Raw genomic sequence first — 69568 nt, 5'->3', positions numbered from 1 at the left:
GGTTTTCTGGTCTGCTGTCCTGTGCAAGTGTATGGTTAGTGGGAATTTTATGGTATTATTGTGCTAATGTGAATTTAATGAAATAATTTTGGTAGTGAGAATTTCAGGCGGTCCAAGGAGAGCTCAGACGTAGGCATTTCTTTTTTTATCATGATGCATCCAGTGAGCCACCATCCTCCTATGCTGGAGCAGCAGCTCAGGGACACGTCAAGCCAAAAAATCCTGTACTGGAGTAAAGACTGGGCTGGGTTTGATGTTGGTTTTTTAAGTAAAACCACTTCAAATGGTGCCAGGAAAAAAAAAAAAAAAAAAAAAAAAAAAAAAAAAAAAAAAAAAAAAAGATTAACATCTCCTTTCCAGTCTGAAATTATGGACTTTGTGCTGGAGACCAGGCTTCCAGACCACCCGTTTCTATTTATTGCCCATAGCAATTTCCTCGGCCTTCAGGAGTTTCAGGGTAAACTGAACACTGTAATTATCCTGGACGTTACCAAGGCACTTTCTCCACCCCTCTGCAAACTCTTGTGAAGTTTCTGCTGTAACTAAAGCTTCTCTTGCAAAAGGCAGGACAAAAAAAAAAAAAAAAAGCTTTTAGAGGTGTCCACCTTGTTTATGTGTGAAGGACAGCTGCCTCCAAGAGAGCCAGGCTGAAGCTCAGTATGGGGAGCTGTGTATCTCTTTTTTGCCTTCCTACCAGCCCTTTATTCCCAGAGTATTACCATGGGACAGGTGTAGTAATAATTTTGTTGATTTTATGTGGTTTTGGTTTCTGAAAGAATTTAGTTTTGGTTGTTGGGTAGCTGTTACTACTTGTTTTGTCGTGTGGTGGTGTTTTGTGTTGGCAAACTTGTTTTTTGGAAGTATATTTTTATTTATGTTATATCTGGAATGGTATTGAATGTCTTTTTTTTAACATTTGGGATAACGATAGATTGTTTTAACAGGTACTGGACAGTTCTTTATTGCATGTTTAGGTGTGTTTTACTGAAAGTATATTATTTGTACTGGTTTATGGTATTGTTTTGGGACAGTTTATAGTAAGAGTATTGAATGTTTGCCCCACCCCTGGAAGTGTTCCAGGCCAGGTTGGATGGGGCTTGGAGCAATCTGGAGTAGTGGAAGATGTCCTTGCCCAAGGCAGGGGGTGGGAATGAGATGAACTTTGTGATCCCTTCCCACCCAAACCATTCTGGGATTGATTCCTATGCCAAAAACATTTCTGCACCATTGCAGGTGTAATTTATGCCTCACCTGAGCATGTCAGTCCTGTATTTACCATTTGTGCCAGATTTGGGAGCATCCCATCATCTGCATGTCATGGAAGAACCCTCCCTGATGGGAGGAGCAGAGTTTGGTAGCTGAGAGCCAGGCAGGGTAAGTTCCTTTCATCTGCTCCAGGGCAGGTTTAGATTGGATAGTAGGAAAAAGGTGAAAAGGTGGTCAGGCCTTGGAACAGGCTGCCCAGGGCAGTGGTGGAGTCAGCATCCCTGGAAGTGTCCAAAGGATGTCCCACTGTGTTCTGCTCTCCGTGGGTAGTGCTGCACATGCAGAGCCTGGATGGGCTTGTGAACACTGAAGGGCCTTCTGAGAAGTGTGAAAAACAAGGTTCACTCCCCTGTAAAAAATTTAGAAAGTCTAATAAAGTATAATAGGAGACAAAGACAATAAAGCAATGATTTACGGCCGGGTGCCTCTTGGCATTTGGGTATTTTGGAAATTTTGGAAACACCCTTTGTATACCATTTCTATTGCATGTTCATAAACAATTATGCCTGTTAAACTTTTCCCTAAACCAGTTTACATGTTCCAGGAACTGTTTAGCATGGCTCCTCCTGAAGTCCACCTTTTTGGAGTTGTGGTTTTACTCCATTCTTATCATCACCTCCACTTTGGGCTTTGGTCCATCTTTTCTTCAGATGGTGAGTGCTGATGGTTGGCAGATCTGTAGCAGGTGTCCTCATCACATTTTCATTGGATGTTATCCCATCCAAGCAGCCATTTTAACACAAGCATACTCTATCAGCTATTTTTAAGTTTTGGTTAACAACAGAAATAAAAACAATATCTTTATAGCAAAGTTACTTTAACACCACACGTATAGAATCCATTTTAATTTTTGCAAAAAGCCAATATTATACTATGTGTCTATAACAGGTGGGACTGAGTGTACCAGGTGGAAAGCTGGGAGTGCAGCTGTGTTTGGAGACACAAACCAACACTTTGGAAGCCCAGCCTGAGGTCCTGTGGCTGGAACACAGGTCAGACCCTGCTGAATGCAGAGAAAACCCAAAACCCAGGGGGGTTTTGGGGGAACAAGAGCTGAGTCCAGCTGTCCTTGTCCCAAGCAGAAAGGTGCCTTCATCCTCAGCCAAAGGCAACTGTCCCCCCTGGCTGCCTGGAGCAGATAACTCCACATCTGCTCTGCTTCCTCGGGCAGGCGGGCGCATCAAAGCCGGGGCTGGGCCAGCTTTGTGCTCAGACACACGTGGGATGAATTAGGGGATGGATTAGTGGGAATGTGTGTGTGCAATTAGGTGTCCAGCACATCCCTGCAGTGCAGGGTGCGGCTGCCTCTCTGCTGTGCTGCTGCTCCAGAGGGGAAAGTGTGTTTTTCCCTTTCCTTTGCAGCTTCTGAAATGTGTTTTTGGTGGGGATTCAACCCGCCAGGCAGGGAACAAAGTTAATCTGAAGGGGAGCTTGGTGGGGAGGGAGACCACATCTCATTAAAAGTCAGCTGGGAAAAAACTCTCCAGGATTACACACATATTTTGCAGAGCAGCTCCTTGTGTTCCTCAGCCTACTGGAAGCCAAAGCACAGGCAAAGATTTCCCTCAGCCACAGAGGATCCTGTAAATTACCCAGAGCTGGGCTCTGCACCTCTGTGAACACCTCAGAGCTTCTTGGAGGTTGATCCTGGTACTTGACTCTCACTAGAAATTATTTGGCATGGTGGAAGGCCAGGAGCCAGCGTGAAGCCTGATTTAACAGCTTCCCTAAGAAAGGCTTCCAGGGCAGGGCTGAGCCTGGGCACGAGGGAGGCAGGAGGGCAGGGAACATCTCTGTGTCACTGTGTCCTGCTCCTGTGGTGCCACAGTGGGAAGACAGCAGGACAAAGCTTCAGGTGGCAGATTGAATGCAAGGGCTGCCATCGGTGCAGGCTTCAAATAGAGAGGGGAATTTTTATTTCTTTCACTGCTCCTAACCCTTCTCTTCCACTTTCCTGCTGGGATGGACGTGTTCAGCAGCAGGAGACTGGTGACACAGGCTGGCAGGAAATCCCATGGACCAATTTTCCCTGCCTTTCTAGGTTCCTGTTAAATTGCAGGAGCCCGTGTTTTATCCCAGTCCCCACAGCCCTGCCCCAGCTCCATCAGCAGAGCTAAGAGCAGAGGTGCCATCCTGTCATGGTTTGTGCTGTGCTTTCCTTCCACAGGTGAGAGACATGGGGTGGAAGGAACCCAAAATTCCATCTCATTCCACCCCCTTCTCATGGGCAGGGACAACTTCCACTATCCCAGGGTGCCCTCAGCCCTGTCCAGCCTGGCCTTGGGCACTTCCAGGGATCCAGGGGCAGCCACAGCTGCTCTGGGCACCCTGTGCCAGGGCCTGCCCACCCTCCCAGGGAACAATTCCTTCCCAAGATCCCATCCATCCCTGCCCTCTGGCAGTGGAAGCCATTCCCTGTGTCCTGTCCCTCCATGCCTTGTCCCCAGTCCCTCTCCAGCTCTCCTGGAGCCCTTTAGGCCCTGGAAGGGGCTCTGAGCTCTCCCTGGACCCTTCTCCAGGTAAGCACATCCAGTTTCAGCCTGGCTCCAGAGCAGAGGGGTTCCAGCCCTTGGAGCATCTTTGTGGTCCACATATTCCTGCTGGAGGCAAGCTCCACTCAGTCCCTTGAGCTTGGTTGGGAAGAGCCTTCTAAGTTACTGGGTTATTCCTTGGGCTAAATGGGACATGCAGAGATCTGAACCGTTCTGGGGGCTGTCGAGTCCTAGGTTGGTGTGTGGGACCTGGATGTGGCAGGGTTAGGGTCCCCTAACTTTGGTGCCGTGCTGCTGCTGTGGCTCAGCTCCCTTTCCTGGCTGATTTATTTCCTAGGGCTCAGACTCCCTTTGAGACCTTTGGGTAGAAGAAGTGTTCTTCTGTTATTCATTTCTCAAAAACGTGAAGTTGTGGGCAGGGACTAAGCTGTGCTTAGATCCAGGCAGCACTTTAGTGGAGAGCTGGAGCCATCTGCTCTGCAGACCGGATTCCAAGGTCCCCCCACATTCCTCCCATCCCTGGCTGAGCCAGCCAAAGCAGCAGAGAAGACCCTCCCCAGTGCAATCCCATAATAAACACCCTCCTGGGCAGCCAACAGCCCTGCGTTAAAAACCGTTAAGCAGCGCCCAACACTGTCTTCCAGCAATGCGGAGAAAAAGGTGAAGTCACTAAGAAGTGACATTTATACCGAGAGAGAAAAGAAAATGACTCATTCCCCAAAGCCTAAGGGCAAATTCAGTGGCTTCTGCATCTCAGACGCTCTGTTGGTTAACTTGAAAAGAATCTCTTTAAATTCCCATTCCCCTTTTCAATGCAGTGTTTCTCCTCTGCTGATTGACTCATTTCCTGGAAATCTCTGAGCAAATGCAGCCTTCCTGGCTCTGTGGATTCGGGACTATTGTGTGGTGGAAGTGTGCTTTACCTGGTGGGGTGGGAGGGGTTCTTCACCACCAGCCTTGAAAAAGGGGTAAAAACCCTGGTGCTCCAACGTGTCTGGGAACTCCAAGGAGCAATAGGTGCTGTTTGTAACTCTCCCTTTGGGTTCTGGGGTGGGTTTGGTTTTTCCTTTGTTATCAAAGCTCTCTGCTGAACTTGGAGGTTTGTTTGGGAGGGTGGGATAGAGGTGGGGTGCTGTAGTTTTGTTCTGGATGCAAGAAAACATTTTTAGTTCAATGTAAGAAAAGGGTTGAGATGAGCTCATCGTTTAAAGATGACTGGAACCTCTGCAGCCATGGAATTCCTGCCTAATTTTTCCATCAAAGCCAGGTCTGCAGGGGATGTAGCAGCGGCTGTGTTGAAAAATTAAGTTTATTATACTGTAAGGTCTCACTTGCATTTGGATTTGATGGCAGATTCCCATTTTGTGGGAGAAAAGAGCAGCTTAGATTTTCCCCCACCGTGCAGAGGAGATGAAGGCTGCTCAAGAACAGACTGGAAACCCCAAACTTTTTGTGTTAGGGATGGACTCGTTGGAGGAGTAATTCTGTCTAAGGGTGGGATTCTGGAGATAAAGAGAGCTGGGAGTCTGGGCTGGTACCATTTCCACGTGGTATCCTATTGATAACAGAATGCAGAATTCCTTGCAGGATGCAGACATTCCCCCTCTCAAAGCTCACAGCCAAAAAGCAGCTGGTTTCTGCTGCAGGGGAGGACACTGGATGTTTGGATTTGGGATGCAGATGATCCCGGGTGCTGCAGGATTCCGTTTCAAGCTGTCACAGTAGCCACGTGGTGATGAAATATCACCAGTTTGGAGATGCCTCCTCCCAGCTGGGGTGAAGCAGCCTGGACTCCTCCAAGGCTGTGATGGCTGAGGTCTTGGCTTGGGTTTGTGTGCTGCTTCCTTGTGGAATTTTTGGGTTTCTTTTGTTAAGGTTGGGATTAAATCTGTGAGATTGTATTTTTTGTTTGGATTTAGATGTTTATTCGCTTTTATTTGTATTATAGTTTTACAAACTGTGAGTTTTACAATACTTTAATAAGTTCAAAATGGAGTTCTGTCTTTTTCTTTATAAGTTTTTTTTAAGGATAAACTGTCTAATTAAGGGAAGACACTCAAATTATTTTTACTTTTAACTTAATGACTAACTACTTGTGGTCTGCAATGTGGACTTTTTTATTTAATTATACAATACTGGTCATACTTATGAAGAAGAAGGACTAGCTACTACCCTAAAACCTCCATCTTGTTTTATATATTACTATATTCTAAAACCTTAAATTCTTAGTTTTCTACGACGTGATATCACACACTTCTATCCAAACTCCACACCCACAATCCCAGTTCTATCACTCCATTTTGGAAGCCTTCTCCACAGCCTCAGTTCAAATGCAGTGTTCTCTTGGGGGTCAGTGCCTGTCAGCACTGAAAGTCCAAAATTCTCAGAAACCAGGCTTCCAACACTTCCTTTGTAAAGGGAAAAACGAAAAAAAAAAAAGTTTTGGAGGGAAAATGTTCTCTGCAACCATGGAGAAGCCCCTCTGCCAGGAGTTCTTGTGATGCTGAATGAGAGCAGAGGACTTTTGGGTGAGGTGTGTGCCTCACCCAAGCCATAGGATGTTGGTGGCTGTGTGCATCACCCCTCCCCTCCCAGTGTAGCTCATCTTGGTTTAGGTTTAAATTGGATTTTAGGAAAAAAATCTTCCTGGAAATAAGCTGTCCAGAGCAGTGGTGGAGTCCCCATCCCTGGAGGGATTTAAGCTATGTAGATGTGGCACCTGGGGATGTGAGTTAGTGGTGGGCTTGGCAGTGCTGGACTCGATGACCTTGGAGGGCTTCTCCAGCCCAAATGATGCCATGATTGATCCCTCATCCTCCTCTGAGCTGCAGACTGGAGAACTGCAGCCAAGTGTGTCGCACTTGGTGCAGTGCTAATGGGAATTAAGAGCAGTGGGAACTTCTTTATATGGAAAAACCTCAATTTCGTAGCCTGCTTGCAGAAACTCCAAAACTCCCAGCCTGTGCTTCCCTTCCTAGTTCTCCCCATCCCTGCCCTCACCTCCCTGCCTCCCGCTCCCTGCTGAGATGAAATGACTCCACTGTAAGTCTATTCAAATATTCATGCAGAAGACCGAAGCCCTGCACTAAAAACGTGGCCCAGAGAGAGAGGTCATTTGTCTGCAGAGAGTTAAATCAATACCCTGCTGAATCACCCTGCCAATTGCATTGGCTGCCGGGGAGAGGGAGCCCTGTGCAGCTGCTGGGATCTCTCAATCCTTGCTGCTGCTGGAGCAGGCAGTGCCCATCTGCAGCTGGCCAGCTGTTCTGGGGACACCACGCTGGCAGAAAAGCCAGGAGAGCTCCAGGCCTGTGGTCTGACCGTCAGCTGGAGGACAGCCCTGTTTCTGGCTCTCCAGTGGGAAAGGCAGCCTTTCCAACCCTTCCTGATGGGTTCATGCAGCCACCCAGCCCCTCTGGGATCGTAGAGCGGGTCCTCCCCTTCTCCTCCCCTTCTCGGTGGGGTCACTTTGTCCCTTGTGTCACCCTCTGCCCTGTGGGTGCTGCAACAGCATCCTCAGTCCTGGGCAAGCCCAGGCCTCTCCATTTCCTTATCTCCAGACTTCCAGGTCCACCTCTGGGCATCCCCACAGTGAGGGGAGGGGGTTTTTAGCTCCCCAGGTACTTTCTAGGCTGTTAACTCCTTTAATCATGTCTTAAGGCTGAGCAAGGCTTGCTGAACCCCAAGAATCCCCCCACATAAACAAGACCCGTGTTGTTAATCAGCTCGGAGCTCGCTCTGGGTTTCAGCTTTTCTGGGAATGGCCTGCCACGAGCTCGATGAAATCCAGATGCAGGGCCTGTGGAGAGGAAAGGATTCCTTCCCTGCTCCACGTGCCAGGGGCTGCCTCTTGCCTTGCTGTGTGCCACCTCCAGGCCCATCCAGCAGCGTGTCTCGAGGAGCAGAAGGGATGCTCGGGGCTGGATCAGAGGGAAGGGACGCTCTGCCTCACACAGCCAGGGCTTCCCTGGCTGAGGTTGGTGCTTGGAAGTCTTGGAAGCACGATCTGGGGCTGCTTTCCTGCACCTAGAACAGGCTCCCCAGGGAATGGTCATGCTCCCAAGGCTGCCAGAACTTAAGGAGCTTTTGGACCATGTCTCAGGGATGGGATTGTTGGGGTGGACTGGATCCCTGTTGGTCCTTTCCAGGAAGGATTGCTGTGGTTGACCAGGTGTAACTTGGGCCTAAAGCTCAGCTAAGCTGGGGTGGTGGCACTGAAGGACGTGAGAATCCCTAATTCTTCCTCTCCTTTCAAGGAAAGCAGCCTAATTAATCTTCCTAACATCTAATTACTTTTCACTGATTCCTCACAAATAATTATCAGTGGTGCAGAGGGCTGTGAAGTTATTCCCTGCTCCAAGGCTTGTGGAAGGGGGTAGGAACCTCTCTGCTCCCTTCAGCAGGACCTTCCCAAGCCACGGCACCCTCGCTGTTGACTCTGTTCAAGGATTTATCCCCCTCACTTTATAAAACTGGGATGGATATCACCCCAAAAAAAGATTTTTTTGGGCCATTAATCTTTCCTAATAGGAGAAAGGTTTTGAACCACCTTCTAAAAACTGACTTTATGTGCAGAGGCTGAGAGAGCAAAGCCAGACCTGGAGTTCTGGGCACCTCCTCACTGCCAGGGTGGGGAGGCAGCAGGGATCTGAGGCCCTGTTGATGGCTGGGGTTGATCCAGAATCCCATTAAACTGGATCTAAAAATGTGCGTGTTATGGGGCAGGGTTGGGAGGTTTTGAAGCAGCTGAGGGAGCTGGAAAGGGGCTCAGCCTGGAGAAAAGGAGGCTCAGGGGGGACCTTCTGGCTCTGCACAACTCCTGACAGGAGTGGGATGGTCGGGCTCTGCTCCAGGGAACAGGGACAGGAGGAGAGCAAATGGGCTCAAGCTGTGCCCATAAAGGGGAGGTTTAGATTGGGCAGCAGGAAGGATTTCTCCATGGAAAGGGTGGTCAGGCCTTGGAAGGGCTGTCCAGGGTAGTGGAGTCCCTGTCCCTGGAGGTGCTCAAAAGGCACTTGGATGTTGCCATGGGGACGTGGTTTTGTGGTGGCCTTGGCAGTGCTTGGGGAACAGTTGGACTTGGTGATCTTGGAGGTCTTTTCCAACCTTAACAATTCCATAATTCTTTATTGGTTTAAGAGAAAAGCATAACTTGTGTTCCTAAGCACAGGACAATCCTTTTCTGGCTCTGCTGGTCCTGGGAAGTGCCTGGGCTCCCTCCTGCACCTGAGACCTCTCTGGGCTGTGCTGATTTAAGGGGGGAACTCACTCTCCTGGCAAGTCACTGTGGCATGAACCAGCTGCCTGCTCCCCTGCCTGGGCATCACCCCTTTCCCAGAGCTTGGAATGCTCAGCCACTGTGGAGACACTTTCCTGGCAGGCACAGCCACGCCTGTCAGTGTGAGTGTCTGTGCTGTCTCCTCCGATTAGGCACCGAGGACAGGAGCTGGATGCAGACAGCCCACTGGCAGAGAGGCAAACTGAGCTGGCTCGCCCTGCTTTTTGGGGCTGCAGCTTCCCGGGATGGCCCTGAGCCCTGGAGGTTTTATATCCCTGCCCCTTATGGGTCTCCCTAGCATAGAGCCTGTGACAAACCCAGCCGTGGCCACCGTAGGGGACCAGGGTGGACCAGGGGTCTCTGCCACGGGCAGGGAAAATCCCCTTTGCCATAATCTCACACCTCCCGGGCTGCCCTAACAAAGCCTGTGCTCAGGGGAGCGCAAACCCACCCTTTCCTGGGGTTGCTTGGACTTGCTTTCCTCAATTCCTTCTTTGTTTTTCATTCCTGAGCTGTAAGGCAGGCAAGAAAGGAGCTGGAACCAGGACCCCTGGAGGCAAGGAAGCTATTGTCCTAAAAACAAAGGAACTTTTCCTCACGTGCACCAGCAACAATAGGAAGTGCCCCAGAGCCTTTACTTCATCCTGGACTGGGCTTCCTGATGTTTTCCAGGATGCTTGTCTGGTCTGGTGTAGCCAGAAACGGCAAACTACTTCTTCCCTCTCACCAATCCTAAAAAAATGCTGCTGCTGCTGCTTGACTCAGGAGTAGGAAAGCAGAGACGGTGCAGCAGCTTTCTCCTCAGCAGGTGAGAAATGGTGCCACAGTCTCCTGGATTATGCAGAAATCTTTCAGGACTTCCCTCTACCTCACCATCATCTTTAGAAGTTGCTGTGTTTCATTTTTGGTGGGGAGAAGAGCAGAAGAAAAGGAACTCCTGAGGTCTGGAAACAGGTTAAAACCCCAGTGGAATGTTTTTCCATGCAGTGTCACCTACTCAGCTTCTCCCTGTGTACCTCAGACTGGCCCGAGGGGTGCACAGAGATGCCCAGGGGGCTGAAGACCACCTTCACTTGGCAGCAGACACAGGCTCAGAGCTGCTGGAAGCCTCCTGGGATGCTCCAGAGTTGGAACTGAAAATGGACACAGACATTGCCACTGCCTGCTCACGTTTTCCCAGCAATCCCAAACTGAAGAGAAGTTTTTTTTTTTTTTTTTCCTTTCCTAGGAGGTATTGGCATTCCTCCAAGCACGGAGGGACCAGATGGAGCAGTAACACAGCTAAAACTGGGGGGGAGGAGGGGAAGGGAGTATCTGTTAAGGAGTTGGCTTGAAAATAAGATCATGGAAACCAGCTGTTGCTTCAAGAAAGGGTTTTGTGGTTTTGTTGCCGATTCTAGAAGAGGACAGGATAGGGGCTGATGTAAAAAGCCAGTCCCGAAGGCCAGATGTGTTTGGGCTGCATTTTGGAAGGTTAGGAGGTCAAAAGCAGAGACACTGAGCAGTGTAGGTGGATCTGTCTGCTGCAAAGCACAACGGCTCGCTGGCTTTCTCTTTTGGGCTGCTTTGGGGGGCTCAAACAGGCAACACTTCCACCTCCAAAACCTCCAGCACTCAGGATCACGAATTCCTCCTGACACATCTTCCCTGATGTGTCACTGGAGCCGCCCTCCTGCGGATCAGCTCCCTGTGATGCAGATCTGGGAAGGCACATCCTTAGGTAACCATTTATGTAAGTGCCCACCGTGGGTTTGTGTTGAGGTTCCACAGCTCTGAGAGCCCCGAGGCATCTCTGACCCACGGCAAACACCCCGTTTATCTCCTGGTCCAGCATCCTGCCGTGGACATTGCCTTGCCCTCATTGCAGCAGCTCTGCCTCCCGTTTTCCGCTCGGGTGCTGGATTTTCGGGATTGCCATGGAGATGGAGGCCAGTGTGACAGGCGTCAGGCAAACAACATGAGACAGTCTGTGTCCTGGGGGACTCGGGATAAACTTCGCGCTCTGAAAGGCATCCCGGGCACAGAATTCCCAGTAACACCATCCGATGGTGCCGCTGTGTAGTGCTTTGAAAACTGATCTCACACTTACGAGTGGGGTTGAGAGGGGGGAGGGACAAAAACCAGCCGGGATTAGGGCACAGAGAGGGGCATTGCTGCTCCATGAGTTCAGGAAATGGCCTGGCAGCAGAGGTGTTTTCTGAATTCGTTTCTTGGCTGCTGTTGCAGGAGCACCCCAGGAATTCCTCTCCTTTCCCTGATGCTCTGTCATGTTTTATGCAGGATTTTCTACACGGATATGAGGCGAGTGATTCCAGGCCACTCTGGGCCACGGTGCCAGGAGGGATTTGGGCTTGGAGCAGACCTGGAGGATGTCGTGTTCCTCTTTGGATGGCCACAAAATCCCGGCAGATCACAGGTACGGGGAGCAAAGCTCCAGCTCAGCACAAAACACGTTCCTTATTTAATTGTGCTGTGATGGCCATTGGCACGGGAGCTGGGATTTATGTTCCGGCGAAATGTCTAAAACAGCAAGTGTAGGAATTCGGTCTCCTTGGTGATGGAACCAACCAATGGAAAACACACACACAAAAAAAAAAGGAAACTAAACCCATCCTTGGACCTTGCTTTTATTTTCGGAGTGGAGGACAGTGAATCAGGCTGGCCTGTGGCTATGAGCAGGATGTAAACGTGCCTGGTGTGGCTCTGGCCTTCACCCAGGCCATCCCAAATCAGGCTCAACTATCCCAGGAGCTTCTGTGGAGAGGAGAATTAGGATTAAAAAGTCAAGTGCCTGTAACGATAGACCTTCCTGGGACACTGTGCACTGTCCTTACCACACAGTCTCCCCATCCAACCTCCTAAAAATGCTGCTGAGTTTGGGCATAAGTAATTCCTGCCTTCCCTGCTGAGCCCTGGATTAAACCCAGCATTAATAAAAATTAAACTGCCTGTGTTAACACACCAGGCGGGGAAAAACAGCCACCACTGGAGCATCCCCTTCCAGAGACACGTGAGCTGCTGTAGCCCACGTGATCCACAGCAAAGAGGGAGCTGCTCTCCTTTAGAGCCATCTGAGCCTCTCAGGAAAGAGTCACAGTTTAGGACAGCAGAAACATCATCTCCCCAGCCTGGTGCAGCCACGTAGGGTCAGGCCACCCTGGCTTTGGGCAGTTGCAGAAGAGGCTGGATGGAAAATCCATGCTTTTATGGAGTGGTGCTGGTGGTCTCTTACCAGCACAGGGTTTGCCAAGTGGCAGCGAGGGGTCTTGGACATTTCCGTGGTGGTTGGGAGCATCTCAGGGTGAGGGTTTGGCTCGTGGTGTGGCTGGTTGGACATGGAGGGGTCGAGAGCAAGGGGCAGGTTTTGGAGCAAAGCACTTCAACTACGTTTCTGCCATCCTGGACGTTGGTTATCCTTGGATCTGGTGCTCTTGATTTAGAGGCGGCAAGAGCCAGGAAAGCTCAGTGTTTTCCAGAGGTGGCCACATCTTCCTGCCACTGCTGGGCTGAGACTCACGCATGTGCCTGGGGAGCAGCACCACGTCCCCAGCCGGCTCTCCTGCCTTGACAAGGCCAAACCAAACATCACATGCCTCAGCTGAGCAGGCTGGAAAGGAAGATTAGGCTTCCCAGGTGGAAAGTTTCCCACAGAAAATATCGGAGCCCCGTTTTCTTTCTGCTTAATGAACGTTGTGCAGTTATGCTCAATGAACGTTGAACCTCACTCCCCAAGTTATTCCAGCAATGCCCCAGGATCCTAATTAAGGCTGAGCCCAGCGGCTCTTGGCATTGTGTAAACACATGGGAAGATTCCAGCCCTTCTCTAGGAAGCTTCTCATCCAGTTTGGTTTAGGCAAATGCATGCATTGAAACTCTCCTCTTTTTTTTCCCTTAACTTTTTCAGCAGCCCCACAATGGAGGCTTTCATCTCTACCTCTTGTGTGTATTCCAGTGTCATGCCCTCTGCTTTCAAAGGCTTAGGTTTGCCTTTAATTGTGTCGAGAGCCTTTGTCTCTAAGCCTTTAATAATGGATTTTTTTCTCCTCTGCCAAAAGAGGAATTTTGTTTCTTTGCTGGCTTTTCTTCTAAAGCTGAAGTGACAGTTCCCTCTTCTTGGTGAGATTTACAAAGCTTATCTTTTAATTTTCAAGAGCCAAACAGCGGAGGGGGGGAAGGAATGAAACGTCATCATGGCTTTTAAACACTGTCGCTAGGAGAAGGCTTAATGATCTGGAAATAAATAAACTGCACGCTCAGGGGCTGCTTCGATTTAGTGACACCAAGCTGCTGCTCCTGGTGGGGACAAGGATGGAGCCAAAGCTGGCACACCCAGATAGCTCTTTCCTCTGGGCACAGTCAGGATGGAATCCTGGAATGGTTTGGGTTGGAAGGGACCTTAAAGATCACCCATTCCACCCCCCTGCCATGAAACACCTTCCACTGTCCCAGGCTGCTCCAAGCCCCAATGTCCAGCCTGGCATTGGACACTTCCAGGGATCCAGGGGCAGCCACAGCTGCTCTGGGCACCCTGTACCAGGACCTGCCCACCTCCCCGGGAACAATTCCTTCCCATAAATGTGGCAGGAAACTGAGGCACGAGGAAGGAAATAACCTGTGTTCAGCTTGAGGGATGATTTGAGCTCATACTCAAGGATTTGAAATGAGGAAGCCAAGAGGAATATTGTGTTTCTTCTTCACTGAACTCAGCGTCATATTACACCTCATGGTGGGCAGGATTTGCCTCAGCTCTGGAGTGGAGACAGCCCTGGGGTTGCCATCAAGGCTCTGTGGGATGAGGTGGGACAGGAGGCTCTTCCAATCTTTTCTGGCCATGCCCAGCCCATGGTGGTTGGGCAGGAATGGACACTGACTTACCCCAGCTGGGCTGGTGCTAGAGCAGGTCTGAAGTTGAGAGTAGAATTTGCTCCATGTTTTCTGTTGTTGTTGTTGTTGGTTGGTTGTTCTTGGTGTGGGGTTCTTTTTGTTTGTTTTTGGGGGGGGTTGTTTGTTTTGGTTTGGTTTTTTTGAGTGTGTCAACTCAGAGCTAGTTTGTGGTCACTGCAATGGGACAGCTAGGCTTGAAATTAGTTCCAGCAGAGAAAAATAATGTTTTCCAGCTGATTCCAGGGATTATGTACTCCATCCCTTGGGATTGCCATCCTCAGCCTCAGTGATGAAGGACTGGTGGAGCAGAGAACTCCAGCTCCCTCACAAAGATCCCAGGGATCATGAAGGCATCAATCATTGGGCAAACTGACTGCTGTAACTATTGTGACTGTTGAGGAAAATGGGCTTCCCAGAAGATGCCTTTCACTTTAATTATGAAATAAGTAAGGAAGCAGCCTTGTCTGGCTGAGCTGGCAGCTCAGGAACAGATCCAAGAGAAGCCAACCTAGCTGTCAGCTTTCCAGCCTGTTTGCTCCTCTTCTGGAGCACCCTGGGAGTGTGTCTGGGAGCTGGGCTCTGTGCAGGAAGCAGAGGGACAGGCACTGCTGAGTGCCCTGCTTGTCCTTGGATGGGCACAGCATGGTCCAGACCCCTCCAGAGTGTGCTCTGCCATCAGGAGCTGGGGCTTCTTGCTGTCCAGGAGATTTCTCCAGGCTCAAGTCACTTCCACTCAGGCAGCATTCACGGAAAATGAGCTCTGGATCCTCTGGTGAGAGGTTCCTCACATCAGGAGCAAACAGGAGGAGACCTGTCTGCAGGCAGAGGATGCCAGGGCTGGGAGGTCCAAGGCACAAACTGGCAGGAGCCGCGTGTCCCTGGGAGCTGGATCTGTGTTGGAAGGGCAGCCGGCGATGACAGACCAGGTGGGGGTGCTAACAGGCCACAGGACACCCCACCCTCCTGCCAAACCATTAATAGCTTCATTTGGGTGGCTCCAGGTCTTTATTCCACCTCCCTTTCCAAGTGGGAAGCACGGAGGGGCTGCGTGTCAGAGCCTGTGCTGTCCCTCTGGCTCGGTGGCACTGCAGCCACAGGGCTGTTCTTGCTGAGCTCGGTGTGTTCACCCTTGCTGGGGTACCAAACTGCTTCCATGCCTCTGGGAAGGGGAGGATGAGAGCTGGGGTGGCTTGGATGGGAACCTCACCCTCCCAACCACTGCCTGATGCAGCACAATATCCCCTCTGTCCTGGAAAGACTGAAGATCTTAATCCCAAAATAGACATTTCAACAAAATGCCTTCCTTTTTTTTGAAAGCATCTGAAAGCTGCTGCTTTCATTTCAGGCAGAGGGAACTCATTCTGAAACCCCTGGAGCTGCCGTGCCGAATGGCATCATCTCCTGCCAGGGAGATCCAGCACCCACGTGCTGTCGGATTAAGCCCTTTTCGGACCCAGACATGGGGCAACTGAGAGGCATTTTAAAAACTTTTATTCCATTTTCAGTCTCTTGTGAAGGGTGAGACAATACAGATGTTATAATTCACGGTATTGCTATTAGAAGTTAACTATTTCCTAATTACAAAACATTATGGGTGTTTCTTGGTCTATCAGCTTTAGCTACACTATGTTGTAAATGCCTTAAAGCCAATCATCTAAAATTACTCTTCATGAGTCCTACTACAATGTGTCTTTCATGGTTCTTTCATGGTTCTTTCTTTCTCCTGCAAGCATTAGAAACTTCTTTAAAGTATCTAGTCTTATTTGCAAGGCTATCCTTTGAAACTTGTTTCTAGTTCAATTTCTCTCTGAACAATGTTTGTTTAATTCTACGGTATTTTTGAGTAATTTTAAAGTTATTTTTTAATCTCAAGGTTTGTATACAGATGTGGGCCTTCTGTCAGGTTTTGAGAATTTTCTTCAAATCCATTTCTCACAATGTTCCTTCCAGCAGTCCTCATCCCAGATTCTCATTCTCATCCCAGCTCCTCATCTCACAGCTCCTTATCCCATCCTGGCCTGTGAGTGATGCAGTGCCTCTCCTGAGCACCGGGAATTTGGCCGAAATCCCTTTTATATCAGCACAGGCAGCTCTGTGATGACTCTGTGGTGGTTTCAGTGCTCAGGTTCATGGCTCTAAACCAGGACAGCAATGCAGGACAAATAACTCACAAGGCCTGGCTTGTTTCATCTCACTTTTTATTTTTTTTTTTAATTCCTTCTTCTTTACAACCTGCCTCACTTTGCATTTTAATTCCATTCCCCTGCTCACAAAACACAGCCCAAACCTCCAGACTCTCCAGCAGCCATTCCAGATCCAAGCTTTGAAGGAGGAATGGCTTCCATTGACAGAGGGCAGGGTTAGAGTTAGATGGAATATTAGAAGGGAATTGTTCCCTGTGAGGGTGCTGAGGCCCTGGCACAGGGTGCCCAGAGCAGCTGTGGCTGCCCCTGGATCCCTGGCAGTGCCCAAGGCCAGATTGGACAGGACTTGGAGCAGCCTGGGACAGTGGAAGATGTCTCTGCCCATGGCAGGGAGTGGAATGGGATGAGCTTTAAGGTCCCTTCCAGCCCAACCCATTTGATGATATCATTAAAGTAATAAGATTGTTCCTTTTCACAGACATCTTTTCACACTTTTGGGGGGTTCTGCCCTCCTTCCAGACCCTGTTCTATGTCAGGTGAGGAGGAGGATGGAGCTCGCGTGGGCAGCCTGGGCAGGCTCATCCCCAACCAGTGCCTTCCTCCTCTGCCCAGCAGCTGACCAGACAAAGAGCTGTGCCTGAGCCAAGCAGCTTGCACTGGTGCAGGCTGCCAGCTTTGGAAACTGCAAACATCTGCCTGAGGATGAAAGGATCAGAAACCTCCAGCTGCTGGAATTCCTCTGCTCTTTGATACGCTCCTCTCCCAGGGCTCCCAGCAGAGACCAAAGCAGCCGGACAGGCTGGTTCCCACAGAGGTAATTCCAGGGTAACTGGAGGCTTCCAAACCTTTTCCCCTTGCCCTTCCCTGGCTGAGAGCCTAGAGGAAAACCAGTCAGTCTCCAGGCATGCAGCATGCCTGGGGTTTGGAGGAGTGCATGGGCTCAGGTGGATGCAGAAGGAATTAGGTGGCATTTTTGGGAGCGGGCATCCTAAAAGGCTGGGTTTTGCAGGAGGAGCACTCCCTGTCCCTGGGACCAGTACAACCAGTTCAAAGGGAGCTGTGTGACCACTAGGAAATGCTTGTCGTGCTGGGAATTGTCATAAAAAGCCACAAATTAAATGAAGCAACCACTCACTGAAAGGAAAAAAAAAACAAGTGGAAGGGAACTGGAGATGGTGGTGGTTTTTTTTTTTTTTTTTTTTTTTTTTTTAAGAGGGAAAGAATTATTAGGAGTTGAGGGAGATTTTAGAGCCCCTTCCAGTGCCTAAAGAGATTCCAAGAAAACTAGAGAAGGGGCTTGGGACAAGGGATGGAGGGACAGGACACAGGGAATGGCTTCCTACTGCCAGAGAGCAGGGACGGATGGGATATTGGGAAGGAATTGTTCCCTGGGAGGGTGGGCAGGCCCTGGCACAGGGTGCCCAGATCAACTGGGGCTGCCCCCCGGATCCCTGGCAGTGTCCAAGGCCAGGTTGGACAGGGCTTGGAGCACCCTGGGATAGTGGAAGGTGTCCCTGCCCATGGGATAAGATGATATTTAAGGCTCCTTCCAACCCCAACCATTCTGTGATTCTGATTTGGTGTTTTCATTGTTATTGACAGTCAGCTTGTTAGAAAAGCAACATCTTACTATTGCATATGAGTTATCCATTCAAACCACACTGTTTTTTTTCCTGCTGTACCCCTTTTTTCCCCCTTTCCAGAGCAGCAGGTTGCTGTCACTCCCAGCCCTGGTGTTTTGCCATCGTGGGTGCAGCTGATGTGGTCAAGGCCACCACAATTTCCTGAACCCTGGCCTGAAGAGCCTCTGGCCATCATACAGGGACAGGGTGTAGAGTGTGATGCTCCCTGTCCTGGGAGGCAAACCCTCATATCCCCAAAATATAAGGTTCATAATCACCTTTCAGATGGGACTGAGGGCTCTGAAGGGGGGATGCCCTGTCTTGTTTGAATGACACTTGTGTCACATCATGACACATCAGAGGGCACCGCGCTGGGGTACGGGGGCAGCAGCCCCCCCAGCTGTGTCTGCACACAGAGGAGATGTCATTTCTATGGTGACACAGCCTCGAGAGCACCTAATCTGGATTTATTGAGGTCGTAAGACTGACTTAGCACGGCGCTACCCAGACTGTAGGATAAATAGAAGACTTCTATTTATAAAGCTGCCAATCTGGCACCGCTCGCAAGCACTAAAAATAAGACTTTGTGCAAAGCGAGCCCAACTGATGGGTGCCCTCCTGGCATTGTCTGTGAAGCAGCCCCTGCTCCTGTGGCACACTCAGTGCTTGGCAGGGATCCTGCAGAGCTTTGCTGAGCCACCACCTTTCTGTGGGGCTGAGCCTGGCTTTCACCCACGTGGGAGAGGCTCCTCCTTCCCTTTTGGGTGGTCTCACTGTGTGCCCACCAACTCCGTGAGCTTGGGGCAGGAATGATGAGCTCTGGTAATGCAGCTGGGTGAGCAGAGCCCAAGGAAAAGGGAGCTGGTTGTACTGGAGCTGCCCGGTGCACATTTTTGGTCCCCCCAAGTCGCATCCTTCTCCCCAAAGCAGGAGGATGTGTCAGACACCAGGGCTGACTCAGCAGCACAGACAACCCCAGGCACTGCAGTGACCCTGGGTACCCCAGGACAGTGGGGCTGGGTTAATTTGTGAAGTGATCTGTTTAAGCTGCAGATAAACCCACAGTGGATCTTCTCTCCTGGGAGTGAAGCAAGCCTCACCTTCTGACTATACTGAGTTTAACACCATTAAAGCAGGATTTTTTCTTTAATATGAAATCTTACTGCTGTTTAACTCACGCATGTAAAATCTTAATTTTCCCCGGCCAGCCCACCTAGACCCTGCTCCCTGCTTGGGCTGTAATGGTGAGTGGCTCCAGTATTTATTCTCTCCAAAAGGGAAGCAGAAACCTGGATTTTATCGTTAAACAGAACACTGCCCAAACCTCCACTCCTCTTATACAGTTGTGTAAAAGATCTTAAAGCAGATACCTGCTGTTGTGATTTAACACCTGCCTGGCTTCTCTTATAATGTTTCCTGAGGCTGAATTTATTTTCAGAGCCTTTCAGGCTCCTCTTTCCTGCTGTTTCCAGCTCCTGAGGCCTGTGACCATCCCTGTTGGATCTGTCTGCTCCACACATGGCTCTGCTGGCAGGAACAGAATCACAGAATATCCAGAGCTGGAAGGGACCCACAAGGATCATCAGCTCCAATTCCTGATCCTGCACAGGACACCCTGAGAATCCCATGGTGAGAGGTGCCAAAGCTGGTCCTTACCAGTCTCCTCCCAACAGAGCTGGCTGCAGGAGGTGACCCAAAGGAGAGGAGCAGCTTCTGTTTCATCAACTGCTACCAGGAGCCCTGTGGCCACTTTGACGTGCTGCTGGGGCAGAGCAGAGCACGGGGCCCATCCCATGGTTTGAGCTGGAACGGGGGATCAGATGTGACACGGAACTGCCCGATGTTGGTGTTCCCCTAAACGCCTTATCAGGTTGGTCGGGTTTTCCTTTTGGCTTTTTCTACCTGGGATTTCACTCATTTTGGAGAGGGTAGATGCCACACAGGGGAAAAGTCATTCTCAAGCCTCCTGACCCAAGGGAGACAACAAGAATTCACATGATGGGGTCTGAAAAGGAGGAGGAGGAGGAGGAGGAGGAGCTGCCCTGGAATGCTGGTTCACAGAGCATGGGGAGGCTGTGACCTGGAGGGGACCAGCAGGAACACACCTGCCTACACCATGGTGCTGTGGGTGGTCACACCGAGCTAGACCACTCTAAATCTGAGACTGGGGGTGAACTGCAGCCTTCCAAAGCTGCCTGCAGAAGCTTGGAGCCTGGAGAGGGGGACAGTGAGTGCCAGGCAGGCAGGTGGCATCTTGGTGGCAATTGCACAGTTGGGCAGCCTTGGAGAAGAGAGCCAGAAGGCCAAGTCATTCCAGCACAGTGAGTGCAGTTAAGTGCTGCCATATGGCTCCTTTTGCAGAGGAAGAAGCCCACAGGGAGTGAGGAATCCCACTGCTTTTCCTTGAAAATGAACTTTACATTTCTCCTGCAAGCACTGGAAAAACTTGGTGGTGGCAGGAGTTGGCAATTTCAGATCCACAGGGAATGCAGGATTCCCCGTGGATATTCTCTTGTTGTTTGCTCTGCCTCAGCCACCTTTGAGGGCATTTCTAAGGGTGGAAAACCTGAGGTGGATCAGGCAGGGGGAGGAAAAAGACTTTATCAGTGATGGGTGTTAAACCCCTGCCATGCCAGGTGTGGAGGGAGGGGGAAGAGGAGGTTGCTGCTGGCCAAAGAGTGCTTTGACCTGTTGGAAACCATCGTAGCCAGAAAAGCAGATTTCAACAGTTTGATTTCCTGCGGGGCTTTTGATAGAAGTCAGGAGGAGAGTAGGGAAATGTTTTCCAGCAAGGGCAGGAAAGAAAACAGTAGGATTTTCTGCTTCATTTGGTAAATCCATTGCTTTTCTCCCCAGCCTGCCTTAACCCTTTCACCTCCACTAACATCTCTGGTGTGGGGTTACCAACAGAGGCAGAAAACTGATTTGCTGGCAAAATTTTTGTTTCAGTGCTTCTCTCTTTGCAGATGGAGAATGAAAGGCAAAAAATGGACAAGAATCAGAGCCTGGGTAGCATGGTTTAGTCATGAATTTTGGCAGTGCAAGGCTGGACTCAGTGATCTTAGAGGGCTTTTCCAACTTTAGTGATCCCAAGAGGTTGGGAAAACAGCAGCTCTGGTGTCAGAGCATTCCTGAGCAGAGAGGAGAGTGTTTCTTTTGGAGAAGAGCATCCTTTGCTGAGCAGGCCCTGGGGAAAGGCTGGGAGCTGCAGCAGGGACAGCCGGTGGGTGGGAGGAGGGAAGATGTGGAGCTTTGCAGCAGGGCAGCCAGAAACACGTGTGTTGGGAGGCTGGGCATCTTTGGGTGCTGGAGGGTGGAATTTGCGTACTTGTAGCACTCAAGATTGCACTGGTAGAGGAAGATTTCTTCTCCCCCACACCAGGCCTGTTCCAGAGCAAACCCCACAGCTCCCTGTCTGCAGCATTGTCTGTTTGCTTGGGTTTTAAATCTCAGCTCTGAAATCACATCAGTGCACAGAAGGTCTGCTTTAGCCCTTTCAAAAGGGTCTTTTTTTTCAAAAAGGTTTGCCACCAGAGCTGCTGGTGAAGAAGGAAGCTTTCAAACCATGGAAGCCTAGAAAACAGAAGGAAACAAACACCTGGGAGCAATTAAAACATCTCCAGCAAGCCACCAGTGTTTGGGGACATTCCCAATACTTCAGTGCATGTGTCTGGCAGGATGAAAACTCCAAACCACAGCTCCCACCTTGGCCTCTTCCACAGTCAAGCTTGGGGATCACAGAATCCTGGAATGGTTTGGATTGGAAGGGACCTTAAAGCCCATTCAATTCCATCCCCTGCCATGGGCAGGGACACCTTCCACTGTCCCAGGCTGCTCCAAGCCCCAGTGTCCAGCCTGGCTTTGGACACTGCCAGGGGTCCAGGGGCAGCCCCAGCTGCTCTGGGCACCCTGTGCCAGGGCCTGCCCACTCTCCCAGGGAACAATTCCTTCCCAAGATCCCATCCTTCCCTGCCCTCTGGCAGTGGGAAGCCATTCCCTGTGTCCTGTCCCTCCATCCCTTGTCCCCAGTCCCTCTCCAGCTCTCCTGGAGCCCTTTAGGTCCTGGAAGGGCTCTGAGCTCTCCCTGGATCCTTCTCCTTTCCAGGTGAGCACCCCCAGCTCTCTCAGCCTGGCTCCAGCCTTGCAGCATTGTGGTAAGTGCTTGCCACACAGCATTCCCATGGCCTCCTCTGGACTCTGTCCATGTCCTCCCTGGGTAGCACTTGTTCTCCCATCAAGCAAATGCTGGTGCCTGAGCTGTGCTTTTCCTGCTGTATGTCCAGCTGTCCCACACTCCTGGCCTGGCCATGGCTTCACTGCCACCAGTGTCTCCTGCCAGGTGCCTTTGCACAGCTGTGGCCCTCCAGCAGGTTTTCCCATGCACTATCTCCACACCCAGCTCTCCCTTTTTGCTTTATTAACTTCCACAACATGAAGCTCCTCTTCCACCGAGTCTGTCTTTTCCCTCTGCCTCCCCTGAGGTCCACAGGCTCCCCTGTAATTATTGTAGCCACCACTGGCTCAGCCAGTGGCACAGAAAGCCAGCGAGCCCTTGGCAGGACCATACAGTCCACGTATGCAGGGTGTGGTGTCACAGAGGCTCTCTGCACCAGCTCAGCTTGGTTTGAAAGCCAGGAGAAAATTCCAAAGCTGGCAGGGTGGGAGGCATCCATGAACGTGGGAGAGCGGCAGGCAGGTGCCATGCAGGCCATGCATTCCAGCTGGAGTTTGCCTGGATGGGCACATGGACAATCTGCACTGTTTGCATTCATCCCAGGCATGGTCATTCTCACCTGAGCAAAACACCTTCAGGACACTGTGGGGATTTAAAAACAATTAGCAGCATAAATGTTGGGTTTAAACCCGCTGGTTGCTGCTTTTCTTCTGTCCCCATCCATCACAGTGTCCCATGCATAATTTTTTTTACAAAAGGAAGGGATGCTTCACCTTGGATGTTGGATGGGGCTTGGAGCACCCTGGGCTAGCGGAAGGTGTCAGGGGATGGAACGGGATGGGCTTTAAGGTCCCTTCCAAGCCAAGCACTCTGTGATGATCCCATGGGAGCTCTCCCTTCTGCACTGGTGGCACCCAAACCCGTGCTCCAGTGGCTGGATGGGCTCTGTGATCCGTGAGTCGCTGAGCAATCATGGGAAGAGATCCCGCAGATTATCTCCTTCCATGGTGGAAATATTCCACTTATTTTTAATCCTCGTTTCCTGTCTGTCAGCCAGTTAATTATCCCTCAGAGGACTTTCTCTGCAAGTCTTTTTTGGGAAAGAAACTTGGTGAGTGCTGCCTGAATGTCCTTGTCCATTTAAATGAGAACAGTGGGGTCAATTTTCATACCTTCTGAAGAAAAATACCTCTTTCTGCCTTCCCCCCCCCCCCCTTTTCTTTTTGTGAGGCTGTGGTTGTTTTTCCCTGTTTGTGTCAAGCTGGCAGTTACAGCTTTCCTGCCTGGATCTTCTCTTCCATGATGCACATGCAGGCAGCCTTCTCTGCAGGGGGAGGGTGAAGAGGAGGCCCTTGCACTCCAGAATATCCATGGATGGACACCTGGGCTTGCTCCAGACCTGCTCATACAGGGCTGGAGCCATCCCTCTGCTCTCCTGATCATCAGCCTCCTTGATGGATGTCCTTGAGGAAGCATTTAAAAATGCAAACCATTTTTGTTGCCGTAGCAACCGCTCTTCTGGAAATGGGGATAAAACCGTGGCTCCCAGGAGGTCAGAGCTGCTTTCTGAGAGGTGGTGGGTGCTGGTGGCAGGAGCACAGGGCACAGCCACCTTTTCCAGGCCCCTGGCTGCTCTAATCCCACTGCCAGGCCTTGGTGATTCCCGAGGGAAGCAGCTTGGGCCTAATTCACAGATATTTCTTGTAGCCACCAGCACTGGCTCTGAGCAGCCTGGCCCATTGGAAGGTGGCCCTGCCCATGGCAGGCAGTGAAATGAGATCGGCTTTAAGGTCCCTCCCAATTCAAACCATTCTGGAATTCCACGATCCCTCGGGCTCCCGCAGTCCCAAGCTGGGTTTTAGTGTCAGCCCAATCTGCAGCCAAAGGAGCTCTTTAGATGGGCAGCCAAGACTGAATTGTCTCGTGGCTGCCATGTGAAACCACGGGACGTGGTGGCTGCCTCCTCCCGGCTGTCACCTGTCCCTTTGCCATGCACGGACCAGACCCCGCAGCTCCCAGCTCTTGCAGAGGCAGGGGACTCACACAGTGCTCTCCCTGCTGTGCCTGGGATGAGACACTGCAGCTCTCTTGTTCAGCATTCCCATCACGGCAGGGGGAACCTGTCCCACCTCCTGAAGCTACAGAGTCAAGTGGGAATGCAGTGAAATGCTGGCAGCAAACCCACTGCAACCCTCACCTGCTTCCAGAGCCACAGCTGGCAGATGTTGGGATCACTGGATTAATCACAGTTTGTGGATTCTGTTTTCATGGGGATAGATAGGGAAAGTTGGGTTATCCTTTTCAGATGCTGGCCTTTGGTAGTCAAAGATGATGAGCCTGTGGATCCTGGAATTGTGTGCTAGAAGGGATCAGGGAGGGATTGAGTGTTTCAACACCTCCAGAAGCCCTCGCTAAATGAGATGGGTGCTTTGCAATATATCATCCCTGCAGTCTCTGTGTCCTGAACTCAAATGGCCTCTGGATCAAACATCAGGGAAAGGCTGCCAAGGCTGGCATTGTGCTGCTGGAATTGTCCTCCTGGGTCTTACCTTTATGGGATGGTGTCTCCTGCTCTGGGCAATGCTTTAGGCTGGAGTGATCTCTGTTCATCTTTAAAACCATCAAACAAATCAGGACAAGCTGCTTTCTTCTCCGAGGCACCTCAGATATTTGGGGCTTCTCTCCCCCATGCTGGATACTCCTGTATCACCTCCTAAGAAGACAGTTTTCCTAGTGCAGGTTGGTGGAAATTCCCATAAAGCTAAAGAAGGGCATCAGGCCTCAACTTATAATCGATTTGGCTTCTGTCTCTCACAGAGCTTCACCAGACATTTAATGCACCAAAATTTTGCCTGGAGCAACTCCTTCCCCGTCTCCAGGAGTCATTTCCAGTCTGCTGTGATGCTGAGGCACAGATAGGCAGAGCTTGGAAGGTGCCCAAGCACTCACACCTTCCCAGGCTGGGGAGTGCGCGTGAATCGCGGCGCTGGGATGCGCTGTTTGTCCGTGGGAGGTGAGGCACAAAGCGCTCCCGCTCCTTCCTCTGCGGCACGAGGAGCACGGCGTCCCAGGGAGCTCCTGCTGAGCACTGCGAGCGTTTCCAAAGGACCAGCAGCTCTCTTTGCCTCCAAGGTGCTGAGCTGGCATCTGTGTGCAGCAGGAATTCCTGCTGGGAGCTGGGAGTGCTCGGGAAGCGGTGCCTGAGGAAGGAGCCGGCTGTGACCCTCTGAGATGCTCTTGGGGTGGCAGCATCCATGTCCCACGATGCATTCCTGGGAAATTCTCCCTCAGGACACCTTGCATCTGCTTGTTCTTGAGTGAAACCTCCTGTCCTGCACTGTCCAGCCACGCTCTTATCCCTGCCCTTTTCCTAGGGATGGCTGCGGTGGCCCTGAGGCCTCACACGGATTTGTCCTCAGCAGCTTTTTTGGCCACCTTCTGTGTTGGAACCCTGGCTGCTGAGAATTTTGGACTTTCTGTGCTGACAGGCACTGACCCCCAAGAGAACACTGCATTGACCTGAGGCTGTGGAGAAGGCTTCCAAAATTGAATGATAGAACTAAAATTATGGGTGTGTAGTTTGAATAGAAGTGTGTAATAGCACATGGTGGAAAACTTAGAGTTTAAGGTTTTAGAATATATTAATATATGTAAAGCAAGATGGAGGTTTTAGGGCTAAGGTTAGTCCTTCTTCACCTTCTTTATCTCCTTCTTCATCTTCTTCTTCACCTTCTTCTCCATGGGTTTGGGTGGTTTTGTGCAACTGGATAAAAAAGTCCGCATTGCAGGGCACGGGTGGTTGGTTATTGGGTTAAAAGTAAAAATCATTTAGGTGTCATTTCTTAATTGGACAGCTAATCCTTAAAAGAAGTAACGACTCAACAGTTATGGATGATGCCTGTGGGCTTTAATCAATGTACCTGTGGTTAAATACATCCCTATTCGATGTCACCGTTCAGTCTTGGAGGGTTTGGGGTGAGGAATTCTTGTTCTGTGGGAATCACAGAATCATTAAAGTTGGAAAAGCCCTCCAAGTCCACAAAGTCCAGCCCAGCACTGACAAACACATTACTAAACCATGTCCCCAGGTGTCACATCCACACATTCTTGGACACTAACCAGCAGTGCTGCTGACTTCCAAACAAGTCAAGATCCCATTTTTTGCTCTCTGAAACACACGATTCTCCTTTCCTTGCAGGACAGGGCTAGTTTTCTCTTTGCAACAGCAATCCATGTTATTGTTTGTCACTGCCAGCATGAGTGAGATTTGGTTTGACTTGTAGCTGAGTTTTGGACCTGTTCTAATTTGGACGGGGTGACATTGGCTCTGCCAGAGATGATCTTCACACAAAAACACATCTTTGGGCGCTTGTGCCTGAATGGGGCCCATTAATTTATTCTCTGTTTATAGACCCAGCTTCATGCTCATCTTTAACAAGCAAAAAGCTGATTAATGGGGAATTTTCTTGCCCAAATGCAGCAGCATCACTGACTCCTACACAGAGGTGCTGCCACCCACAGCCAAAGCCATGGACTGATGTCCAGTTTGAGCCTCTACCCCCTGGCTTTAGCTCCTCTGGCCTCCTCCTTAGACAGAAGGATTGATTTTAGTCAAGGTGAGTTGTGACACTCTTTTGAACAAGAGAAAAGCTCAATAAACGTCTAACTGCTATCACAAGCTTGAGTAGATGGAGCCAAAAATGCATTTTATTGATAAGGGATATCTTTTTTCCCTTTCCAATGAAGGGAGCCAACCTGAGCATTGCTGCAGGAATTTCAGGTGGGTTGGAAACAGGATGATGAGCTAAAATGCACTTTATTGATAAGGGATTTTTCTTTTTCTTTCCAGTGAAGGAAGCCAACCTGAGGATTGCTATAGAAATTTCAGGTGGGTTGGAAGCAGGATGAACAACAGGATGTGTTCAGAGGTGAACAGAAGTGCTCAGGGATTCAGTTTGGAACTGACCTCATTAATATCTTTCCTAATCAGCTGGGCTCACATGGAGGAGCACATGGATCACTTCTGCAGCTGAGCCAGTGGAGAGCACGGGGGAGAGGACCTGGATGTCCCACAGGGAGGATGGAGCGACCTTGGGGCCCATTAGGAGAAGCAGTGTGAGGTGATGTCATGCAGGTAGTGTGTTTGCATCTTTTATCTGCTAACAACATCTCTTTAATCCCTATTAATAAAACTTGGCCCATTTGCTGGACTCTGGTCCGTGTGAATTGCCACAGGAAGAGGAAGTGGGGTAGAAGCTGATTGCAGGATGGCTGCAGGCACAGGAGGATGCTGCTAGTGCAGTGCTGGGAGATGGATTTAGCAGAGAGGGAAGTTCTGCTGCCTCCCTCGGAGGCTTTGGTTAGAGCTTGTCCAGCAAACAGCTCGGGGAGAGCAAGCTGCCAGTGGAAGAGGTGTGGAGGAGCACAGGGGATGCTGGAATTGGAAAGCTGATTGTGGGTACAGTTTGCAGAGGTCGGTGTGTTAGGACACCGTGCCACAGGATGGGAACATGGGCTGGGCTTGGAGCAGGCTGGGAATCCATCAGTGATGCCATGGAAGCACTGCCATTCCCAGGCAGGAATACCACTGCCCTGGTGTCAGGGCATGCCTGGGGCAGGCTGGAGGCTGGCAAGGAGGAGGCGATTGCACCCTACTGGTTTCACTTTGCCAGCCTTGCTGACATCTGTGCCTGCACCTGTCTGCCTGCACCGACATCTCCTCCAACCATCTCAGCTGGCTCCAGCCTCTCCAAACCTGGAATCTCCCTGTTTCCTCCCTTCCCAGCTTGCCACACAGGAGCATCATTAAGGCTGCCTAGGCAAGGAAATTATCCTACTGGTTTTTGTGGAGTTGGGGTAATACTGGAGTAATTAATTCATGTGATTCAGTGCTCCCAGTGCCAGGAGTAATGCTGGAGCATCCCTGCACTGGTGGGATTGCTCTCTGCAGGAGGTTTAGGATCAGGACTGCTCATGTTTTGCCTTTGGGGTGAGAAGTGCACTCTCAGCAGTGCTTGGCAATTCCCTCTGCCCCGTGGGCTTTCCCACAAAGTGCAATTGTGATTCCTGTTGCTTCCGAGTGGTTGGAGGGAGGGTCTAATTTTTGCAACATGCAGGCATCAGATATTGTGTTCAGCTCAAAGGTGGTAATGTAAATCTCTTTTTTTGCACCAGGGTTATTACCTTAATCAAATATTTATTTACAGCACACGTTGGCAAATGCAGGCTTGACATAAATCAATTTACTCCTGGTGTGTAGTGTTTAATGGGATTATTCTTCAGAGTAACTGAGCCTCCTTTGCCCAGATTGTTGTGGCTACCCCTGGATCTCTGGAAGTGCCCAAGGCCAGGCTGGACAGGGCTTGGAGCAACCTGAGATAGTGGAAGGTGTCCCTGCCCATGGCATGGGGTGGAACTGGGTGATTTTTAAAGTTCCTTCCAACCCAGACCATGCTGTGATTCCATGATTCAGTCTGAGATGGGAGGATCAGGATGCAGCTGGGTCTGTGTGGCAAACGGGCACATTCAGACAGAGAACTTCAGGCAGTGGGAGAGGCAGAAGCAGCAGGAGCCTTTTGTTCTTAGGAAAACGTTTACTAGCAACTTCTGGAAGCAGGTGGGAGATTGCTTCACACAGCTAAAGGATGCACTGCTCCAAGACACAGATTATTCCTCTGTTTAAGGCAAGGCATGGGGAAAAAAAAAAACCCAAGAGCTGCAATCTGCCCTGGATGGATAAAGTGCCTGTACAGTCAGCAGGTGATGAGTTTTAGGAGGCCATATGTTTATCCCTTCAGGTCCTGACATGGGAGAGTAGAAAGAAACCTGCTGGCAATGGCAGTGTCTGGGTTCTGTGCTTGGGATAACACAGCTGCACAGATGTGATCAGACTGCGCGCCAAGGCACAGGAATGAGGGAAAAGCTGTGTTTCCTGAGCTCTTCCTAGCCTGTGCTTGCTCTTAAGCCCATCTCCTGGCAATGGATACCTTCCTCCTTGCCACGGGATCGTGGGGAGATAACACTTCCCTGCAGGGAAGCTGACCCATGTCCCCAGGCCTTGCTGGCTGAGCTGGGTGCTTTGGGGCTTCCCCACGCTCAGGAATTTTGGTCTCTCCCCAATTCCTGTGCCTCATGAGGTCTCCATGGCCTCATCCTGACTCTTTCCCATGAGGATCCCTCTCCCTAGCACTGTGAGCAACAGAGAGCACATCCCTTGGATAATATGGTGACCTCTCAACAATGAGTCCAGCATGTGGGACAGCACCAGGGTCATCTGGATGAGTCCCCAAGGACACAGAGGGACAGAGCTGCTGTTTGCAGTCAGGCACCTCTTCCCCCACTGATCCTGTGCCACGTGGACACTGCTTCTCCTAATTCCTGAAGGGGAAGTGCCACAGCAGTGCTGGATGCAGAGAAGCAGCCTTGTGACCATGATACTCCTTGTTAGTCAGCTCCCAGGGAGGGGAGGATAGGTTTGCAGGAGGATTTTAGCTCCATGGGAGCTGGACACCGCTGGAGAGCAGGGATTAGATCATGGAGACGTGATCCCACTCCGGCTGCACTTATTCTCCACGGTGCTGACTAATGTGTGGTAAAGGATCCAGCAGGAATCCTGGCCTCAGTGTGTGCTTTTCCATGGCCTCACAGGCTGGTGGGCACCACAGAGTGCCACAGTGTCCCAGGGACTTGGCAATGAATTCTCATCCTTGCTCTCCTCGCTGGACACGTTGGCCCATATCCCTTCCTGAGGTTCCTCACCTGCTGCCAGGGGCATTTTTGAGACTTGTAGGTTGGTTGTACCCTCTGTATCATTCCCACCAGGTGAAGGTGGTTCCTTTGTGCCTTTGCTTTTCCCTCATTTTCTTTGGTGGGATCTCTGACTGCTCAGAGCTGAGTTTTTGAGGGTGGTGAAGGAGAGGAGGCAGCAGCAGAGTGCAAATTGATTTGTGCTGTCCCACGTCTCAGCCGTGCTCCTGCCTCTTGCCCAAGAGCATTCCTGTAGGGAACTGCACCACAGAGGAGTCTGCAGGACTGGTGCCTTGTGGGATGGGAGGGAATTGTCTGTCCCTCGTGGTGGTGTGAGGTTGCAGGGATACCACAGGGAACAAGGCTGCCTCCAAGCCCAGATGAATGGTGAAATCATGGCATGCAAGACACGAGGCCAAGGCGTTACCTGCTGGAAAGTGTTCATCCTGAGCCCATGCTAAGCTGCTGTCTTAGGTTGGAAGACGTGGCTGGGGGTGTGTATTCTATTTCCATCTGTTAGAGGAGGAGCAGTTATTTTCTGTTAATTGGGCGGTTTTCTTTATCTCTTCCACAAACCAGTCCTCCCTCTGGGAGATCTCTTCTGTTAATGGGCCATTGAGTGTCACTGCATGACTGATAAAATTCCATCATCCCATGGGGAGATGCTCTGCCCAGGGGGAGGAGCCAAGCATTCCTACCTGGATATGATCTGAGACTTGGGACACCACAGCAGTATTTTCCACTGCATTCCCAGAGGAACAGCCCTTTCCCACTGGATTCCCAGAGGAAGACCAGGCCCATCTACACCACTACTGAACCTTCAGAGGAAGACTACGCCCTTCTACAGGATCCCTGCTCCAGCAGAACCACAGCTGGCACTGCAGGAGGGCTGCAGCCACCATGGAATGGGACTGCTGCCACCACCCTGACACACAGGGTCAGGGTCAGCTCGTATTCTCATTCTGTCGGTGTTGGTTTGTATTACTGCATTGTTTATTTTATTTTTATTTTCTTCCCTAAAAAAAGAACTGTTATTCCTGCTCCCATATCTTTGCCTGAGAGCACCTTAATTTCAAAATTAGAACAATTCAGAGGGAGGGGGTTTACGTTTTCCATTTCAGGGGAAGCTCCTGCCTTCCTTAGCAGACACCTGTCTTTTCAAACCAAGTCAGCTGCCAAGCAGGAAAAGCCCGTGCCAGGCTCTCACAGCTCTCCCTTGCTCTGTCTGTGAGGATCACTGTCTTCAGCTCAGATGTTTTCCCAAGCAGACCTGATGTCTCTGCTGTGAGTTTATCCAGCTGTTATCAGCAGATGCCCTTCTTTGGTGACTCATGCCCTGCTCCCTGACCACATCCCCTTCTCCCGTTGCCCCCACCCACCACAACTCAGTCACACCACTCCTGTCACAAGCCAGGAGCTCTTCCTTCAGCCATGGAGACACTTCTGGCCCAGTCTGATGTAAGCTCCTCCTGAGTTCCTTTTCCCAAGGAGGCTCTGGAGTGGGAGTTTGCTGCCTCGTTACCAGGCTGGTCCTGGCCTGCACACTGCCCAGACCAGATCTACCCAGACTCTTTTTCTCCCTTAGTGCATTCTCCACAGGGACCAGTGCATCCCAATGGTACTGGAGATCGCCCAACAGCCCAGCACTCCCCAGCCTTGGCTGGTTTGTGTTTAAGATGTGACTTGTGAAGGGGGGAGCTGTGAAAACCCAGTGCTCAAAAACCTTTCCCATCTTCTGAGCATCCTGGAGCTGCAGGAAGTGACTTTCTGGTGTTACCCCATAAAAACAGCATTTTCTGCTGCTAAAGGAGGGAATTTTAGCATGAGAGGAACACTGAAAATCAAGGGGTCTATTTCCTTGCACCTAATTTAGGGCTATCCCTGTGCTTCTCTACCCCATTACACGTTGGTGCAATTTTATCTTCCCAGTCTCTTTTGAAGCCCTGTGGTGGAACTGCCTGGCACGGGATGAAAAAAGGTCATTTTTCACATGGGTGTCACTGCCCTTTATTTGGGGAAAGAGGAGCTGGCAAAATCCACCCCCCCCCCCCCCGCCCTTTCCTTGGAGAAGAAGTGTGGTGTGTGTACGATCCTGGGCTGGAAAAGCTGGATCAAACCTTGCTTTAGTCATCCCTAGTGAGCAGGCACAGCCACTGCCTCTGCTGAGGTCAGGCCCGGTGAAGGGGGAAGATGGATATCAGCTTAACCACGCTGCTGTTGCAGCCTGGAATGTGATGATATCCCTGCACGCCCTCCCAGATCCTGCAGGCAAGCCTGGAAACCCTGGGCTGTTTCTTGTTCAGGCAGGATTGTTGTTCCTCCCTCTGGCACCTGACGGGGTGGGCTGGCTCCTGCCCTTGTCCCCTCCCTGTCCCCTCCCTCAGAGGTACAGAGCTTCCTGCAGGAAAGCTCTGCCAGGGCACAGAGCTGGAGCTCGGTTGCCCAAGCAGCCTCCCCAGTGGCCCATCTTGTGCTGGGAGCACTGGGCTTGGATGGATGCTTTGTGCTGTCCCTGATTGATGCCAGAAGGAAATCCTCCTGCTGGAAACACCTTTCCATTGGGAAGGACAGGTTAATTACCACATCTGCCTCGTTTACTTTGTGCTGATGTGCTCCCTTCACTACCTCCCTTTTCCTCCTCCTTCTCCATGTTCTTCTAGTCCATCCATAGCTGCATCTCCCCCTCCTTGGAGCTCCCATTTTACCTTTTCAATGACCTGCTGCATCCCAGAGGATTGAGTTCTTTTCCTGGCAGGTCTCCCTGCGGGTTTGGCTGCTCCCTGGGCCTGGAAGGGCTTTGCAGATGTGTGTAAACACCTTCTTACTCCTGCCAGAAACCACTGCACTGTTCCTCCTGCAGGAAAGGACAGGATAAATCCACTGCTTTGGTTTCCTGCTGGAGCAGGACAGTGCAGTGTCCCTCCCAAAACCAGCTGTTTAGCTCCACAAACTACACAAGTTAACACAGGAGTGGGATTGTTCCAGAATTTCTGGAGGCTGGATGGCAGCGGAGTTGTGGTAAACCAATCATTGCTCAAAAATGAACTTTGTTTTCCTCTCTTTCTCCTCAGCTTCCCTTATAATTAGTGCTGCAGGCTCCAAAGGTGCCACTTGCTTACAGGATTGCCTTCGCCTGGAGTGGGTTCTGGAACGGCCACTGAGCTCAAGTCCATCTCATGGCTGCTGCAGGTTCCTGGAGGGATTTCTTCCTGAATTCCCATCTCTGTTACCATCAGGGGACAACACTCAGAAGAGAACATTGAGGGCCACAAAGTGCCAAAGTCACCTCAGCTGTTCAGCTGCCCTTGGTCTCAAAGCAGCTGAGCCACTTGTGATTCACCCAAAGCCTGAAGCAGAGCAGGGTAATAAATCTCATATTCTCTGCCCCTACCTGGTGCTGTAACCTCTCCTGAACTCCCTCCTCACCCTGCATTCCCTGGAGAGAGGAGGCAATGCACCTGGAGGAATGTTCCACATTGAGATGTCTCCACAAAGGGACATCCCAGCACCACCAGGCTGAGAGCCCAGTGCTTCTCCACCTGGCTGGCACCTCCAGGTGGGAAGGAGGGACAGAATGCAGGGGATATGGCTGGGAATCCTGCATCCCTCGCTCCTGCTGCTTGTTTCATGGCAGGAAGAAGGAATTTACAGCCTGGTGCTGCATGGCTCAGTGAGAAGCAGAAATAGAGAAATAGAGAAATAGAGAAATAGAGAAATACAGAAATACAGAAATACAGGCTGGGTAGGGAATGGATGGAGAGCAGCCCTGAGGAGAAGGACTTGTCAAGAAGCTCAGCAGGACCCAGCCACATGCATCTGCAGCCCAGAAAATCCCCATGTGCTGGGCTGATCCCACAGCGTGGGCAGCAGGGAAGGGAGGAATTCTCTCTGCCCTGCTCAGATGAGACCCCACCTGCAGAGCTGTGTCCAGCCCTGGAGTCAAAGCAGAAGGATGTGGAACTACAGTACAGCTCCAAGGGCTGAAGCCCCTCTGCTCTGGAGCCAGGCTGGGAGAGCTGAGGGTCCTCACCTGGAGAGGAGAAGGATCCAGAGAGAGCTCTGAGCCCCTTCCAGGGCCTAAAGGGCTCCAGGAGAGCTGGAGAGGGACTGGGGACAAGGCATGGGGGGACAGGACACAGGGAATGGCTTCCCACTGCCAGAGAGCAGGGACAGATGGGATATTGGGAAGGAATTGTTCCCTGGGAGGGTGGGCAGGCTCTGGCACAGGGTGCCCAGAGCAGCTGTGGCTGCCCCTGGATCCCTGGCAGTGTCCAAGGCCAGGAGCCACCTGGGATAGTGGAAGGTGTCCCTGCCCATGGCAGGGGGTGGACACTGGATGATCTTTAAGGTCCCTTCCAACCCACACCATTCTATGATTTTATGGGATCAAAACTTTTGCTTGCAGGGTGAACTGGGGGGATTTTGGGACTGGGAAGTTGCAGCTGCTCTGCATCCGCTGGGCGTAACTGCACACACAAGCTCTCTGCAGAAGAGGAAGCTGGTGGGAAGAGCCCTGCCTGGTGCTTTGCAGAGCAGCTGGGGGATGTCTGGGTTTGGCTGGAGCAGCTGGCCACCCTTAGAGTCCCTCCTCACCCAGGAGTCCCTCGGGAACCAGCAGTGGGATCAAAACACATCGAGGTGGTTTACTACAGCTGCACTGGCCAGGCTTGCTTTGCTACAAGACCAGGCCACTGAATTCACCAGGGTTCAGAGCCTTGGCTAAATAAGAGCAACTTCCTCCTGCCTGGGTTAACAAACTATGATTTACTCTTTGCCTACATAGTTTCAAAAGGAAGGAAGTGAGAAGCAGAAAGGCAATCCTTTGAGGGAATGTGCTATAAATGATAATGGTCCTTCAGGAGCACCCAGAAATTTAGGAAGATGACACGAGAGCAGCTCTTTTCCAGGCTTTGCCCTGGATCAGCAAGGGCTGGCTGTGCCTGGTGCTGATTTTCCAGGCTGGGGTAGGGCTGGGCTGTTGGAGACAGGGTGGTTCAGGTACAGCCCAAGAGCATCACCTGAGCCAAAGGAGCGCGGTGCTGGCCCTGGATTCACAAAACTTCATTCCTTTTTTTTTGCTTGCAAGCAGGAGCAGTCCTTACAGCCAAGTTTTCCCAACTCCCTCTGGCTCTCAGTGTCTTTTCCTGCCTGTTCTGCTTCCTCTGAAGATCCTAAACGCTGGAGTGGCTCCGATGCCTCCCGTGGCTGCAGGTGAGCAAAAGGTGGGCTCTGCAGCAGGGGAATCCCTGCTCCACCACACCCAGGCAGCCTGGTGTGTGTGTGGGATTCCTCAGGGAGCCACAAAGGAATGCTTCCTCCGGGCTGGGCCACAGATCCCATCCTGCACAAGAGCATCAGGAAAAGGTTGGCAGTCCAGCAGCACAACCTTTGGTCCTGGTGCAGCTCTCCAGCAGCCTTCAGCTTCGAAGAAGAGCGAGGGAATTCCCAGTGCTGGGGATTTCCTTTGGCTTCTGTCAGAAGCTGCCTGCAGAGGACCTGGGGTGACAACCAGCTGGGGACCTGCTGGCCTGGCCCCCACAGCTGTGGAGCACCATCACTGCTGTCCTGGGGCTCCTCCCGTGCCAGGGGAAGGGGATTGCAGCTGCTTTTGTTGGTGTCACTGGGGTGGTGGCATCTCCTGGCAGCATTTCTGTGGCACTGGGGTAGAGACATTGCCTGAGGACACCTCTGTGGGACTAGGATAATGACATTTCCTGGGGTGTTCCTGTGGGACTGGGATGGTGACATCTCCTGGGGGCATTGAACTGAGTTTGTCCCCAGAGGTGACCTTGAGATTACTGTTGAAATCGGACTTGTAGGTGAATATTGGACCTCACGAAGGAGTTTAGCAGGTTACAAATAGGTTTGGCAGTTCTAGAGCTTATTGCACCAAGCAGTTTGGTGATAGGAACACAGTTCAGTATAGGAGACTTATGACCATGGAGAATGATTCCTGAAAAGCAGCAATAACAGGGGATAATGTCATCCCCTGGATGCATTTCCAGAGGTGTCTCCAGTGCAGCACCAGGGACACCGGTCAGGACTTTCAGTGAGATACCAGAATTCCCCCCTTTCCCTTGGAGCTGGGAGCTGGCCAAGGCTTTGAGGAGCAGAATGGGATGCCCAGCCCTGCCTTTGTCCCAGCACCAGGACTTTGTGCAGGAGGAGTTTCTTGCCAGCTTCAGGCATCCCTGCTCTCCCAGGGCTCTGGGACAAAGCTCCCTTTCACCTTGGAGCATCCGGAACGCATAATGGGGCAGCAATTACTGCTGCAAGCTCGGGCCTGGTGGATGGGTGGCGAGCAGCCAGGGATTGTTCATCAGGCCTGTTGCTGCTGGGATTTTGCTGCTGTGCAGGAATTTGTCTGCACCAGGGGGGCTTTGTGTCTGGCTGAACCCCTGGGAGGCTGCTGGGAGCCCTAGCCCAGGAATGTGTGGGGCAGGAACAAGCCAGAATCCAAGCAAAACCTGCTGAACTGATCCCAAGTGGATTTTGGGTCAGGATGAGCTTTTCCCTGAGACAGGGAGGAGGTATCAACAGGCTTCTCCCCTCTTGGAGGGATGGGTTTATGCATTCCTGCATTTACCGAGTGGTCCCTCAGGCTGCTGGTCTCTCATTCCCAGATCCTATTGCTCCATCATAGTTTGGGTTGGAAAGGACCTTAAAGCTCACCATGTTCCACCCCTTCCCTGAGCAGGGACACCTTCCACCAGACTAGGCTGCTCCAAGCTCCCTCCAACATGGCCTTGGACACTTCCAGGGATGGGCCAGCTGCTGTGGGCAGCCTGTGCCAGGCCCTCCCCACCCTCAAGGACATGCACAGGCCATGAAGGGGAAGCTGGGCACTGAGGCCAGTAGGAAGCAGGTCTGACTGTGCTCCAAAGAGGAGTCCAGGCCCTGCCATCCCAGCCTCTTCTGCAGTTTGTCTGGGAGCTACTCCATGGGATGATCAGGGAAGGCTGCTCGGTGCTCCGCAGCAGCTGGGGAGATCCTGAAGGAGATTCCTGCTCCTGGGATGGTGTGAGAGGGGGTCAGGGCAGATGGGATCTGTCCCCCCAGCATCCTCCTTCAGCACCAGATCCTTGGCTTGTCCTGGTCAACGTTTTTTGCTCGTTTGCAAAACAGGAGGCCTGGAACTTCCCCCACACGGAAGGAGACCTGGAGCTTAGATTTCCACTGCCACCTCCTGCCTCTGTGGGATGAAACCAGAACTCCTGCCCTTCCCCACCCCACCAGACCACTCCAGTTGGGGGTGGACAGCTGGGGGGAGCCCCAGCCCCAGCCTAAAACCCATGGGAAGGGAAAGCAGGATTAGGGCAGAGGGGGGAAAGCCCTGCAGCGTGGAGGAGCAGGAGGGTCCGAGACACCCGGCACTGCAGCCTGCTCAGGAAATGGGCTTTTCCTTAGGCAGTTCCACACAGCTCTAATTAAATCACGGGATTAGAGCCATGTCATTCCTCACTCATCTGCTGCCAAGTGCCCGTTCCAAGGGAGTGCCCTCCATGAAAGGGAAAACTGCCTGTGGAGTGCCCCGGCTGCCACGGAGTCACTCCCTGATGGCACTGCATTGCAGATGGGCTGTCTGGAACGTGCCATTCCCCTGATCCCCAGCTGCAGGCCTGGCAGGAAGATTCCAGCATGGATAATCCCCTCCTGGCCCGCTCCGGGCAAGCCCTTCAAAGGGGCAGTTGGCACAGAGCGTAAAATTGACATGATTTTCTAAGAGGAGCAAGATCACAGAGTCATCACTGTGGCTGGAAAAGCCCTCTAAGCTCGAGTGCAACCACTAAACCATGTCCGCAACATGCCCTGTAAATATCACAGGGTCTGCAACCCATAGAAAGGGAGGAGAAAGTGCAGGGAACAAAACTTCACCTTCCAGCAAGCATAACCATCCTTAAAATAAAAAGATATCCCAGCAGCCAGCAGCAGAAGAACCTTCACGGTGCAAAATGGAGTCTCCTTCAATTTGCTTTTTTTGTTGGCAGATGATATAAATTTCCCATCCCATGGCAGACCTGGGCTGTGCCCATGGATTAGAGAGAGATTTGGGAGGTTGCTCAGCTTACATTTTGGCACTGGTTTTCCTTCTGTTGCTTCACAGAGAAGTTTCCAGGAAGATCTGGAGCAAAGGGAAAGGTTTCTGTTGTGCCACCATGACCCTGTGAGTTATCACCACGCTTTGGGGAGCTGGGTAACCTGGTTTGGTGAAAAAAGGCCCCTTTGCTGTGGCCCATGTGCAGAAAAACACCTCAGGAGAGCTGGAGAGGGACTTGGGACAAGGCATGGAGGGACAGGACACAGGGAATGGCTTCCCACTGCCAGAGGGCAGGGATGGATGGGATATTGGGAAGGAATTGTTCCCTGGGAGAGTGGGCAGGCTCTGGCACAGGGTGCCCAGAGCAGCTGTGGCTGCCCCTGGATCCCTGGCAGTGTCCAAGGCCAGGTTGAACAGGGCTTGGAGCAGCCTGGGATAGTGGAAGTTGTTCCTGCCCATGGCAGGGGTGGACTGAAGGATGGTCCTGAAAGTCCTGAAGGTCCCTCCCAACCCCAACCATTCTGTGATCCCATGAACACAGCTCTTTGAAACCTTCCTGCTCTGTTATCTACAAATTCCCACTTCCCAGTCACTGGAGCAGATGACACTCGGATTTCCCTTGCTTCTTCAGTGTGAAAGCCCACAAAGGTTTTCCTGGTGGTGCTGCTGCCACAGGATCCATGGCATGGATTTAACCTTGGCTGTCTGCCCCATTCAGTCACTTTGCTGCATAATTACTCTTGGGGAAGCTGGTTTTCCCCATTTTCTGCTTTCCTGGCTGGAGGCAGAGGATGTCTTAGTTTTCATTTACTCCTGGACAAGCTCTCAATGCCTCCTGCTTGTGCAGAGCTGAAGAAAACCTGAGAAAATCCTCCCCAAGAAGCAGCATCTTCCTACAAATCCAGTTTATCCCTGGAGGTGGTTAAACCCCAAACAAGGGTTTGGAGCAGTGGCCTCCAGGGATCTTTTCAGGGAATTGCTCTGGTTTGGTGATCCCAGTGTCCTGCAGAGTTCCCATTTCCCCTCCTCCCCTGCTCTGCTGGTCCTCAGCAAACCCATGGCATGGGAAAGGACATCCCTAACCCTGCCCAGATCTCCCCATGGAGAGCGGAGCCTTAAAGCTTTGGAGCAAGGACCAAATATTTACCTTCCCCAGGGTTTGCCCGAGGGAATTCAGGTAGCAGAGCCGAGAGGGGAATGGTGAGGGGAGCTGTTTGCTTTCCAAACCGGACCAGCAAGTGCCTACGGAATTACCTGGATGCCAGAGAACGTTCAGCCATAAATCTTATTAACAGCGCTCTGCAGCAAGGCAGATGTGAGGGAAGGGAAATAAAAGGAGACAAATGAGGAGGGGGACGGGTCTGGAATGATAAAGAAAGGAAGGGGGCGAGCCCTGGTTTGCAGCCGGAGGTTTTTATGGGCAGGGCTTCAGCTCTGTGAGGAAATCAGCTGGAACAGGTCTGGCAGGATGCCTCTCCAAGAGAGCTCTTCTTGCAGAATACCAATGATTTGCATCCGAAATAAAAGGCTCAAGAGCAGCTCTTTCAGGAGCTCTCCCTGTGCCAGGGCAGGAGTGGGCCGGTGGAGGGAGTGGAGCACAAAACAACACCTGCCTTGGAGAAGGGAAGTGATCCAAAAGGTTGGAGGACACATTTCCATACCAGCCCCCTTTGAGGCAGAATAGCCAGGCTTTCTTTTCCATGGAATCCCAGAATAGTTTGGGTTGGATTGGACCTTAAAGCCCATCCCATTCCACCCCCTGCCATGGGCAGGGACACCTTCCACTATCCCAGGGTGCTCCCTGTCCAACCTGGCCTGGAACACTTCCAGGGATCCAGGGGCAGCCACAGCTGCTCGGGGCACCCTGTGCCAGGGCCTGCCCACTCTTTTAATTTGTTGCTTTTCTTGCCTGTTTTGCCCTGTCTGTGATGCAGGGACAGTGTGCTGTCCCCATGTCCCAAACCCAGCTACTCTGACCCTGGAAATTGCTCTGAGGAAGGCTCTGGGAAGGGCTGGGAGCTCTGAGAAAAGGAAACACCTCTGTTTGCAGAGCGAGGGTGGGTTCCAAGCTGCCTGTGCCCACTCCAAGCTCTCCCAGCCACATGCCAAGGCTTCAAAATCTTCCTGCTGGTTGCCAGGAGCCTCTAATGGCAAATGGAGTGGGGACAGAGGGCCAGCAGGAATTACAGCCTCACAGGAGGATGCTCCCAGCATTTCCCTTCTTCTGGAGGACTGGAACAGGCTTTATCCGGTCCTTGCAACCCTGCGAGGTGCCAGCATGCCCAATTTTCCAGACAGCTCAGCTTCGGCTGCAGTCTGTGCCTTTCCCCTCCCCGAGCTGGTGAGGTGAGAAATCCGCCTCGGGCAGGCTGTTTCCCTGAGGAGGAGGTGGGAGAAGGCTTTCAGACAGCAAGGCTGTGCCCCCAGGCACGTTTCCAGGCCCCCAAAATACACTTCCCGGGGATGCTGATCCCCAGGCTCCATCCTTGCTGCCGTGGGGATCCCACGCTTGCGTCAGGAAAGGCGACCGCCGCTGCACCGCTCCTGGATTTTACCTCAATGGGAAAAAGGGACCGTGCAAAGCTGCTGCAGAGCCCCTGCTGGGTGGGAAATGTGTCCATTCATGCCAGGAGAGGGCTTGGACACAGAGTGCCTTGAGCAAGCCGAGGTGATGCCCAGATCCAGGCTGCCATCTGCTCCCCGCAGGACAGGCTGTCATTCCAGGGCACTGGTGCCACATCCAGCCCTTTGCTTCTGCTTATCAGCTGGTGACAAGGGCTGGCAGGAGCAGAGCCAGGATTTAAAAGCTGTGTTCCAAACCCTGCTCTGCTGCTTGTTCTGGGTCACCTGCAAGGCCACGCAAAGCTTATTGTCAAAGTCTGGCTCGGAAGTGGCTGAAACCTGATGGATTTATACCCGGAGAGCCAGAGACCATGGCAGTGACTGCTCCAGCTCCGAAGGAATTCAGAGAGGAGGAGAGGGTCAACAGAGAAGGGGACAGGTCTGGCTTGCTCTTGATTTTACTTTCCTGGTGTAGTGACGTTTTGCTTAAACATCAGGTTTTTTTTAATAGCAAGTGCTAGAAAATATTTCAGAAACCCTTCCTTGCCAGTATGCTGCTCCTTTCTAAACCTTGCGCCTTCCAGATCTCCCAAAACAAACTGCTGTGGCCACAGGCAGCCATTGCTTTGGTAGCCCAAGCTGCTGAGGATGAAAACACACTGGACCATCAGTCAGGCCGCTCCTGGCTACCAAAAAGCCCTTGGGACTGGCAGCATCCAATATTGATGGTTTCTGTCCTGGTCTGCAGTGACAGCACACAGGGAATGGCTTCCCACTTCCAGAGGGCAGGGATGGATGGGATATTGGGAAGGAATTGTTCCCTGGGAGGGTGGGCAGGCCCTGGCACAGGGTGCCCAGAGCAGCTGGGGCACCCTGGGCTAGTGGAAGGTGTTCCTGCCCATGGCAGGGGGGTGGAACTGGTTGGTTTTGAAGGTCCCTCCCAACCCAAATCCTTTGATGATGATGATGGGTCTCTGATTTTTTCCAGCCTTGTGTGCCAGGCAGTTGCCTGTGCTGAAAGCCTGGGTAAGAGCAAGTTGGGGAAAACATCTTTAGGAAGTGTCTTTAAAATGTTTTGTTGATGCATTTCCGCTATTTTTCATCAAGCCCGAGGGGGCTGATATGCAACTGAAAACAGTTTCGTTGTTTTCCAGCTCCTCGAGGGCTGCTCCAGGCAGGAAAGCTGCTCTGAACTGACTTCCAAATGAGAGTAATTAAAGCAAAGGAGGCTTTTGCGGGGAAGAGCTCCTGGCTGGATGGCTCAAGGTAATTGTCCCGGGGCAGCTCCCAGGCTGTGCTGGGGATGGGATGGGATGGTTTAACACTGCACAGACTTCTCCCTCCTTCCCATTATTTTCCCATTTCCACCAGGCCACAGCACGTGCCTGGGATGTCCCTGTCATCCCAACCTGCTTTAAGGGACCTCTACCTGAGCCTGCCTGGTGTCACCCAAGGTTTTAAGGAGATTTAGTGTCCCCCACACCCCTGGGGGAAAGGGAAGTTGGGAGCAAGGTGGGATTTGGAGTTCTGGAAACTCTGGAGAGTTGATTTCTTTCCCCAGCAAACACCAGAGGCCGATTTTGCAACCTTAGCACAAAGCAAGGAGAAGAAAGCACTTAATGTGGCAAGAGCTGCCAATTTCACAACAATTGTCAAGAAACAGTGAACTGAAATATCCCCTAAGGGTGGGGGAAATGTCAAGCCCGAGCAGTTGTAACTGTTTTTTTTTTTACCTGCATTCACACATCGCATCCCTCCTTGGGGATGTTTCTGCTCCTCTGACACTTCCTGACCTTTCTCAAAACGTTCTTCCACCCCCAGCAGGGGAGCAAGGGGCTTTGCCACACCTCAGTTCTTCTTCTCACCTCTGCCAGAGTTGCTTTCCCTCACAAATTGTCACTGTCACCCTTTGCAGTGGAGGCTTTTGCTTGTTTTGGTGCCTGGTGCTGGCTCCAGAGCCCACCTGGAGCTCTGACAAGTTTTACCCTCAATGCCCTTGGCCAACTTGGAGGAAGGACAGTTTAGACTGGATAGCAGGAGAAATTTCCTTATGGAAAGCCTGGCCAGGGCAATGGTGGAAGGCTGGAAGTGTCCAGTGTGTGGATGTGGCACTTGGGGACAGGGTTTTGGTGGAGCTGGCAGTGTTTAGGTTAATGGTTGGAATTGATGATCTTTTTCAACTTTACCTCTTCCTTCTTCAGCTCCCTATTTTTTATCCAGGCTTTGAAGGCCTCTCCTAAATATTGCTGTTTTCTTGGATTTGTGGTGTTGTACTTTCACTGCTGCTATTTTTTTTTTTTTTTGGGGGGGGGGGAGGGGAGGTGGGGAGTGAAATGTGATAAAAGGAAGTAGAAGAAAGGTTTCTCTTTCTGTTTTGTTTTTTTTTTTTTTTTTTTTTTTTAATTTCTTAAAGCCAGAAATGAGCTAATGGAAAATAGGAAAAGAACATGAAAATGCCCCAGTTCTTTCAAAATAGCTCCTGGGTAATTTCCACCCTCAATCACAGATTTTGTGCACCAGTAAAAAAATATCAACTGTATTTCTCCTGTGGAACACGGAGATTTTCCTTTGTCCACATGCCTTGGGCACTGACCTGGGGATGTGGGGAGGCTTTCCCTGGGTTTTGGTGGCTTTGAAAGCCCCGTTGTTCCTTCACAGGGATCCTTTATGCTGATCGTGCACATTCTGCGGGCATCTGTCAGCAGAGGAGGGGCGAAATTGCTGAAATGGGTAATAAAGGAGATGAAAACAATCCGTGCTGGCCTCTGCATAATAACCAGCTGATATTAAGCCTAAGCCCAGCTGAAAACAGTTAATAATAAATGGGCATTAATTAAAGCTAAATTACAGGGGAAGGTGCAGGCCTGGCTCTCAATCCAATTAGAGGCCTGGAATTCCTAACGGGGAGAATCTGTCCGGCTGGGAATGAATGATCAAAGGCTGGGGGAGCAACAGCAGGGCTGTGTCAGGGTTTAGGTGATGCCCTGGACAGGGAAGAGGCCAGAGGAGGATTAAGAGAGAGCTGTGGCCAGACAGCTCCTTTCGGTTTGCCATACGCCCCCAGCCCAGAAGCTTTGGGATGAGTCCTGATGGGAATGAGATATTCATTGGAGACCCCTCATGGTGAAAACAGGAGGGAAGGGGCAAAACTGAGGCTGGTCCAAGGCTGGATCTGACTCTGACGTGCTGTGTGCATGAGGAAGGAGAGGCAGAGTTGCCCTCAACTTGGCAAGGGAGGAGCTGGGAAGTGAGGATGTGATGCAAGGAGGAGCTGCAGCTGGAGCACAGCACTTCACCAGCTCTGGCAGCCCCAGCACTGCCAAAACGGGGGGACAGGCCACCAAGGGTCGCTGAGCTGCTGGAAGGGTTCCTCTGAACCAGCAGCTTCAGGCTGCTCACACTCTTGAGGACAGAAGGCTGAGTTTTAAACCTCACTGGGGTTGAAAACAGCTTTGGAATGTGCCATCTTCCAAACACCCCAAACAGCTTTTTTTAAAAAGGTGTTTAAAGAAGCTTTGGAGTGCACCATCTTCCAAGCACCAACTATGAGGAAAAATACCGTGTTTTGAAAGCTGATCTGAGAAAAAATACAGCGTTTTGAAGCTTGGGGTGTTTAAGGCAGACCTTCAGACATGTCCCACAAATGAGAGAGAGCATCAACAATACCCAGAAAAGGCTCTCCTGCTCCAGAACTCCACTTGTTTGCTGTTTCTCCTCCTGGCCCAGATGTGCGGTTCAAGACTAAAGGGAATGTTCTCCCTCAGGAACAACCGTGGGGATATTTTGGTTGAATGCAACGAGGAGAACGCGTTTTGGCACCCGGACTCAGCACAGCCCGGCCTTACAAGCACCCACAGAGGCAATTGAGAAGGGTGCTCCAATTTGGACTTGTCCCCTGTGAAATGACCCACGAGGTGCAGGCTGATCCATCCATGTGGGGCTGGGATCCCTCCTGGAGCAGGGATGGCTGGCACAGGGGAGGCGTTGGGGCTTGCTGGGAGCAGACCGAGCCCAGAGGAAGGAGCCAGGGAAAAGGAGCTGGCAAAGCTTCGTCTCCTGGGCACAGCTGTGCCAGAAGCAGCCAGTCCCTGGCTTGGAGCAGGAATTCCAGGCGTGTCCCTGCAGGCAGAGCACGAAGGATGCTCCACAAATCCCACACTGGTGGGCAAGGCTGGGTTTGCTGCAGCACAGCCACGCTGCCTCCAAGGAGCAGCAGGAGGGGGCCTGTCTCCCCAAATACTGATGCAGCCACGGAGAATGAGCTGAGCCCAGAAATATTTTGATTATCCTTTTCCAAAGGAATCTGCATTTGCAGAGGCTTGAGCACAGAATCACAGGGTGGTTTGGGCTGGGAGGGATTTCAGAGATCACCTCATTCCAACTTCCCTGCCATGGGCAGGGCTTGTTTCCTGGTGCCAGGCCTGGGCATGCTGAGAGCGAGAGCAATTTTGTGGGATGCTCGGCTGAGGTTTAATAGTTCTGGAAAGAAATCAAAACCCTTTTGTCCTCAGAGGTGCAGTGGATCCACCACAATTCCAGCATTGGCACCTTTGACACCGGGACCTGATGTCTCAAAGAACATGGCTCTGTTTTGAATTTCTGCCACTTAAATTGTGGAATATCCTGAATTTGGAAGGGACTCACAAGGATCATTGAGTCATGGAGTATCAGTATTAAAGACTTCAGCAGGATGATGGGGTCCTGTTGTGTAGGAAACTGCTTTCAATCCATTCAGCTGTATCCAAGATGATTTCTTTCCCTTCCTGACCTGCAGAGATTATTATGGAAAAACAATTCTTTAGATGGTACAGCAGAAGGAATAAAAATAGCTGAACAGATGAACTAGCCTCCCTGGCAGTACAAATACTTCCAAGTGCTCATAGAACAGGGAAAATGAAGCCTGTAGCAGGAAACAGAGGGAATCCCTACACAAAAGAAGGAAATTTGGGAAGAATGACTAATCCAGGAGAGGAAACTAGGTGCAGTGGCTGGCTGCTAGCACGGCAAGTGTCTCTCAAAGCATCAATGTGCCGGTCCAGCAGGGCAAAACAACCTGGAATAGCTGACATTCTTGGAGGGGCAGGGCTCCTGGGATCTCCCAGGGGGCTGGGGGACAGAGGCTCTGAGGGGTCAGGTGAAGAATGGAGTGGGATAAAAGCAGAGATTGCCTTTACATGCCAGCCTGTGAAGTGCTTGCATCTGGGTGACATCAAGGTGATTTATGAGGGAAGCCCAATTAAGGTTCCCAGTGCTGGGAGCTGTTTTTCCTGGGAGGAATGATGACAGGAGCAGAGCTTGCTGGCTCCTGCAGCCTCCTGTGCGCACCTGCCCTGCGCTCTGAGCCTTTCCTTGCAAGAGGCACCCAAGTGCCCACAACAAGCAAAGACAACTCTGGTCCATTTTTCCCATCCCATCTGTCGCCTCTGTGGTGTCAGCAGAGCTGTCCTCCCTTCCCAGGGCTCTCCACCCTTGGAATTCCAGGGAGGGAAGCTGTGGGGCTTCAGCTTTGGCTTTAACCACAATTATTCAGGGGAATGGTTTGACATGGTGATGAACAAGGGCCCATATTTCAGAGGTGACTTGGTTGCAGCCCTGTAAGCTCTGAGGAAGTGGGAGAAGAGATAAGGAAGTGAGGAGAAGCTGGAAAACAGGCCCTCGCTATCTCTTCCACCTGGAGCAAAGGACCGGGCAGCACTGCTTGAGGCATGGATGAGACCGATGAGAAACCACTCAGCTTCATCTGCAGCTTTCTTCTGCCAAGACATGAGCTCACCAGGGGAATAAATTCATGCAGAGGCCCCTCCACAGCCCATCCCTGACCTTTTGGAGAGCAGCATCCCACTGGCTTGGGGGTGTCATGTGAGCAAAGACACTGGAGAATGTCCACTGCACAGCTGATGTCCCACCTTGTCACTGCCAACCCTTCCCTGTGTGCCAGGCTGGTCAGAACCCATTTAACGCCACCCCACTGCCTTCAGGGGGGGCTTGGCTGCTCCAGCAGAGCTCAGAGCCAACAGCCTCAGCCCCTGTCACCCTCCTGTATGTGGATTCAGGATTCTGAGACCTTGACCCTGCCTGGAGGAGCCCTGGATCTGGAAGGCGGAGTGGCTGTGGTGTCTGGGCTTGGGTCAGGTCAGAGCAGGCTCCTGGCCCCAGGTTAATGATGGATGGATGTGCCAGGCCCAGACCAGGGGTTATCTCAACTATTTGGGTTATTCTAGGCATCTGCCTTATCTCAGTGTCCAGCCTTCTCCCTGATCCTGGATTGTGAAGAACAGGTTTTATCCCCACGGCCTTCAGACTTTCTGTCAGGGAACTAAGGGGAGAAGTAAGAAGTCTCTGTCTATGACAGGGGGGTTGAAATGAGATGATCTCTAAGGTCCTTTCCAACCCAAACCATTCTGTGATTCCATGAATTCATGAATTTGCTTTGAACAGGGAGGTGCAGTTCTCCTTGCAGGCTGGAAAAATCACATGAGGCACAGTGGGAGCCCATGGAGAAAGGGAGATGGGCTTGTCATGCTGATCCCTCTCTCTTCTATTTTATGCATCCTAAAAACCCCTTTCCCCTGATCTTTTAGGCTGGGGGTGGTACCTGGGCTTTGGTCACTGCTCCCCTTTAGTCTTTTTGAATTGGAGTCCTTCAGAGGGACTGATCTCTCTTCTCTACCCCTGGATACCTTTCCCAAAAGGACAGAGTGTCTCCTGGATTATCACAGGAATATGAACAGGAGATTGTGGTCAGAACAGAGGCTCCAAGGCTGTCTGGGTCCATTTGGGTTTTGCCTCTGGCTGGATTCTTGGATATCTCACGGGGAGTGATTCATGCCTGGGCCTCTCTTTGTGGCAGGGGTTTGTGTAACAGCTCTCTGTGATGTATAATAAGAGCTGAGTGAGTGAGTGATGAATTCTTCCCTCACTCAGGATATTTATAGCTTTTTCTCTTTCTCCTCCAGCGAGTCACCTATTTTCGCACGGCTTGTGGGCGGTCCATGTCAGCGAGGCTCCAGCTCCTCTGCCAGGGCTGGGGGACACTGGCCACAGGCTCCAGAGTTTCTCAGGACAGATCCCCTTGTGTGTGAAATCAAGCTAAAAGCCACGACACCACGCAGTTCCCTCTTTATTTTCAGTGGCCCCAAGGGTCACATTTCCCATTGCTCCTCCAGACTCACATTTTCCTTCTCACTTTGCACAGGAGCTGGCTCTCAGTATCCTGTTGTGGAAGCTGGGATTCTGTTGGGATCATCCCTTCCAAGGTGCACTAGCTCTGACCAGACCAGGTGGGATGAGATCCAGAGCATCTGGTGTGGGGTTTTTACCATCCTCATGATCACACATAATGGGGACTAACATGGATTTTCACCAGGAGCTTATTACTACTCCTGTGTCCCAAAAATGTGCCTGGATACGTTTTCTCCTGGAGGGCTCAGGAAAGGGGAGCAGTCACCAGCTAAGTTTCAAAGATGTCCATCCATCCATCCATCCATCCATCCATCCATCCATCCATCCATCCATCCATCTCCAGGATATCTCCAGGATGGACGGAGATGCAGCATCATGTGGAAAGCTGGAGCCACAGGGATGGAGGCTTGCACAATGGAGCTTCCAGCCTTAGGGGAATCTCCTGTCTAAGCAGAAGAATAATTTATGTTTTAAAATACTTTATCTGTGACGTTCTTCAAGGAGAGTTTTGTGTCTCCTTCCATCTTCCATTATGGCAGTAATATTAAAAATAGACTAAAATTGAAGTAAAATGATATTTTGAGGGCTTTTTATTTCTAGGCTTAACCCACTGCTTCTGTTTCTCCCCCCACATTTTGTTTTTTTTGTTGTTTTGTTGGGGTTTTTTTTACACCGAGAGGACTTCCCCCACTGAGAATGCTTTCAGCTCCCCTTTCCCTGGCCATCCCCCCGCTCCAGGCTGCTCCAGGGTTATCCCTCATCTCCCCCTCCCTCTGCCCGGGGTGGGGGGGGTTTCCTTGTACCATCCTCCTGCAGCTCTGTGCACTTGTGCGCTCCTCCTCTTCCCACAGCCTGATTTATGGGGTTTGTCTTTCCCTTTTACATCGCACCTGATTGCTGCGACCTCTGCTCCCTGCATAGCTCGAATTCCTCGGGGGGGGGGGGGCTGTGGGCCACCGGGAGGGGCTTTCTCCTTTCCTGGGCCACTCCAGACCCCACCGAGGGGTCCCTCAGCACGTCCATCCTCTGCCCAGGTGGCTGGAGAATGAAGGGGGTCTCCAGGGAGGATGCCCGGCCTTGAGTGGCAAAGAAGGCAAAACCAGGGTCACCCCTGCCCTGGGGATGTGCTGCAACCCCCAGCCCACCCCAAAATCTCATCTGTCTCCTTCCCTGGAGCTGGGGAGATGTGCTGGACCTCCTCTGGGATGGGGTGTGATGGGGTCGGAGAGAGGCCAGTGACACTGGGACAGGAATCTTGGTTTCCTGGTCTCATCAGTCCTTCCCTTTCCCTTCCCAGCCCCTGCACAGGATTTCTCAGATCTCTCAGGTTTACACCTGGTAGAGCCAGGGCTATTCAGACAATGAGGGCTGGAGAATATCCCAAATTCCTGAGGGTGCTCCTGCTTGTTTGTGTTGGCAGCTTTCCCCTAGGCAGGATCCATCTCCCACCATATCCAAGGGATCAGGATGAATGAGCCCTGCTCTGCTATGTTCCCTTCAGCCTCAGCTCACCTCCCACGTTACAAAAAGGACCATTTTGGAGGTGGGCCAGGTCCAACTCCTTTGGGGGATGCTCCTCTTGCCTGGGATTCCTGCAGCAGCTGGGACTGTCCCTCCCTGGTGTCTCCCTGTCTGGCTCTGAGCTGAGGCACAGCCTGGGGATGGATCAACAGGGACCCAGGCTGAGGTTGGGACACAGATTCATCAATCATCACCCTCCATCCCCGATTCCCCTTCCCTCCAACAGCTGAGGGTGAGCAAGAGTGGGGGAGCTTTTCCCTCTGTGGTGTGTGGGAGCTGCACTTCCCTGGGAGTTAAAGTCTCCCAGATGAGAGTGAGATGGTCACTGGAATTTAATTTATTCAATCTGCAGGCAGGGGCAGAGCACCCAACACTCCCCAGCACCCCACTGCAACCAGGGACACAAAGTGAGGGCACAGAGACCCGAGGCTTTTCCCACCTGGCTTTTTCCACCTTGGCTTTGTCACAGCAACCTTTCACCCCAGACAAAGCTTTGGGGCCAGGGATCCCATTTTAGGGACGTCTCTGATGCCAAGAATGAGAGCAGGCAGTGTTTGGGTCAGCTGGGATGGCTCCCACAGGGGTTTCCCACATTTGCTGGTGTTTAAGATCTCCTTTTTTTTTTTTCCTTGGAGAAGGAGCAGAACACCTGATTTTTCACTCTGCACTTCGGGAATTTCATGGCTCAGAATCTCACCCTCAGGACAGCGATTAGTTACTTATTACAGACACAGTGGTGGGGGGCAACTCTCTCCCTGTCTCTCAAAGTGGGACAGAGACAAGCTCAAACCTCTGGGAGAACAGGGTTTTATCTCCAGCTCTCAAGGGGCCTCGTGGGTGGAAAACCTCAGCCTGCTGGGGCTTGGTCCCTGCAGTCACCCTCTGTTTCCTCTGACTGTCCTACTTTACTTGTTAGCACAACTTCTGCTGTTAGAAGGGACAAAACCGCTTCCAGCAAGCTGTTGCAAAATCCTGAAACAGGAGTAAAACTCAGGACTTCATTTTTAGTTTGGGTTGGGTGGGTTTTTTTGTTTTGGTTTGGTTTTAGGTTTTCTTTTGTTTTGGTTTGGTTTTAGGGTTTTTTTGTTTGTTTTTTGTTTGTTTTTTTTTTTTTAATGCTAAGCACTGGCTTCTTTCCAATCTGCTGCGTCACCCAGGAGGCTGCACCCTTGTGACATCTGAGAGGGAAGATGGGGCTCCTCAGCATGAAAAGTTACCCCCAGGATGTGGAACTTGTGCTAAACCACAAAGCTTGGGATGAAATTCCCAGAAGCTGGCATCACGTGGAGGAGCTGGCATTTCAGGGAAGGCAAGAGGCACAGTCCTCATGATTCTCCCTGCATTAATCCCCTGGCAGGCAAGGACCTTGCTGGAGGTGTTTGGGACAGGAATGTGACATGAAACACATGGGGTGCTGGAACTGAAGTGGGAGGATTTGGATTTCACCTGGAACACGAGCACTTGGAATCACTGGGAGATGCCCCAGCCTTCGTGACTGGTTTGTGGTGATGACTGACAGCAAACTGCGCTGCCAGACCTCTCACTGCAGTGATCCCACATCTGCAGGTGCCCTGCAGTGGTTCATTCCTGCCTGACACGCGCTGGGAGCCGAGCTGGGCCCAGGGACCCCTCCCCACCATTTCTCCTCCCTGAGGAGCCTTTTGCTGCCTCTCGTTTGCAGCTGGGGGTGATGGAGCTGATGTTGTGGGGATACCCAGAGAGGGGAAATCCCACCCTGCACGCCCCTGCCACATCCAGCCCCGCTGCCTCCTGCCCTGAGCCAGGGCTGGTGGCACCAGAGCAGCTGTGGCTGCCCCTGGATCCCTGCAAGTGTCCCAGGCCAGCTTGGATGGGGCTTGGAGCAACCTGGGCTAGTGGAAGGTGTCCCTGCCCTGCAGGAGGTGGAATGGGATGAGATTTAAGGTCCTTGCAACACAAATTATTCTGGGATTTTGTGATTCTGATACTCTCCTCCTGTCTCATCCTGGGAATGGTTGCCATGGGGCTTTCCTGTGTTTTGGCTGATGTGGTGCTTGATGCTGTATCCATGGGTTTGCTCAGCTCTGCCCATAGGAATTCCAGTTTGTATTTCTTCCTCCTCCCAGCCTGCACTAAGATCATGTCTGATGAGCAGCCTGGCTGGGAAAATGTGATTGGGATTGATTTTGTTGCCTGCAGCCGGTGCTGATTGGAGATTCTGCCACTGTTTTGTTTCAGAAGTCGATTTCCTTGTAATACTTCCACAGAGAGGACTTGCTGCTTTCCCTCTGAGACATTAGGCCTTGCCCTGAGCGGTCTGGGCTCAAAACTGATTTTTTCACGCTGTTCTTTTCTCACAGAAATTGCTGCACCCAGCTCAGCCAAGGCTGGGGTTTCATTCTCTCTTCTTGCTTCCCATTTCTCCTCCTGCAGGGGAAGGGACTCTCCCATCCCACCTGCTCGGGATGTCCCCCTGGAGCTGCTGGAAATGATGTCCCATGCTTTGCTAATCCCCGGGGAGGTGAGAGCAGCCTGAAGCAAGACCCCGTGTCATCAGGTCAGCCTGAAAATCACCTGGAAAACTGCCACGGGAAGCCTGGAGCAAAGCACTGGGAATTGTATCTGCTGGGAAAGGTGGGGAAGGAGGGGCCAAACCTGCAGGGAATGGGATTTAAGGGACTTGCTGTCTCCATTTACACCCTGTGCATGTCCAGAGCTTGTTTGTGAGCAATTAAGGCAAAGTCTTAAGCAGAGCTGGAGAGCACGATTAAGTAATTAACAGTAATTAAAGGCACCTTATCCATGTATGTGGTGTTGGGGATGGAGTGAGGAATTCAGGGTTATGCTTAACCCCTCCCTGCTCTGAAAAGGCACAGATCAGTCCCCTTTTGAGATGGAGAGAGGAGGGGGAAAGAAAACATCTGAGCCTTGCAGAATTCCCTGTGTTATTTTCCCAATCAGACCTGAAGCTGCCAAGGTTCCTCTCACCCAAAAGGGCACCTTTTAAAGGATTTTCCTTTTCAGAGTTGTGCCACACAGTGCAAAGCTCCCAGGCCTTCTCCTGCTGTTTCAGGTAATAAATCTGTTTATTGAAGCTCTTCCTCTGCCATGAGACCTCTCACAAGTTCTATATTTGCCCTTGCTAGGGCTTTTCTATGAAAAAAAAAAAAAAAAAAAACAAACCCAAATAAATGTGTCAGGGCTTCTGGTTTCTGCCAGCACCAGGAGGGGTTTGGAGAGTGAGTTATTACATTGGACCTGGAAGCTGGATTTAGTTCTGCTGTGTTCCCAAGGATCAGTCTGTAGGGAAAAGCCAGTCTAGGATCTGCAAGGATGCAAAAGAATACAGGTTTAGGGGGACTTTGAGGAGAAAAGTAATTTTGTTTTTTTTTTTTTTTTTTTTTCCCCAATTTAGCAATTGGATCCACAGTGGATTGATTAAAGCAAAAGGGAGGTCTCAGGAAGGTCCCCACGTGAATTAGTCCCCCTGGGATAGTCAGGAATAACTTTTCTGGGTAGGGCAAAGCCTCAGGAGCAGGGCTGAGGGGAATGAGAGACAAACTCCCTTTGCCTGCTGCTCTCCCTCTCGTTATTATCCACACATAAATTACCCACATTCTTTGCAAGCTGGGTCTTGTCTTGACTGAGGGAGTTCAGATCATCAGAAATGCACCAGTTTTCCTGCACATTTCCTGACACAAGGAGCTCCAAGGGGGGCAGGAGCCTGGGAGCAGGGGGGAAATAGGATAAGGTTTCTCCTGCTGCCATTTCTGAGAGATTCCTGGGATTCCTGGGCTACCAATACTGGAAATTTTTGGGTACCCAGTGAGAAAACAGCCCCAACATGGAGAATACCCCTTGTACCCTGCCCAAATTTCATTATATACCTTCAATAATGCAAAATTCCTTCCAAAATTCCCAGTGAAAAGCCATCTCAGAGCAAGCACGATCCATCCGTGCACTGTTGTCTCAGCATTATCCAAGGTCACTGTGCCTCCCTTCTTGTCCCCCCTCACTGTGGCACTTTGCCACCAGCATTTCCATGAAATGCCTCCTTTTTTGATGAATCCTTGGGTTTTTTTTTTTTATTTTGTGGATGGGCAGGGAAGAGCAGCACTGGCTGCTTTCCAAGCAGCTCCAGTGCAGATGCCAAGGTTTGCACAGGGGCCTCTCTCCCGCCCTGGTTAATGGATCACCAGGACATGACCTGGCTGAGGCTGCTGGGAACAGGGGCTGGATAAACACCCACTCCATGGGCAACATTCCCACTTCAGGGCTTGGCAGAAATTTGGGGTGCCCAGGTAAACAGACCCTCTCCCAAAACACCTCATTCTCACCCCAAAAAAGCATCCCTGCCACCTCCAGCTGAGAGTCTGGGGGATACCCTGAGTTTCTTATCCCAGAGCAGAAATCATTTGGGACCCAATAGTTTAACAGGGACATGGACGGGTCACAGAGATCTGTGATTGCCTCCATAAATACATCCATGGTGTGGGGAAAGGCATAACCCAGCACAGGATGGGAAAAGCCGTGGGCTGGACATGGAACCACCAGGAGAAATACAGAACTGTAGAACTCAAAAAGCTCTTTAAGATCATGGAGTCCAAATACTCTGCCCAAAACTGCCAAGGTCATCACTAAACCGTGTCCCCAAGTGTCACATCCACACCTTAAAGCTCCTCTTCAAGAGGGGCAGAAGGAGCTAAGGGAATATTTGCAATATATCCTTCCCTGCGTGCAATTTTATATATATATATATATATATATATATATATATATATATATGGTATATATTTCTATACCAGAACATGGATGGGGGATATAAACACCCGTATAAAAATATACATAAATATATGTAAACCCCCTCACATATCCAGAACTTCTTTACCAGGAATTACAAATAAGGAACTTGAATATCTCAGCAGACATCTCCCTCCCCTCTTGCCACGTCACTCTCTCCATTATCCAGCTAAAAATAAAGGAGCCTTGAGCACCCAAGTCTCCCATGGGCCCCTGGATGATAAACATCAAGCCTTGGTGTTAGCAACCCCTCCTCCCCAGGGCTGGGAGCAGCAGCCTCTGCACCCAGAGGCTCCAGCCCCATGGTGTGGGATGAGGGTGTTGCTCATGGACCCCAAATCCTCTTCTCCCAGGCTTTCCCTCATCCAGAGCTAAGCCAGTCCTCAGAGGTTAAAAACCCTCAGGCCACAGTGATAAAACTCCAGCAGGACTTTTCTTTTCCCCTGCCCCCAGTCCTCCTGATGGGTTTATGGCCCCCTCATGCTCCACATGGTCACACCAGGACTTCCTCGCCAGCAATAACGCTTGGATTTCGCCCACTACAACCCAGCAGCTCCCTGGGACACAGAAAATGCTGATGCTCAGGTGTAATAAATAGTTTTAGCCCTCCTCCCCTGCCTTGCCCTCACAGGGGAAGAAGGACAGGGCCCCAGGTGGGCTGTTTGCCCTGCAGGAGGTTCTGCAGCTGATGAGGGACAAATTCTCAGCTCTTTGGACTCTTTGCATCCCAGCCCCATGATGAAACATGGGCAGCACCTCCAGAGAGGCCGGGCTGGGTGGGAAGATGTTTGGTGGGAAGATGTTTGGTGCCAGTATCTGCAGGGGAAACTGGCACAGGATGGTTTTATACCATCCTTGCCACCCCATTCCCAGTCTGAGCTACCTTGGAGCCGCTGGGAGTCCCAGAAGGAGCACAGCAGGTCCCAGGGCTGGGCTGAGGCAGCAGAAGTCTCCCCACCTCCCTGGGACCATCAGGTGCTACCCCCTGGCCATTCCTGGGAGAGAAGGAATGTCCAGATGCACGGGGAAGGCTGAAGGCCATTTGTTCTGGAGATGAGCCTGTGGATGGGGAACAACCAAGGACAGGCTCCAAGGAGAAATTCAGGAAGGAATTCCTGTCTGGGAGGGTGGGCAGGCCCTGGCACAGCGTGCCCGGAGCAGCTGTGGCTGCCCCTGGATCCCTGCAAGTGCTCAAGGCCAGGCTGGAGGAACCTGGTCTAGTGGAAGGTGTCCCTGCCCATGGCACTGGATGAGCTTCAAGGCCTTTCCAACCCAAGCCATTCTGGAATTCTGGGATTCTGTGATTCTGTGTGTGGGCTGTGAGTCGTTATTTTGGTGTTTATTTCTCCCCAGCACCCACTGTCCTCTCCAGCAGCTCCCTCCAAGCACCCAGCTGTTTTCCAAGGATGGCTGGGAAGAGCACGGCCCATCCTGGGAGGATGGAAAGCTGCAGCACTGCCATTCCCTCTGCAGCCCCTGGACATCCCCACCCAGCAGCGGAAGGGTGGGGAGGCTGCCAAGAGCTGGAAGGGCCCCTTTGTTCGGGAGGGCAGGAGGGGCTTTCCAGGGGCTGTTTAAACATTAGCCAGCACAGCAACCGCCCTCTGTTCCCGGCTCCCACTGCCACCCCGGCCTTCACCTCTGCTGGCTGCATGGCAGAGTCCTGAGCTGCTCCCAGCCCTGGACACGTGGCCTGGCACCGTGCTGTGGTGGGGACAGGAGTTCCCATGCCACCCCTCTGTCCGCAGGGTGCCAACGCCATCCCCGCGGCTGCGGGGGACCCCACAGCTGTGGGGTCAGGGGGTGAGGATGGGCTGTCACCTTCCCTCTGGCAGCCAGCGCTTGCAGGATATGGCTGGAGGGTTTCAGAGTGCTCAGAAATGAAACCAGCGTGGCCTGGAGCTGCTGGGAGCCGAGCCAAGGCACCCAGCCAGCCCCGGTGCAGCTCTGGTGGCCCAATTTGGGGTGCCCAGGCAAGCAGATCCCCTCAAACACCTCATTCTAGCCCCAAAAAGGTATCCCTGCCACCTCCAGCTGAGAGTCTGGGGGATACCCTGAGTTTCTTATCCCAGAGCAGAAATAATTTGGGACCCAACAATAATTTGGGACCCAATAACATGGCCATGGCACAGCAGGAGCACCTAGATCTGCAGGAATCTCCCTCTACCCCGAGCCTTCAACCCCTTCCTCCACCAGGGAAGGGACAGTCCTGCAGGTTTAGCATCTTTACCATGGGGATCTGAGAATCACACCAGCCCCAATTTCTTTCTGAAGCCCAGGGAATAAGAAAAAATGCTGGAAATTTCCTTTTATTCCTGTGGAGAAGTTTGGGGCAAGTTAAGTCGTGTGACCAAGGTTAGGCAGGAGTATAAAAAACCTGCATTTAGGCCCAGCTTTGCATCCCGCTCTCTTCCTGGCAGCAAAAACACTCGAAAGCAATGCCAGGTGGAATTGGGACCTTTGGGAGTGCCTGTTTCCCCAGTCCCCATCTTTTGGGAATGCTCCAGCACCACAGGATCATGAGAACCAGAGCAGCTCACCCCAGCTGCAAAATTTGGGCTGAGAAATAAAAACAATCCCAGAATCCCAGAATGGTTTGGGGTGGAAACGACCTCAAAGCCCATCCCATTCCACCCTCTGCCATGGGCAGAGACACCTTCCACTATCCCTGGGTGCTGCAAGCCCCAGTGTCCAGCCTGGCCTTGGACACTGCCAGGGATCCAGGGGCAGCCACAGCTGCTCTGGGCACCCTGTGCCAGGGCCTGCCCACCCTTTTGTTAATTATTTACTGTTTTTATCACTGTTTATTTATATATATATGTATTATAATATCATTAATATCAATAACAATTATTAGAATTCCTATCTATTAAATCATTCACAGCAATAAATAAGGATGACTGACAATAAATGGGAAGAATCTAATCTGTGGGCTGATGAAGAGCTCTCTGCCCTTCTCACAAATTCCCATCGTGCTTCCAGCGTTTTGGGAAGCTGTGGGATGCCATCCGTCAGGGCTGTCAGGGAGGGAGGACAGGGGGTCATGGGACACATGGGATTCCTTCTGGTCACCTGGGGGGTGTCCAGGCTCCATATCTCACCTTCCAGCAGTGTTTTAATGTCATTGCTGGAGAGTTTGATGGGCTTTGTGAGCTTTCCTGCCTGAAATCTCACACGGAGGTCTGAGAGAAGCAAACACAGGCTAAGCTGAAATAAACAGAATGGTTTATTAGAGCAAATATTCCCAAGCTGAGCTCTCCATATTCAAACATCCTCGTGCTGAAATGTCTCAATTTTGCTCTGCCAGGCCAGCACGAGGCTTTTTTTTTTTTTTTTTTTTTTTTTGCATGGTGTGTGTGCAAAGTGCTTGAAGTAACTCCCAGCAGTGGCCTTCTGCTGCTCACACAAAAAGTTCTGGTGATTTGGGGGTAATTCCCATTGAAGAAGCTCCAGGATGGGGCTGCCTGAAACAAAGCAAACAACATTTGAATCACTGTGGGATTTTTTCATTTCTAGCCTGTTTTAAAGGGATGGTCATCCTCAGCCACCCCCAAAATTTGGCCAGAAGCACCCGGCGCTGTGCAATAGCTGCCAGTGCCCTGCACCATGCTCCAAGGATCCAGCGCCCTCCGGATTGCATTAACCAGGATGATCCTTTTAAAGATCCTTGCTTGGGAAGCAAATCCCATTTGAAATAAAGCAGAGATTTAGCTTAACGAGGCAAAGCCAGGGAAGAGATGCAGAAGGACCTGTGTGGCTGATACAGCACGAGGCTAGGCAGGACCTGCAGCAGAGGGGCTCCCGGGGTGGCGGAGATGTCGGGAAGCTGCGTGCTTGGAAAAGTGGGATTGACCCAGGGGACACTGGGAGAGCACTCAGCAGCCTTCCCTGGTGCCCTGCAGAGAGGGGGGTCCACCAGGGACACACTGGTGACTCATTTCTGCTCATCGCTGTCCTGACCCCATCTCCCGCTGCTCCCAGCCCTGATCCATGCTTTTGGAATGCTGTAGGTCCTTCTCACTGCTGCAGCCCACAGCCCAACTGCTCCCTCGCTGTTTTATCTCCCGGCCAGTCCCGTGCAAGGACTGCAGCATCCTGGGGCACTGCCTGGTGGCCCCATGTGCCACCAGGGTCCCCAGACATCACGCCGGGGACTGTCCCTCGCTGTTTGGCCGCTCTGCCTGCCCGGGGCGGGGGCGCAGCCCCATCCATCAGAGCCTTGCGCGATGTTCTCATGACAACCGGCCCAAACACCGCCTCCCCCCTGCTGACAGAAGCACTCTGGCCAGCAGCACGGGCTGCTCCGCGGAGGATGTCGGTGGAAGCACAAGGAGCTCCGCTGGCCACGGAGCACAGCCCCTCCCGCCCCTTCCCGCAAACCGGGGACAAATCCCAGCTGGGCCCCTCCAGGGCGCTGCGGGAGGGGGCAGATCCAGCTGCAGAGTCACACACAGCCGGTCACAGCCTCTCTAAGCCACAGCCCAAACCCTGGCAGCTGGTTCTCTTCCTCCACCGCAGGGAAAGGGATGGTTCCCCCTTTAAACCAGGAGGAAATCCCCCCTCCCCCCAACCACCGCCAGCTCCATGTGGTGCCCAAGGGACCAAAGTCCAGCTCCACTGGCACACAGATAAGCCCAGGGACACAATGGCAGCGTCCACACCTCCAGGCCAGCTGGAAAATCCCCCAAAATCAGCTTCTGCCAGGTGGGATGGGTGAGGATAAGTCCCTTCAGGCTAAGGTAGGTGTGAGCACTGCGGGCTTTCAGATCCATGAAACCAGGAGGAGCACACAGTGTCCCACGGAAAATGGGGCCAGAGGATGGTCAGGAGCATCTTCAGGAGCACTGGACCATGTGGCAGAGGGATAAGGAGCCCATCAGTGATGCTCTGGCTGAGGAGGGAGCCCGTGGGGAAGTGCACCTTCCAGAGGCTCTCTGCAGGGTCAGGGGGCAGCTGAGCAATCCGCAGCTCAATCCTGAAATGCCACGGTCCAGCTCAGCTCCAAGGGATTTCTGAGCCTTGATAGCAGCTCAGCAGCTGCAGCGCTGGATAAGCCTTTGGCTTCAAAGAATCATGGGATCTCCTGAGCTGGAAGGGACCCACAAGGATCATGGAGTCCAACCCCTGGCCCTGCACAGACACCCCAACAATCCCAGCCTGACAGCATTGTTCAAATGTTCCTTGGGCTCTGGCAGCCTGGGGCAGTGCCCATTCCCTGGGGAGCCTGGGCAGTGCCCAGCACCCTCAGGGGAAGAACCTTTCCCTGATCTCCAGCCTGACCTGCCCTGACACAGCTCCAGCCGTGCCCTGGGCTCCTGTCACCCCCCAGAGCCCCCCACCCCCGATCCTGCAGAGCAGACACCACATCCCCTCACCCAGGCGCTGCACACCCCACAAACCTCGGGGTGGGGGGGGGGGGGTGAGAACACCCCAAGCCCTTCCAAGCTTCCAAGTCTCACTTTCACAAGTCAGGCTCATCATTTCCCCTCTGGCTGCCTCGTCATCATAAAAAAAAAAAGAAAAAAAAAAGAAAAAGTCATTTGCCACCCAGCTCCACCGCTCCCCCCGAAATGCCACCCTGGGTTTCCTGTGTCAGCAGCCACCCAGGAGCAGAGGCAGCCTCGAGTTCTGTCTGCAGCATCCTGTTCCCAAGTGGTGTTTTAACCCCTGCAGACCTGGCTCTCTGCCACCGACACCATTCGCCCGAGGCCACCCGTTTAAAAAAAGCCATGCTGAGCAAAAATGGGAACTTTCTCTCTGCGTGATCGCCCCCCTAACATGGATTTCAAATCAGAGGAGGTGGTGGAACAAAATCCCTCCCCCACCAAGAAGTATCCTCCTCTCTCACAGGCAGCAGCGGAGATGCAGGGACATTAAGTGGCCTGCAAAAGAGCTCAGATTTCATTAACCAGCAAATTATGGATGTCCCCCATGTCCTAGCGGGCTGCCACGTGACAGACCCGTGACACTGGATCCTCAGCAGGTCACTTCTCTGTCCCCTTGTCTCCCCTCCTTGGGGAGGCAGCAAGAACCTCCTTCAAACCACACAAAATGCAGCACTGATACTGAGAAATGAGCAGAACACTGGGTTTTGGTTGTTTTTGTGTTTTTTTTTTTTTTATCAGGCCCTTTCATTGTATAAATAATTTATTTCAGTTCACAGCATTATGTCTGCATCTTAAAAAAAAAAAAAAAAAAAACAAACAAAAAAACAGAAAATAAAAAAAGGAAAGACAGGAGGAACAGAGACTGACGGACAATGGCGAGGGATATCGCGGACGGGAACACAGCAAATGGACCTGGGGAATGAGACCTGCCAAAAAACCCAGGTCATCCAGAATCTGAGAAGATGCACGACCTTGCAAAGAGCCCTTGGGGGCTGCTCTGCTGAGGCCCCTCTTCTTGGAGGGCGACACGGGGAAGGGGGAAAACCGGGTGGGACGCTACGGAAACACCACGGAAGCCAGGAGCTACTCGTTGGAAAAGTCTTTTTAATTATTGCAGAAAGCAGAGTGGCGGGCAAGGGCACGGGCACAGCGTCCCACCCGAACCTTCCAGCCCTCTGCCATCTCTCCAAGGGGATGCTCAGCTGGGTGGAATGAGCTCCCAGCTCTGTAAAAACAGCCTTTCCACTGCCAGCATGTGCTAAACCGAGACCAGCCAGGAGGTAAAAAAACCCACCACCAACAGCCTGCAGGTGTCATTCCTAAAACCTGATCACCCTGGAGCTGCTGGGGTCAACACAGCTTTTACATTTCAAACAGGTTGCTCTCCCAAAAATGGGTTCATACATGTGGCTTCTCTGGCATCAAAAATAAATAATTCTTTTCTCTCTCTCTCTCTCTCTCTCTCTCTCTCTCTCGACAGCAAGTACCAAAGTGTTGGAGGTGAAGACAAAGCAGGGAAACCCAAGGGAGCGGGAAGAGAGCCACCTGAACGGATGGGACCAGCCCACACAGATCGGGACTCGTGCCGGGAACTCAAACCCCGCAAGAGGAGAACAAACACAACTCGGCCGCAACATTTGTTCCCTAACAAACCCCCCCGCCCCCCAGAAATGCTGTTTGGAAGGTGCTCGTCGCTGCAAAGGGAGGATCAACTCCCCGAAACCCGAAGGGCATTTTGCTTTTGTCTGCTTGGTGCTTTCCCCTTGGCTGCTCTGGGAAGGGGTTTGCAAACGGGAAAGCTGGTGTAAAATCACCAGAAAATCCTGCCTGCCTCCAAAGTCAGGATATTTGGCCCCTGAGGGCTGCCTGCTTCATCTCTGTGGGAAGCCAGGACGCCGGAGAGCCGGATCCCAGGCTGAAACACAGACAGCAAGTGGATTTTGGTTCCCAGCCCCATGCAGGTATAAAATGTTCACCTGCAGGAGGCGGCGGCCAGGCCCGACCCTGTCCGGGTGCTCAGGCACAGCTTGCCCATGTGGCTACTAGGGGAAGCGAGGGGCTTTTAATCAGGTTTGAATCTTTATTAAAAACCTACCACAAGCCCCCCATGCCTCTTCACTCCCTGCCATCTTCCCTTTCCAGCAGAGATGTTTTGCAGGCTCTGGCCATCTCTGTCTGTCCATCCATCCATCCTGCCCTGCCATGACCCTCCGTGACTTGGCCTCCTGCCCCACTGCAGAGCAGCACAGTGGCCAGAACCCCGAACTCTGCCTTTTTGGGGGGTTTTCCTAAGTAACCCTTAGTTTGGATCACCTCCAAAGCCGCACCTCGGAGCACCCTCACCCTGAGCACGGGGACAATGCACACCCGCGGGGGGCTTTGCTGCCGAAGGTGACACCGCCGGGGTCCTGCACAACCCCCCCAAAGCTTCCAGCAGCGTTCACCCCAAACCCTTGGGTATTCTTTTTCCTTTTTCCACCCTTTTTTTGAGCCAAGAGCTTAAAGCTCTGCACCACTCAGCAGCTGCTCAGCACCCCAGTGTCGCATCCTCCCCCCCAAGCCAAAGGCTGCCCGTCCTTGCTCTGCACCCTAAAACACCAGCCAGGGTGGGTGGATGTCCCCTTACCCATCACACCCACCCCTCCAAGACATTTTCTGCTGGTCCAAACCCCCGTCCAAGCTCTCAACACCCCTTCCCACCGCCACCCGCGGGGGAGGGATCCAGGGATGCGGGGATGCAGGAATGAGGGCTGCAAGCCCCCCCCGCGCTGACCTTGCCGAGCCACGGCACATCCGTACCCCCCGCAGCATCGACCCCCGCCCCAAAATGCATGTGGGGGGCTGGCATCGACAGCCCCAAATGCCCACGGTAAAGATCCAAAAGCACGCTGGGCTCCGCTCGAACGCGCTTCAACAGGGTCCTGCCCTGCTGGTTCCCCGGCACACAAAGGCTCGGTGCTCCCGGAGATGGAGAGGGGGCATTCATCCCGATTTTCCGTGTTTCCAGCCCAAGGGAGTCCGGATCAGACCCTCAGGAGCACGGGGCGGTGGGCGAGGGGAGCTCCGGGATCTGGGCTCGGCTGGCGGGAGCCGCTTTGTTATCACCACTATTGTCTGTCCTTTGGGGAAGGAGGAAAAAAATGAAGAGGGGAAAAAAAAAAAAAAGAACGATTAAACCCAAAAGAATCGCTTTGGTTCTGTCTCCCCCTCGGTTCCTTTGTCTGCTCCCCCATCCCTCCCCGCCTCGGCTGGGCTTCTACCGCTTCTTCTTCTGCTTGAGGGACTTCCTGCGCTTGAGGATCATCTCGTAGAGCTTGTCCATGCCCTCCGTCAGCCCCTCGCCGATGATGGCGCAGGCGGGCTGGATGTGGTAGGTGGTGGAAGGGGTCAGCTCGTGGAGGGCCAGCTGCTTCTCGATCTCGGCCACCGGCAGCGATTTGGGCAGGTCCTGCTTGTTGGCGATGACCAGCAGCGGGGTGCCCTGGTTCTCCGCGAACTTGGTCACCTTGTGCAGCTCCGTTTTGGCTTCCTCCAGCCGGTCCACGTCCACTGAGTCCACCACGTAGATGATGCCATCGGTGCAGCGGCTGTAGGACTTCCAGAGCGGGCGCAGCTTCTCCTGGCCGCCCACGTCCCAGAAGTGGCAGCTGATGCCCTTGGCCGTCCCGTTGCTGAGCCGGATCTTCTCCGTGTTGAAGCCGATGGTGGGCACGGTGTTGACGAACTCGTTGAACTTGAGGCGGTAGAGCACCGTGGTCTTGCCCGCCGAATCCAGGCCCAGCATGACGATGTGCAGGGACTGGAAGGCGGAGATGTTGGAGGAGATGTTCCCCATGGCCACGGCTCCCGCGCTCACAGCCCCGCGCCCATCCCCGCGCCGCCGGCCCGCAGAGGGGGCACGGCTCGGGGCGGCCGAGGGAGCCGGGAACAGGGATCAGGGATGTGGGATCGGGGAGCAGGGATGTGGGATCGGGGAGCAGGGATGTGGGATCGGGGATCGGGAACACGCAGCGCGGCTCCACGCGGCGGCAGCGCGCCGGGACTGCCGACCCTCGCCCCGCCCGGCGGGAGGAGGAGGAGGAGGAGGGAAAGAGGAGGAGGAAAAGAAAGAGGAGGGGAGGAGGGGCCGCGCCGCCGCCTTCCTCCCGCTCCGCCCCGCGTCCTGCCCCGATCGCCGCTGCCTGAGCTTCACCTGGTCCTGTCCGAGCTCCACCTGGCCTTGCCTGCGCTTCTGCTCCTCGGGGACCCCCAGGAGCGCCATCCCCCTGTGCTGGAAGCTTGCTTAGCCTTATGTTTGTCATCGTGACCGACCGCAGCAAACAGTAAAAAAGCCCTTAAAAACAGTAACCAAGCCAAGGTGTGGCTGCTCCATCCCTGGAAGTGTCCAAGGCCAGGTTGGACGGGGCTTGGAGCAACCTGGGATAGTGGAAGGTGTCCCTGCCCATGGCAGGGGGTGGGAATGAGATGTTTTTTTCAGGTCCCTTCCAGCCCAAACCATTTTGGGATTCTGGGATTATTTACTGCATGTGAGACACCAGAAGCTGTTCAGGCACAGCTTTTCAGGGACACCTGGCACCAGTGATGATTCGAGCTGGAAAGCAGGAGAGCAATGTGGAGCATCTGTGTCCCCTGCAGCTGTCACAGCGTCCCCAAGCAGAGAGATGCCACAGGGGGAAAACCTCACCTGTGTTGGATCCAGGGCAGGGCTGGCACTAATGTTGGTCACTGCCGTTAATGCCTTTTGGGTCTCTCATTTTGTAAAGGTTGTGAGTGCCCTCAACCCCTGATAAAGCTCCTGAGGTCTCCACAGCCCGGTAGCTGAGCCATGAAACTTCTGTCCCAGTTGCTCACAGGAGATCTACTTCCAACTAAAGGTCCAGTTCCACCCCCTGCCACGGGCAGGGACACCTTCCGCTACTCCAGGTTGCTTAAAGCCCCGTCCAACCTGACCTTGAACACTTCCAAACAGCCACAGCTTTTCTGGGCAAAACCTGAGCCAGAGCTCTTGCTTTTATTTCTGCTCTCGCTCCCGAGCCAAAAATCAGCAGCAGGCTGGTTGCTACAATATTACCTATTGCCTCTTTTACAGCCTTTGTAAAATAAATATCGACTCTATGTGTCAGCTCAGCCAGAAACCCCCGAGAAAGAAATGCACTGCAGAAGACACATACTGCTTTTAATTTAGGATGCTTTCACCTCTCAGTGTGCGGTGAGGATTTGTTGGGCTGGAGTGGGATCATTCCTCACATTCATATTTCATCCCGAGGATGCATGTGGAGGCTTTGCGTGGAGATAAGGCTCCCTATTAACACATGCCATCATTAAAAATACAGGCAGCTTGCTTTTGCAGCTCTCAGAGGTGACACTGGGCACAGTTTTGTGGAAATCACCGTGTGGTGACACGGTGAAAAAGAGCAGGGAACTCTGTGCCCGGCATCATGCAGGTGAGAGAAACACTCCGTGGCACGAGTGAGGCACCATTACCAATCCAAAGTCGAGGCACAGGCACTGGACGGGCTGGAAAATGGAAATATTTTGTGCAGCAGGGCTGTCCTAGACTTATCTTTGAGTTGGTGTGAGCTCAGGCTTTAGTCTGCCACCACGCCAAAGAAATGAGGTTCCGAGAGCACGTGGAGAAAGCTGTAAGTGATCATCTGACTGCAGGACCCGGAGCTTTAAAGAAGAATAAAAAGATGCCAGAAACAGAAGAATAGAGTCATATCTGTGAGCGGCAGATCCGGCACTGGCTCCGCTCTCATCTCCTCTGCCTGAATCGCTCCAGCAAAAGCTTCCTTAAAGGCTGCAGTTAAGGATAATCCCAAAGCGAGGGCATCCCGGGCTGCTCCCGGAATTAGTGGCTAATCTGTGTGCAATAGGGCTGGGATTTAGGAATTTACCTTCGGGCCGTGAGCCCACGCTCGGGGTCGGGAGCGCTGGAGATGCTGTTTCAGCCAGGTAGCGCTCCCCAGGGGGAGGTAGCGCTCCCCGTCTCCTTTCCTCCCTCTCTCCATCTCTCTTCTTTCATCCCGCTGCTGGAGACAGCTTGGGGCCTCCAGAAAAGCCACACAGGCCACCAAAATTCCGTTCCGCGCCACCCAAAGTCTAGAGGGGAGCCTTCCCTCCTGCGCACCCTTCCTTTTCTCATGGCAGTTCTAAATAAAGGCCAGATTAGATAGCCAGATGATCAAATCTGGGAGTGTTCTCCAAACCGGCCTCAGATGAGACAATCCCGAGGGGATGGAGATAAACGGGAGCGTCGCAGCGGTGAATTATGCTGCGGCTAATGCCAGCTATCCATAAATAAGCTGGTAAAACCTTCGCGGAATATTAAGCGCAGAAATAACAGCGTTAATCGCAGCTGAGAGGAGTCTGCCAAGTCCATTCGGTGACAAATTTAGGGAGAGGAAACCCATCTTTTCCGTAAATCCCCCGCCTCTCGCTGCTTTTTCTCCCCCTCGCCGCCCTTCCCCTCCTATCAAGGTTAAGCAGCCAAGGTTAAAGGCAGCATTAGCATCTAAATGTGTGTCTGAGGATGTGACAAAGGGACCGCTGCTGGTCCCCAACATTTCGCTCAGGCGGCGCGAAGACTGTCGCTGCCATAGTAACTGTTTTCAGACGTGGCAATTATTTCTTCCCAGCTTTCCCCCATCCCATCTCCCTTCCCCCAGCTCATCCTGCTCTTCCAACTATCTTTTTTCGTTCTCTATTTTTTTTTTCTTTTTTCGGGGGGAAATACAAAGGGCCCCGGAGTCCCGGAGCCAAGGGAGGGATGCTCCCGCGCTTCCACGGCCGCGCAGGGATTATCCCTAATAGTGACTTTTAATCTGCATCTAATTAGCCCTTCATCACCCGGGCAAAGCGAAACCTCGGAGCAGCATCTTCAGCCGGAATTTTCTGCCAAATCTCGTGACCTGGAGAGAGGGAAGATCGATTTGCAGCCAGCATCCCAAATCTGGGAGCACGCAGGATCCTCCCCGCCTCCCCTGCTCCTTCTTTTGTAGCATACCCTGCTCATTCTTTTGTAGCTTGTCCCGATCTGCTGCCTTTTGTTTCTGCGCTGACGGCAGAGACACCAGCCCAAACAAAGCGGGGCAGTAATTAGGGCTGCCCCCATTCCTGGGGATCGCGGCGATAATTAATGGCATCCCGTGACTAACGCCGGGGATGAGGGAACAGCGCTGAGCTGCCACAGCTGCGGCAGCACTTCTGGAAGAGCCGGTGGTGGGACAAGGCACGGGACTGGGGTCTCCAGGACTGGGGACAAGGCACGGGATTGGGGTCTCCAGCTGCTGGGGGGGCTCCTCTCTTCTTCTCCCCGCGTTTCAGGGATGAGCTCTGCCCAAGGGGCTGCGTTCCCGGGGCAGCGTGAGCTGGGAGAGGCAGCAATGGGAATTACCGTGCAGGGAACGCTCATCCCACTTTTTGAGCCCTGATGGAGGGGGAAAGACCTCGGGGAGGCTTTTGTCGTGGTCAGCATCCTCTCCTTCTTCTCTTCACCCACTCTTTGCCTTTCCAAGGATTTCCCACTCGCTGGATAACGAGGCCAGGTGCTGCAGGATCATTTAAGGTCTGAGGAGCCTGGGAGTCCCATGGGAGCCTCTGGGATATTAACTCTGAGGGAAAAGAGCATCGCGGGTTTAACGGGACTCCTTCCTCCCGGGAAAGGCGGCGTTGGATTCCGCGGGGCTGGGTGACACAGCCGGGCTCCCCCCGGAAAGGGTTAATCGGGGGGAGCAGAGGAACACAGGGGAACGAGGAGAGACAGAGGGACACACACTACAGATTTAATACAGATGATCCCTCTGAGCGCTCCATTCACACCTCTGCACGAGTTTCTCCGGTGGTTTCTGGGGACAGCCTCCCGTGGGGGCTTTGTCTCACCCTCCAGCCTTCAACCCCACTCTGGGAGCGTCCCTTGGTCCCTACCCGCTCCTTCCCAGAGCTGCTGGGGTAAACACCAAGGTCTGGTGGCTCAGAGGTGTCTCCAGGTGCTCCCGGGTGGATGGAGGACAGAAGGATGTGCGGAGGAAGGACTGGAGAGGCAATAAAAGCAGCATCATAGTGGAGAAATTACTAAATCCACAGAGCTCCTAATGCAGGAGTAGGAAATAATCCGTTCATCTGCAGCACAACAGCAGCTCAGCTCCTTGTCATGACCTCAGATGCCTCCTCAGGCCAAGCAAGGTCCTCCAAGGACCAGCCTGAAGCTGAATTTTACAGCCTCGGCCCCAGGAAACACCAAAGCAGCCACACGCCCGGGAGGAATGAACTCTTCCTCCAAGCGAATTGGTTTCAAAAAACGCTTCCCGAGGCAGCCCAAAATCCCTGTAGTCCAGCAGCCAGGAGTGGAGGCAACTGGAGGAGTACAGGACCAGGAAAGGCATGTATCAGAATTTTTTTATTTTATTATTATTTTAAAACGTCATGAATTCACACCCAAGATGAAGCTTTACAAGCTTTTATCCTTCTCAGCATCCTGGGGCAGAGTGTCACTGATTTTTGCTGGATAAAGAGGTGTGAAAACTGCCTGGAAATGTCCTCTGCAAACTCTCACACTCCAAGCACAGCCTCACAGTTAACCCATAGTTGTGACATTCACCAAAAAATCTCTCTTCTTGTCCTTTCCTTTCACTGCAGCCCCAACTCTGCCCCTCCCTTTTTCCCTGCCAAGCCAAGAAATTGGGCAGGAGGAACAAATCATGTGCGTGACTGGAGCAGGCAGGGACAAAAGCAGCGAGCTCCCCTCCTTTGTTCCCATGATTTGCCGGACGTCAATTTGGCACTGCCGCTGCTGCTGAGGGCACCGGGAGGGGACACGGGGCTGCCTCACACTCCGGCTCCAGCCGAACAGCATTTCTCTTTCTTACCTAAACATCTGTGCTCACCTTTGGATGTCCTAACCGGCTGCTTGGATGCTTGGAATAAAATCCTGTAGTGTGGAGAGAGAGGAAAGTAGGATTTCCTCCTGTGATCGTTTTAGGGGTTGAGGTGTTGGCAGCTTTTAGGGTTGATCTGCTGCATTGGGACTCCATGCTCCTAAAATCCCTGCTACTCTCAGAAGGGTGCCAAGGAATCAAAGAGTCGTTTAGGCTGGGAAAGATTTGTAAGATCATTGAGTTCAACCATGACAGGTTGAAATTCTTCCCTGGGAGGGTGGGCAGGCCCTGGCACAGGGTCCCCAGTGCAGCTGAGGCTGCCCCTGCATCCCTGGAAGTGTTCCAGGCCAGCTTGGATGGGGTTGGAGCAACCTGGGGTAGTGGAAGGTGTCCCGGCCCATGTGGAACAAGATGTTTTTTCAGGTCCCTTCCAACCCAAACCATTCTTAAAATCAGCTTGTTCCACCCCCTGACATGGGCAGGGACACCTTCCACTGTCCCAGGTTGCTCCAAGTCCTGTCCAACCTGGTTTCCCTCATTCCTGTCTTGAATAATTCTGGGTAATAATTGCCCCTTCCTACCGTGGCAAAATTCCTGACCGAAGCAGTCTTGCCTGGGGAAGGAGTCAGCCATGCAGATTTCAATTTCACCCTATAATTCTTCTGTGACACTCTGTCCCAAGCCAAAAAAGAAAATAATTAAAAAAAAAAAAAAAAAAAAAAAAAAGGGACGTGGATTAGCCCTGCTGCCAGTGATAAGCACAAGAGACTTAGAAAAACCCTCAATTTCCCAGCACCCATTCCCAGGGCAGTAAATCTTGGAGCCTTCCGAGCTGCAAGCGCTGCGGAGAGAGGGAAAGCACAGGGCTGGTGGTGGAGATTTAGGGCTCATGAATCACCCGGGGCTCGCCAGCATCTCAAATTGCCTCCTCAGGTGATTTGCACCACAAATTTCTGCTTAGCCCCCCAAAATGTCAGAGCACTTCATTTTCTTCCTGTCCTCTTTTTTATTTCTTGGCTGGTGGGTTGGGATTTTTTTCTGCCTTAAAGGAGCTGCTCCATGGCCAGAGGGGGGAAATCCAGCTCGGTGCTCTTTAGCTGGTGCAGGGTTGTTTGCAGTTACTTGCTGAGCCTGATTTAGGGAAAAATGCACCCGGATCAAGGAGAAGGTCAGATCTCAGCTCCTAATCCACACCTGACCAATGCAAGGCATCCCCAAATTCCCTCTGCAACAACAGCTTGAGGAAAACAAAGCCCTGAAGCAGGAAGGATTGTGCAGGGCTGGCTGGGGTCAGGGAGACTCCCTGCTGTCCCCGGGAGCTGTGGGCAGTGAGGGGCAGGGGACAGCCCAGGTTCAAGGTCTTAAGAGCAGTTATGTACCCAGCTGGAGAGGGGCAGGGCTATCCCCCGCCAGGCAGAGGGGATCTGGTGTCCTGGCTCATCCAGGTGGGAGGGAAGGGTTTTGCCTGATCCCTGCTTTCATGGGGACATCTTGGAGCACATCCTAGTGCCTAAAGAGGCTCCAAGAAACCTGGAGATGGACTTTAGGTCTGTGAGAAGGGGCTGGAGTGACAGGATAAGGGGAAATGGTTTCCCACTGCCAGAGGGCAAGGATGGA

General features: G+C 52.2%; 1 protein-coding gene and 1 long non-coding RNA gene across 4 annotated transcripts; one reads left to right on the top strand and one right to left on the bottom strand.

Moving 5' to 3' along the window:
• The first annotated feature begins 26699 nt into the window (after window positions 1-26699).
• On the top strand, window positions 26700-53310 carry LOC137477503 (uncharacterized). Of its 2 annotated transcripts, none has more exons than XR_011001032.1 (3): window positions 26700-26994; window positions 41361-41472; window positions 51322-53310. It is a non-coding gene; the product is annotated as an uncharacterized lncRNA (long non-coding RNA). The 2 variants fall into 2 exon arrangements; XR_011001033.1 differs by lacking the exon at window positions 51322-53310 and adding an exon at window positions 47163-47237.
• An 8260-nt stretch (window positions 53311-61570) lies between these two features.
• ARL4C (ADP ribosylation factor like GTPase 4C) lies at window positions 61571-63052 on the bottom strand. Of its 2 annotated transcripts, none has more exons than XM_068196720.1 (2): window positions 62336-63052; window positions 61571-62194 (listed from the first exon to the last, which is right to left on the bottom strand). In XM_068196720.1, the coding sequence occupies exons 1-2, from the start codon at window positions 62908-62910 to the stop codon at window positions 62107-62109; spliced, it is 663 nt and encodes a 220-aa protein (XP_068052821.1). In that variant the 5' UTR covers window positions 62911-63052; the 3' UTR covers window positions 61571-62106. The 2 variants fall into 2 exon arrangements, with proteins under 2 accessions (XP_068052821.1, XP_068052822.1); XM_068196721.1 differs by having other exon boundaries at window positions 61571-62189.
• Between the last annotated feature and the right edge of the window lie 6516 nt (window positions 63053-69568).

Source organism: Anomalospiza imberbis, chromosome 7, assembly GCF_031753505.1.
Source record: "Anomalospiza imberbis isolate Cuckoo-Finch-1a 21T00152 chromosome 7, ASM3175350v1, whole genome shotgun sequence".
NCBI classification, from domain to species: domain Eukaryota; kingdom Metazoa; phylum Chordata; class Aves; order Passeriformes; family Viduidae; genus Anomalospiza; species Anomalospiza imberbis.
This window is presented reverse-complemented; position numbering and strand designations above follow the sequence as displayed.

Bases quoted from the DNA above. Each gene is read 5' to 3' on its own strand.
- ARL4C (XM_068196720.1), bottom strand. From the start codon at position 62,910: ATGGGGAACATCTCCTCCAACATCTCCGCCTTCCAGTCCCTGCACATC. The intron at 62,195-62,335 runs GTAGAAGCCCAG...CCTTCCCCAAAG, and splicing joins CTCAAGCAGAAGAAGAAGCG to GACAGACAATAGTGGTGATA.